At 39.0% G+C, this 72089-nt stretch overlaps 1 protein-coding gene across 2 annotated transcripts; it reads left to right on the forward strand.

Moving 5' to 3' along the window:
- Positions 1-21090: 21090 nt before the first annotated feature.
- On the forward strand, positions 21091-53145 carry oprd1a (opioid receptor, delta 1a). Of its 2 annotated transcripts, XM_053638480.1 has the most exons (4): positions 21091-21367; positions 47767-47774; positions 52070-52425; positions 52560-53145. In XM_053638480.1, the coding sequence occupies exons 1-4, from the start codon at positions 21131-21133 to the stop codon at positions 53087-53089; spliced, it is 1131 nt and encodes a 376-aa protein (XP_053494455.1). In that variant the 5' UTR covers positions 21091-21130; the 3' UTR covers positions 53090-53145. The 2 variants fall into 2 exon arrangements, with proteins under 2 accessions (XP_053494455.1, XP_053494454.1); XM_053638479.1 differs by lacking the exon at positions 47767-47774 and having other exon boundaries at positions 21091-21372.
- The last annotated feature ends 18944 nt before the right edge of the window (positions 53146-72089 follow it).

The following is a 72089-nucleotide window of genomic DNA, read 5'->3' on the forward strand; positions in this document are numbered from 1 at the left end:
TTGCACCATCACAAAGTGCATGCTCTGGCTCCCTTGCGACTCCAGAGCATCCTTGTACTAAACTACCTGGATGACTGTTAATTCTGGCGCGATCCAGGGAAGTGGTGATTCAACATCAAGATGTGGTTCTCACCCCATGAGGAGTTTGGGGCTCAGGTTGTACCCAAAGAAGAAGATATGCTTTCTATAGTGCAGAGGACAACTTTTCTAGGGGTTATATGGGATTCAACTACGATAAGGGTGTTTCAATCCCCAACATGCATAGGGTCAATCCTTTTCAATAACTTTTTGTCTTGTGGTGTGAGGAACGTCAGTTAGACCCAGTAAACTGAGCAATAGCTACAGTCCTGAAGTACTTACAGTGACATTTCTCAGCAGGGTTGGCTCCTTCTACAATCAGGGTCTACGTTTTGGCCAGCCATGCCGCTATTGATGGAGCCTCTGTGGGGCAACATCTTCTAACATCAAGGTTTGTGTGTGGTGTCAGGCAGCTGAGGCCCATCTGCAAACCACACATATCTTACTGGGACCTGTCTGCGGTCCTGGAAGGTCTGTCAGGCACCCTATTTGAGGCCTTTGAGTTAACCTCAGAGAAGCTTCTGACTCTAAAGGAAGCTATTCTTCTGGCCCTGACATCTCTCAAGCGAGTAGAACATCTACAAGCGCTCTCTGTTGCCCCTTCCTGCCTTGACTTTGCCCTTGGATTAGCCAAGGCCTTCCTATATCCTAGGCCAGATCATATTCCTAAATTGCCTATGCCTGCTGCCCAGCTGGTAGTGTTGGAGGCTTTCTGCCCTCCTCCATTCCTTAAACCAGAATAATAGAAATTGCACCTACTGTGTCCACTAAGATGGCATAAGTCGCATATGCCACCAATGGCATAAGTCGGTGCAGTTGTTTTTCTGCTTTGGCGTCGACAGTAAAGGTGATGCTGTGTTGAAGCAGCGCATCTCTAATTGGATAGTGGAAGCAATCTCTTTTGCTTATGAGGTGCGCATATGCGTCTGGACATAATGGCTCATTTCCTCTAGGGGGGGCCGCCTCCTCGAAGGCTTTATCTAAAGGGGTAGCCTTACAGGATGCGTGTACCATGGCGGGGTGGTCTACGCTGCACACATTCATTCGATGTAACAGTTTGGACATTCATTGCACCCCAGGTTCAAGTGTCTTGCAGTGACCCTCTAGCTCAGATCTTTTTTGAACAGGCCATACCCTCAGTATGACGGAGTAGATATTCTTGTTCCCATAGCGTGAAGCTCACACACTGTTGAGTTCCCTTTGGAAGGGAGAAGGGAAACAAGACGTTGTGTGGATTTGTCATACTGGGGCAAGCCTGTGAATTTTGTCTTCACTTCAGATAATAGAGGCTGACAACATGGTTCACATGTGCCATTTTATAGTCATTTTTATAGCCATTTTATAGTCACATGATGCGTGAAATTGCCATGTCACCTGGCAACGACAAGCCTACAAAGAGGCGTGATTTCATACAGACTTCAGGTACTGGTCACGCGCGAGGGTGCTTCCCATAGTGTTAAGCTCATGCAATGTCTCGTTCCCTTCTCAGGAAACAGGGCTACATGTGTAACCCAGATGGTTTCTTGGCAGCCTCCCTGATAAGATTTCCTCTTGTCCTTTCTGTCAATTTTGGAGGGACATCTTGTTCTTGTTAACGTCACTGTGCTGCCGCATTTTCTCTACTTGTAGATGATGGCCATCATGATGTTCCATGGTACAGCTAATGTTTTGGAAATTCTTTTGCACACCTCTCCTGATTGATACCTTTCCACAATGAGATCTTGCTTATGCTTTGTAAGCTTTTTGTGGCCCATGGCTACTGCTATCTGATGAAACAAAGAAGATATGAATAAATAAATAAAAATCTTACAGAAACAGCTAATTTTTATTTGGAGTTAATCAGAATCACTTAATTGCTGACAAGTGTAGGATAATTACTTTTAAACGCGAGTTTGAATTTGATTGGTTAATTCTGAGCACAGTCACATGCTTCATTATAAAAAGGTGTGCAAGTTTTTGTACTTTTTTCTCGTCAAAATATTTCAGTTTGTTTTTTACTTGAATTTTATTGGTTTCTATGTCACATTCAGGGTGAAAAAAAATCTGAACAATTTGTCTGGGTGTCATTGTTTACATCACATAAATATATACTATATATGTAATTATTTTGTCAAGGCTAAATACTCTGAACAGCTGTGAATCATCTTGGAAGGCCTATAATATTAATTCACTAATATTAAAGCTGTAACTTTGGATTTGGTGGGAGTTTTTCCATCATATGTCAGCTCACGTAAATTGTAAATAATCACACTCGAACATAAAGAAATCCAGAAATCCATTAGAGAAAATATAGCCCATAAATCAGTTTGGATGACACAAATAAGATTTTATTCTTATAAGAGCGGTCTTCCCAGGGGCCAGTTTTTGGTTTACTTTGGTTCCTATAGTAACAACTTGTTCACAGGGACTTGGTGTCTGCCACACATGCCACACAATCTAAGGCTAATAATAAGTTCACCAAAAAAAAACTTGTTATTTAAGACATACAGTTGATGTCAGATGTTTACATACGCCTTGCAGAATCTGCAAAATGTTAATAATTTTTAGAAAAAAATTAAAAAATAGATATCACAAAAAATTGCATACTGAATTTACACAAATGAACCAGTTCAAAAGTTTACATATGCTTGATTCTTAATAGTGTGTTTTGTTACATAGATGATCAACAACTTTTTTTGTGTTTTGTGATAGTTGTTCATGAGTCCCTTGTTTGTCCTGAGCAGTTAAACTGCCCACTGTTCTTCAGAAAAATCCTCCAGGTCCTGCACATTCTTTGGTTTTCCAGCATCTTCTGCATATTTGACATCTTTCCAACAGTGACTATATGATGTTGATATCCATCTTTTCACACTTAGGACAATAGAAGGACTCATACACAACTCAAGTAGACAACTAGAGTAGTTGTGGACTTGTACACAAAAGGTGCAAACATTCATTGATGCTCAAGAAGGCAACATGATACATTAAGAGCCGGGGGGGTGTAAACATTTTATGATCGGTTATGATCGGATGAACGGTATACATTGTTATCGGTATAAATTGTATAATTGTTGATATGGTGAAGCTTTTTATTTATTTAACATTTAACATGTTCCACAAAATGAAATGTAACTATAAACAGTTAGAGGTATGGTGTGTTGCTTTTTAATACAAATAAAAATTGTAATCATTGGTAAATTTCTGTATGAGGGGAATAAAACATGCTGTTACCAGGATTTAATCAACTTCAGGATGGTAACAGCCCTCTGCATGATACAATTCTGTCACTGATTATTTTCCTATAACAGCATGCCACATTGAGTTTTATTCCTTACATATTATAGGGGATTATAGATTATATTATTATATGATTGTACATTATAGTGATTATAAAAAGTCTACACCCCCTCTTAAAATTGCAGGTTTTTGTGATGTAAAAATATGAAAACAAGATAAATCATGTCAGAACCTTTTCAACATTTATTGTAAAATTTAACCTATTAATTAAAATGAAAAACAATAAGAATCATTTTGGGGGGGGTACAATAACCTGATTGCATAAGTGTATACACCCCTAATGCTTAGTTTAATACCTTTACTAATACCTTTATATTTTATCACAGCATGCAATCGTTTTCGGTAAGAGTCAATCTGTTTGGCACAACTTAACTTAGCAATATTTTGCCATTCTTTCTTGCAAAAGCATTCTAATTCTGTCAAATTGGCTGACCATCTCCTGTGCACAGCCCTCTTCAGGTCGCCCCACAGATTTTTGATTGGATTTAGGTCTGACTCTGGCTGGGCCATTCCAAAACCTTGATCTTGTTTTGGTGAAGTCATTCCTTTGTTGATCTGAAAGTTTGCTTTGGGTGGTTGTCATGCTGAAAGGTGAAATTCCTCTTCATCTTAAATCTTTTAGCAGAAGCCTTAAGGTTTTCTGCCAAAATTGACTGGAATTTGGAGCTATTCATTATTCCCTCCACCCTGATTAAAGCCCCAGTTCCAGCTGAAGAAAAACAGCCCCATAGCATGATGCTGCCACCACCATTCTTCCCCATCGGGATGGTATTCTTTTGGTGATCTGTGTTTTTTGTACTAACAGAGGGCGCCTGCCACAAAAGGATGAAAACTGTCAGGATGACCCCATGTGCTGCTTTTAACTGCAAAACAATGTGTATAAAAGATGTAGCAGAAATGCTCACAGGTTGTAATTTATACAGACCATGTACCTATTAAGCACAAATGCATCATTATCCCCATGCAGAGTGGGGATAACGATCACAATCTTTAAGAATCAACTGTACAAATACAACATCAAAGTGTATAAAACACCCCCTTTTTAAAGCAAAAAGTGCCCAATAATGTTTTTATAGAGATTGCACTCCACATTGTTAAAATATCAGCTTTGTGGTCAAAAGGTAATAACAGAGAGCTTAGCAACAACCGGCAGCTAAACACTAAACACTAATACTTAAACACTTAAGCACTAAAACACTCACACTTAAACACCAACACTTCAACACTACTGTAATCTACTGAGGGAAAAGATACAGCAAATAATGTATAAAAAGTGTGCAATATAACTAAAATAAAAACACGTGTAAGAATGTCCTGGTATATATTAGCTGTGTGTGTGTGTGTGTGTGTGTGTGTGTGTGTGTGTGTGTGTGTGTGTGTGTGTGAGTGAGAGCAACAGAGAGAGAGAAAAGAATTAACCGGTCCTGGAAGACACATCATCCTCTTTGTGAATTAGTTTATATTTATGCAGTAGTGTTGAGTGGTTTGTGACTTTTTTTTGGGCTGCTTTTGCTCTGAGGATCTGAACAAACCCTGTTAGCTGCTAATTGTTGCTAAGCTCTCTGCTCTTACCTTTTGACCAGAAAGCTGATATTTTAACGGTGCGGAGTGAAATCTCTATAAGAACACCAAAATGAAACACTCATGATCCCCGTTGCGAAAGAGTTATAGTTATAGAGAGACATTATTCTACATAGTTTTGGGAGATTGGGTGTATTTTCTATTACTTATCATTTATAATTTTATTACTCAAATGACTATTAATTTTTATTTTTTGGTAAAAAAAAAAAAGGCTTCTGTCTTGCCAATCTACTCCATAGCCCCGAGATATAAAGAATTCAGGAGGCTGTTGTCATATGTAGGGAACAACCAGTACTTATTAGAAATTGCTGCAATTCTTTTAATGTTGCTGTAGGCCCTGGCCAGTGTTCTCTTGATCTTCTCATCAAGTTTAGAGGAATGTCCTGTTCTTAGTATTGCCACTGTCATGCCAAATGTTCTTCACTTGTTGATTGTTGTATTCACAGTGTTCCATGGTATCTCCAGTGCCTTGGAAATTGTTTTGTAACCCTCTTCTGTTGATATTTTTCAACAATGAGATCCCGTACCTGCTTTGTTAGCTCTTTGTAGCCTATGGTTTTCCAGTTGGATGTTACCAAGAAGATGTCAGGAAAACCTATAGGAACAGCTGTACTTTATTTGGGGGTAATCAGTCACTTTGATGGCAGGTGTATACTAATTAGAATTTAATTAATAAGTTAAAATATTACAATAAAGGTAGAAAAGGCTCTGACATCATTTATCTTGGTTTCAATTTTTCACATCACAAAAACCTGCCATTTTTACAGGTGTGTGTAGACTTTTTAGATCCATGGAATATATTATGATTATAGACAAGCTCAGGTTCTCTGATTAACAGACCCTGCTGATTTCTTCTTCACAACATTAAAAGATCCTGACCTTTCCTGACTATAGAGTCTGCTCCAATCCTTATACAACCTGTGGTCATTCCCAGACTGGACTAATTTATATTAGCTGGTCATACTTCATATGCTATTTCTGCCCTACAAAGCATTAGGAACACTGCTTGCTTGGTTCATAACCTCCATAAGCCATCTCATGTGTCTCTACTGAAATGATTCTACAGGCTTTCTGAAGCAGCACTCTTATTCTCATATTCCAGAAGTCTTATTCATATTCTGCAACAAATTATTTATGTACTTTCTTTCATGACAACTCAAGTCTTTAACTTCATCTTGCAAGGAGTGTCTTCTCAAAAGCATCTATGTACAGGAAGATCTCGTTGCTTCTTTGTCCTGATTCCTTAGTAATGAAATAATGAGCTCTTCCTGACAGTCTGAAAGACCAAATCGTTCCATTCTTTCAGCGAAGGAATAAAGACCTATGTCTTCAGACAATAAATAGGATGACAGTTCCTTATATTTTTTCTGAGATTAACTCTTGTATTCATTCAACTTCTTTGTATTTATTATTTATGCACTTAATGTTCTCAACAGCTTTGACATTGTTTTTTTTTTTTTTTGTAGCACTTTAATATTCCAGGTAATAAATCCTTACAGATTCTCCAAGCAATTTGTTTTGATGTGTCTTGAACTGTTTTCACACAACTGACTAAAACCAAATGTCAATATAAATGTAACAAAGCCAAAAAAAAAAAGAAAGAAAGAAAACTAAGCATTATTGTAGAAAAAAAGGCTGTGAAAAAAAAAGTTTTCTTCATTAGCTTGATCTTTTCTTGGGCATATTTTTAATAGTGTAAGAAACTCACATAAAACAGACGTTTCACAGTTATTTGTACCCTTAATTAACACAATTTTAGGCAGATCAGTGTACATGATCAACCTGGACAGAGCACCCCAGGCTCAGAACCCAGACCCAATATTGCCTTGAGTGTATAGTACCTCTAGACCATAATCTTTCCATACCATCATAATTGGCACTTTTCTCTTGGGTAGCATGATGAGAGGAGGAGGTGAGATGCTTTAGCACCCTGCAGAGGGTGAGGGGCTTGAAGAGAGAGAAGGAAAAAACAGAAGTGAGAAGAAAAGTAATAAAGCTAAAAACCCATGGTGTGTCTTGCATCTCTGGATTCCCTTCTACTGGTGAACATAAATTGAATCCCAGACATCTTCCTGGCAACAGACCAATTTTCTTTTCCTAAACTTTTTGCTGGTATCCATGGAAACCAGTGGAGGCTGATAGGATACACCGAAATGGTATAATTTCTGGTAAACATGGGCTGAGAACAATTAGTTAAAGGGCCCCATTAACCATTAAAACCACACTATTATGAGAATGCCTTATCCCTATAACTAATATCTGTCAGTCCAGTCACGTATCACATTGAAGGGGTTGAGAAAATTGGTTTGTCGTAATTTCTTTAGGAGTGGATGCAATGGTTCCCTGCAAATCTGTCTGTCTTTTCTCACCCTGGGGGTTTTACTGGCCAGTTGTTATCATGACATTCAAAGAATTCTACAGTTCTATGCTCCAGTTTGTTAATAATATTAATAACATAATCCTTCAAATAGATCATCACAGTTTGAAGAGTCTTACTCTGACTTTCTTGTCTTCTGAGAAATACGAATTCATTCATTCATTCATTCATTCATTCATTCATTCAGCATCAGTAACTGCTTTATTCTGGTCAGGCTCAGGGTGGATCCAGAGCCTGTCGCAGGAACACACCTTGGAATTGGGACTCGAGGCCATTGCAGGGCACTATGAACACCTATGGGCAATTTAGCATAGCCAATCCACCTACTTACATGGTCTCAGACAGTGAAAACCAAAACTTGGAGAAAACCTATGCAAAAACTGGAAGAACATGCAAAATTCCACAGAGACAGTAACCCGGGCTGAGGATTGTCTCAGGAACCTTTGAGCTGTGAGGCAATGCTACCTACTGCCACCTCAAATAGGACTATAGGACTATGAGTATATTGAGTAATTACCAACTCACTGTTTCTATATAAAATAAGTGCATATATATATATATATATATATATATATATATATATATATATATATATATATATATATATATATATATATACAGTATCTCACAAAAGTGAGTACACCCCTCACATTTTTGTAAATATTTGATTATATCTTTTCATGTGACAACACTGAAGAAATGACACTTTGCTACAATGTAAAGTAGTGAGTGTACAGCTTATATAACAGTGTAAATTTGCTGTCCCCTCAAAATAACTCAACACACAGCCATTAATGTCTAAACCGCTGGCAACAAAAGTGAGTACACCCCTAAGTGAAAATGTCCAAATTGGGCCCAAAGTGTCAATATTTTGTGTGGCCATCATTATTTTCCAGCACTGCCTTAACCCTCTTGGGCATGGAGTTCACCAGAGCTTCACAGGTTGCCACTGGAGTCCTCTTCCACTCCTCCATGACGACATCACGGAGCTGGTGGATGTTAGAGACCTTGTGCTCCTCCACCTTCCATTTGAGGATGCCCCACAGATGCTCAATAGGGTTTAGGTCTTGAGACATGCTTGGCCAGTCCATCACCTTCACCCTCAGCTTCTTTAGCAAGACAGTGGTCGTCTTGGAGGTGTGTTTTGGGTCGTTATCATGCTGGAATACTGCCCTGCAGCCCAGTCTCCGAAAGCATTCCAAAGTACATGTTGGCATTCATGGTTTTCTCAATGAACTGTAGCTCCCCAATGCTGGCAGCACTCATGCAGCCCCAGACCATGACACTTCCACCACCATGCTTGACTGTAGGCAAGATACACTTGTCTTTGTACTCCTCACCTGGTTGCCGCCACACATGCTTGACACCATCTGAACCAAATAAGTTTATCTTGGTCTCATCAGACCACAGGACATGGTTCCAGTAATCCATGTCCTCAGTCTGCTTGTCTTCAGCAAACTGTTTGTGGGCTTTCTTGTGCATCATCTTTAGAAGAGGCTTCCTTCTGGGACGACAGCCATGCAGACCAATTTGATGCAGTGTGCGGCGTATGGTCTGAGCACTGACAGGCTGACCCCCCACCCCTTCAACCTCTGCAGCAATGCTGGCAGCACTCATACGTCTGTTTCCCAAAGACAGCCTCTGGATATGGTGCTGAGCACGTGCACTCAACATCTTTGGTCGACCATGGCGAGGCCTGTTCTGAGTGGAACCTGTCCTGTTAAACCGCTGTATGGTCTTGGCCACCGTGCTGCAGCTCAGTGTCAGGGTCTTGGCAATCTTCTTATAGCCTAGGCCATCTTTATGTAGAGCAACAATTCTTTTTTTCAGGTCCTCAGAGAGTTCTTTGCCATGAGGTGCCATGTTGAACTTCCAGTGACCAGTATGAGGGAGTGTGAGAGCGATAACACCAAATTTAACACACCTGCTCCCCATTCACACCTGAGACCTTGTAACACTAACAAGTCACATGACACCGGGGAGAGAAAATGGCTAATTGGGTCCAATATGGACATTTTAACTTAAGGGTGTACTCACTTTTGTTACCAGCGGTTTAGACATTAATGGCTGTGTGTTGAGTTATTTTGAGGGGCCAGCAAATTTACACTGTTACACAAGCTGTACACTCACTACTTTACATTGTAGCAAAGTGTCATTTCTTCAGTGTTGTCACATGAAAAGTTATAATCAAATATTTACAAAAATGTGAGGGGTGTACTCACTTTTGTGAGATACTGTGTATATATATATATATATATATCAAATTAAAGGTGATTAATATAATGTGAGCAACATACTGTATAAATACTCAGATTTGTTACAAAGGTTTTGGTAGTATATATCAATACCAGCCTTAAACATAAATCATAGCAGCCTGGATTTAATAGGACTTAAGTGATTTACAAAGTTTGCTTTAGAAATGAGATTAACGGTTCGAATTCGGAGTTCGATGGAGTAAGACGCAAAGTTGGAGGCTCCTGCTGATTTCGATTAAAATTGTAATTAATTATTGCTTTTTGGTCATATAATATATTTTGACTTATTCTGCTTCTTTTCCTTGTTTGCACTTTTAACTGTGTGGCTCGTTAAAATGTCTGGAAAGAACACGAAAACCCGTGGTAGCATTCAGACACAACTGAGTCGTAGGGTGCGTGCCGCGAGCGAGCCCCCTTCTCCCCCTGAATCCGCATCCGCTTTGCCGAGCGGTGACCCTGACTTCGCCGCACTCAAGCTTGAGTTGCTGGCTTCACTGAGGAAGGACATTGCCGATATTTTTAAAAAGGAGTTCCAGGAGATTCTCAGGGATGCACTGTCTACTATCCAGCTTGACCTGCAGGCCGTGAAAACACAGCAGGCTAGTGATAAAGTTGCTACAGAGGCTACCATATCAACACTGAAAGGTACTGTTGGGGAAATGCAGCACGCTCTCTCCGGTTGCACCGATGACATAGTTCATATGAAGACTACTAAATGTGAGGATTTGGAGTCGAGGTCACGGCGCAATAACGTTAGGATAGTGTCAGTTCCACAGGGCGCTGACACCTGTACAACTGCTGCTGTAGCGGCCTTGTTAAAAGAAGCATTTGGTCTGGAGAAGGAGCCGGTTTTGGACCGGTCCCACCAGACCCTTCAGCCAGAGCCCAAGCCTGGTGAACGACCACGAGCTATTGTGTGCAGATTCCACTATGACAGTGACTGGCCATGCGAGAGAGATCCAGCGGAGTAAAGTGAGGGATTTGACCATCTCCGTTTTCCCTGACTACACAGCCAAGACCTCCCGGGCCCGAGCTGTATTTAACGAGGTTCGGCGTCAACTTCGTGGTATTGAGGGCGCTCGCTATGGAATACTTCACCCAGCTCGGCTTCGCATACTCTTGATATTGGGGTGAACTGCATCACCTGCACCGCGGAGTCTTTTTCGCTCTTCTTTTATTTTTATTTTTTGCACTCGGCCTTCCAGCTCTACAGAATTCGGATTTTTATTGAAGATATTGTCGTTGCATTACTTCCCCTAGATTTTGTGGACTCACTCCTCTTAAAAATTACTTCTGTATTAATGTGCTTCTCTGTTTTGAGGCTCTGACCAGGTTAGAGTTTCTGTTTATTTAATTTTATTAGTGTTATCTCCTCGGCTTTACGTGCTACAGTTATATTATTTGTTACAAGTCTTTAAAAGGTAAGGACATTATGTTTATTATTGTGTGCAGACTGTTTATCAGACTTGGTAATTTTGTTGGTTAGTCCAGCTTACTCTCCGAGTTGTTTTCACATTGTGGACAACGTTCGGTTTTTGTAGGATACACTGCTGTCTCATTTGTTTATGGAGACTTTGGGTGTGGGAGTTTGGAGGATTGTGAGAGTAAGCGAACATGCCAATGCTTTGAAGGATGTAATGTTATTTAATTGCGAATCTGTTTTTAGAGGATTTAAACCTAACATGGTGAACAAATTATATTATAGAATTCAGGCAATTTTACTGGGGTTATCTCATACAGTGTAGCAAGTAATAATCTGGAAAGACCTTTGTAATATCACAGTCTAAAACTAGATTTAAAGAGAAGCAAATTAGTAAATGAATCACATGTAAATGAATCATATGAAAATGAATCACATGAAAATGTATCACTTGAATATGAATCACTTGAATATGAATCGCTTGAATATGAATCACATGAAAATGAATCTCATGAAAATGAATCATACGTAAATGAATCACATGAAAATGTATCACTTGAATATGAATCTCATGAATATGAATCACATGTAAATGAATCACATGTAAATGAATCGTACGTAAATGAATTACATGTAAATGAATCACATGTAAATGAACCATATGAAAATGAATAAATAAATTAAAGACAGAAATGAGACGTTTTGGATCATATATAGGTTACTGGGTTTAAATTTGCAGTTCAGCTGGCATTTACTATATGCCTAGGTCATAAGTGCTCATTCAGTGTTGTTTCAGGTGTCTCTCGTAGAGTTTTGTTTGTATGAAAACAGATTAAAGCTGAACTTATTGCGTACCAGGGTGAGAATGATGGCTGGTAAGGCATGAGATCAATGCCACTGTATCTACACTCACCATCCACTTTAATAGGAATATCTGTACATTCATGCCCTTATCTAATCAGCCAATCATGTGGCAGCAGTGCAAGGCAAAAGAAATCATGCAGATACAGGTCAAGAGCTTCAGTTAATGTTCACATTAAACATCAGAATGGGGAAAAAGTGTGATCTCTGTGACTTTGATCATGGCATGGGTGTTGGTACCAGATGGCCTGCTTTGAGTATTTCAGAAACTGCTGATTTCCTGGGATTTTCACACACACACCAGTCTCTAGAGTTTATACAGAATGGTGCAAAAAACTAAAAATATTGAGTGAGCGACAGTTCTGTTGGTGTAAACATCTTCTTTATAAGAGAGGTCGGAGGAAAATGGTCAGATTAGTTCAAGCTGCCAGGAAGGACATAATAACTCAAATAATCACTCTTTACAACCCTGGTGAGCAGAAAGCATCTCAACATGCACCACACATCAAACCTTAAGGTGGATGAGCTACAACAGCAGAAGGCCACATTAGATTCCATACCTGTCAGCCAAGAACAGGTATCTGAGGCTATTATGGGCACAGACTCACCCTAACTGGACAGTTGAAGAATAGAACATCACCTGGTCTTTTACTAGTCTTCAACTGTCCAGTTTGGGTGAGTTGTAAAGAGTGATTTTTTGAGTTACCGTCATTCTCCCCTGATTTCTCTCATCAACAAGATGTATCAGTCTGCAGAAACAACTCACAGCATGTTTTTTTGTTTTTCGCACTATTCTGTGTAAACTCTAGAGACTATTGCTTCAGCAGTTTCTGAAATACTCAAACCAGCCCATCTGGCACCAACTGATGTTCCCATTCTGATGTTTGATGTGAACATTAACTGAAGCTTTTGACCTGTATCTGCATGATTGTATGCATTGTGTTGCTGCCACATGATTGGCTGATTGAATAACTGCATAAATGAGCAAGGGTACCAGGTGTTACCTGTTAAACTGACTGTATATTAGTGAGACTGTTGACTGGACAAGTGGTAATTCCTCTATTTTTCAACAATGTTTCAGCATTTAAAGGCAGCATAAAGAAATACGCTTTATAAATACACTTTGAACACAAGCGACATTTTTATCAATTATCAACAGAGCGAGCAAAAAGTATTTGTATAGTTCATTTTATGAGCACAAAACACTAACTGATAATAATGCTTTTTTCACATTGTAACTTGAGATTCACATCTTTGTCTCTCTCACACACAAATATATTCTTGGCTACATATCATAAGAATTTCGAATTTGGGTATGCTACAAATTTGCATTTCTTGTTTTGCACACTTTAAGGTCTCATCTAAAAACAAATGGCATTCTGTGCCATCAGTCATACTTTCATTCTTTCTTTCACACACCTTTTATTTCAACATTGCTCGTGTACATATAAGGCTCTGCTCTTGTGATCTTCTGCATGAAATCCGCTTGAACCCAGGTAAAACTGGCAGTTTATCAGTTAATCTGTTCTTGCTTCACAAAATAACTAGTTGAACAGAACAGAAATGTCATCATGCTTTCATATATTTCAGGAACCATTAAGGATGCAATCCGTTCGTCTATGCCAGTAAACACACACAGATACATACACACACACAGATACATACACACACACAGACCAACTAGCATTTGCACTGGCCAATCTTTTAATCCTAGTATCAGCAGCAGACTTTGTAATCTGAATCTCTGGGGGTTTCCATGGGTTACAGGGCTACACTATAATGCATGATGGGTAATAAAGTAGTTAAAGTAAGTGTGATTTTTTTTTTTCTCTCTGAGTATGATGGTTACAAATGAAGACATTCATGTCCATGCCACATTTGACATGTTATATTTATAAGCAATAGCTTATTTATGAGCCAAAAAACCCCCCACCATACAGTTATAGGTAAAAGAGCACAGCTAGGAATACAGAAGAAACCAAAATCTAATTCAACCACATTCATTTTAAAGGAAAATTATATTTCAACCTTGATCGCAAACATGATACAATATAGCGTTTCAGAAATGACTTACGGCAGGGTCACTCAGGGCTCTTTTCAAGTTGATAGAGCTGAGTTTAAAGGAAGCACTTGAATGCAACAGTCCAATCCAACAATATAAATAATCATGTTCTAGCTCCTTATCCACATGGCCTCTACCACAGATGCACGGACATTGTAATTCTATAGATGCTTACATAAAATTATGAATACCAGCATGTCCTGTCTGTCTGAAATGCATATATATGCAGACTTAAACTGTGATTCATGATTTTTCCTTTCTTTCCTTTTCTTCATGCAGTGGTGCATTCTGCACACCTGTCATGTCTCTGACATACATCCATCCAGCTCCCCTTTTTTCCCTCATTCATCTACAATCTGTCTTAAGCAAAATTTCAGAAGACTAGCTCTGAATGTTATAGAGACCCTTAGCAACAGTTTTCACATTATAATATGGCAGGAAGTGCCTGAAGTCTTGTCTGATATCTCATAACGATACAGTGAGGGAAAGAAGTATTTGATCCCCTGCTGATTTTGTACGTTTGCCCACTGACAAAGAAATGATCAGTCTATAATTTTAATGGTAGGTTTATTTGAACAGTGAGAGACAGAATAACAACAAGAAAATCCAGAAAAACGCATGTCAAAAATGTTATAAATTGATTTGCATTTTAATGAGGGAAATAAGTATTTGACCCCCTCTCAATCAGAAAGATTTCTGGCTCCCAGGTGTCTTTTATACAGGTAACGAGCTGAGATTAGGAGCACACTCTTAAAGGGAGTGCTCCTAATCTCAGCTTGTTACCTGTATAAAAGACACCTGTCCACAGAAGCAATCAATCAATCAGATTCCAAACTCTCCACCATGGCCAAGACCAAAGAGCTCTCCAAGGATGTCAGGGACAAGATTGTAGACCTACACAAGTCTGGAATGGGCTACAAGACCATTGCCAAGCAGCTTGGTGAGAAGGTGACAACAGTTGGTGCGATTATTCACAAATGGAAGAAACACAAAAGAACTGTCAATCTCCCTCGGCCTGGGGCACCATGCAAGATCTCACCTCGTGGAGTTGCAATGATCATGACAACAGTGAGGAATCAGCCCAGAACTACACGGGAGGATCTTGTCAATGATCTCAAGGCAGCTGGGACCATAGTCACCAAGAAAACAATTGGTAACACACTACGCCGTGAAGGACTGAAATCCTGCAGCGCCCGCAAGGTCCCCCTGCTCAAGAAAGCACATATACATGCCCGTCTGAAGTTTGCCAATGAACATCTGAATGATTCAGAGGACAACTGGGTGAAAGTGTTGTGGTCAGATGAGACCAAAATGGAGCTCTTTGGCATCAACTCAACTCGCCGTGTTTGGAGGAGGAGGAATGCCGCCTATGACCCCAAGAACACCATCCCCACCGTCAAACATGGAGGTGGAAACATTATGCTTTGGGGGTGTTTTTCTGCTAAGGGGACAGGACAAATTCACCGCATCAAAGGGACGATGGACGGGGCCATGTACCGTCAAATCTTGGGAACCTCCTTCCCTCAGTCAGGGCATTGAAAATGGGTCGTGGATGGGTATTCCAGCATGACAATGACCCAAAACACACGGCCAAGGCAACAAAGGAGTGGCTCAAGCAGAAGCACATTAAGGTCCTGGAGTGGCCTAGCCAGTCTCCAGACCTTAATCCCATAGGAAATCTGTGGAGGGAGCTGAAGGTTCGAGTTGCCAAACGTCAGCCTCAAAACCTTAATGACTTGGAGAAGATCTGCAAAGAGGAGTGGGACAAAATCCCTCCTGAGATGTGTGCAAACCTGGTGGCCAACTACAAGAAACGTCTGACCTCTGTGATTGCCAACAAGGGTTTTGCCACCAAGTACTAAGTCATGTTTTGCAGAGGGGTCAAATACATATTTCCCTCATTAAAATGCTAATCAATTTATAACATTTTTGACATGCGTTTTTCTGGATTTTTTTGTTGTTATTCTGTCTCTCACTGTTCAAATAAATCTACCATTAAAATTATAGACTGATTATTTCTTTGTCACTGGGCAAACGTACAAATTCAGCAGGGGATCAAATACTTTTTTCCCTCACTGTAAGTGGAGACCTTTTTTTGTTCTTTCCTCTCTCTATTTCCCACTTCTCTCACTCTCATGTCACTCTATATTTCCCTGTGTTTCGCACAATTACTCTCTCTCTCTCTCTCTATATATATATATATATATTTTTTGCTCTCTCCAATCTAGTGAGTTTCTTAAAAGATTTTTTTTTTTTTTTTTTTTAACATAGCCTGGCAATGGAGACTGTCAGGGGTGAGCTTAGTCATCAGGAGAAGTGTCTATTACCACAAGAAAAAGTAAGAGGTGTTATGACTTAACGATCTATCAGTTCTACTTCAGTACAAAATAGAAAAAAAAGATGATGTTAAAATGATGCAGAAAGATGTGAGATTCCTGGAACAAGATTTCAAGGAAGTTAATGTACAATGAGGTCCAAAAGTCTGAGATGACTAATGAAAATGCTTCTACTATTACATTCTTCTCTAATTTAATACAAAATGTTTCAGTACAAATGATATTATCAGCAATAACTTGAGTGAAATGTGGATTCATAGAAATGAAAAATCATGCTTATGCTTTAATGACAGTTTTCACTCAAGCTGGCATGGAGTCCATGGGTTTGTATAAAACCTGACGATCCATGTTAAATCAAATCCACTGTAATGTTAACTGGACATGTGCTTCGAGGAAATTTTACCTTTTGTACAACATGGTCAGTATCCCAAATTTGCTTAAATTTAAATGACTCAGTGCCCAGTTTTAAATTTCAATGTGGTCTGAGACTTTTGGACCCCTGTAATGGATTGTAATTTTCCAACAGTGAGCCCATATACAAACTTCTACATGCAGAGCCCGTTTTCTTTGTAGAGGAATAGAATGGCTCACTTTCTTCATGGGAGGTCTGCATTGTTGCTTAGCAAAAATCTGCCTTCTCACTTCACCTAGAGTTTAGGACACTGCACAACATTAGTTGAAGTTTTATTGCACATTTAGATCTGGTCTACCAGCTTCTGGCTATAGTTATATAACTAGCATTATTGCGGAAGCAAGTGGCTTAAGGTGTTTTTGTTCAGTAAGAATCAGACATGCATGCACACACACACACACACACACACACACACACACACACACACACACACACACACAGACACACACACACACACACACACACACACACACACACACACACACACACACACACACAGACACACACACACACACACACACACACAGACACAGGAATCAGTGTTCCTTTTCCCACAGGGTGGAGCATATCCAACCAGCAAAGGTTTTCCAGCACATTTTACTTTCCGGTACAGTGACCACAACATAACAGTTTTGTTTTTTGATAGAGGTCTTACTTGCTAAAAAAACAACAAGAACAACAGCAAAAAAAATGCTCTGGGCATTACACAATCAAACATTATCATAGCCCAGATTCTTTGCTAATGCCTGGTATACTTACATACTTTTACAATAAATATCATTCGCTTCCACTAATGATTGCAAGCATTTCCATTGAGTATGCACACTTTCACATCTAATATACCTATAGTTCATTTCAGTTCAGCTGCAGAAACACTGAAATATGAGGTTTACTAGGCTCAAACACACTGATTGTCAAAATTATTAGTGCATAAAGGCTCCCTTAGCTTGCCTTCTGTCCCAGCTAACAGTCATGCATGTCATTCAATTTTTAATTAAAGCTGAACATAATCACTGCTTGGTCACTAGAGTCATTGTGGTTCTCTTTGGTAAAAACAAAAGCATGAACTGGCACTTGCTAATTGAAAATTGAAGTGTGATCACCATGCTAAATGATAACCCACTCTCTGTTGCCATATCTACAAGCAAAAAAAGGGGAAAAAATCTCACTCATATTTTGTCTCCATTGCACATACTGTATTTACCTTTAAATCGGCTTTACTTGTTTTTTCAGCCCACCTGATGGGTTTAGGCCATTGGGATGAAAATGTCATTGCAAAAGCTTGGACATCAATTTATTATGGATTGTGAAAAAGTTATCAACCTTTGATAATCCAGTTTTACATTCTTGGTAGAGGCCATCAAAGTTTACTGTAAAATGTCAACACAAACTACATTAAAATGGTAAATGGCACACTTACATAGCACTTTTATCCAAAGCACTTTACACTGTCTCATTCACATACACAGTCAAACACCATGCAAGGTGCTAACTTGCCATCAGGAGCAACTTGGGATTCAGTGTCTTGCCCAAGGACACTTTGGTATGTGGAGTCACATGGGGTGGGAATTGAACCACCAACCCTACAATTAGGGGACAACCCACTCTACCGCCTGCGCCACAACCACCACAACATTACACTTGGGAGTAGGCTCCTCCATGTCCATCTGTATTTGTACACCAAACCCATTTATGGTTTACACCTAGGTATGGTGTTCTTTTGTTTATGTGCTTTTTGGTGCCAAAAAATACCTTTTGGAATTATGGAAATAGTAAACCTTTTGGAATCAGTGTCATCATACCATAAAAGATTTTACCACATGGTTTGGGGTGATTTAGTTGAGCTTTGATTCATTTTATAAGAAAAGGCTTCTGTCTATCCACCCTTCCCCATAGCCCAGTCATGTGAAGAATATGAGATATTGTTGTCACATGCAGAATCATGCAGTAATCAGTACTTGTCAGATATTCCTGGAGCTCCTTTAATGTTGCCGGTGGTCTCTTGGCAGCCTCCCTTGTATGTTTTTGTCTTGTCCTTTTGTAAATTTTGGACATCCTGTTCTTGGTAATGTCGCTGTGGTACTCAATTTTCTCCACTTGTTCAACATCTGTCTACAAGTGAGATATTGTACAAGCTTTGTAAGCTCTTTGCAGACCATGGCGTCAGCATTCAGATGAAACCAAGAAGATGTGAAGAAAAATCCAAGAGAAGCAGCTGGTCTTTATTTGGTGTTAATCAGAATAATTTCATTGATGACAGCTGTATGATAATTAGTTTTGCACATGAGATTGAATATGATTGGTTCATTCTGAACACAGCCACACCCCTAATTATAAAAGGGTGTACACACTTTTGCAACCAGGTTACTGAAACTTTTACATTTTTCCTTTTTCCCCCCTAAAATGTTTATGATTGTTTTTCACTTAATTTTTATATGTTGTAATTTCACATTAATCGTAGAAAAAGTTCTGACACGATTTATCTTTGTTTCATTTTTTCATCACAAAAGCCTACCTTTTTTAACAGGGTATACTTTTTATATCCACTGCATACCCTTTATAATGTTATCACTTACTGTCAACATTTTTATTTTCTTTATAGTAGAAATGTTAGAGGGAATGAAAACAAAAAAACTAAAAGTAACAAACTTTTTCATTTAACGTGAACAAAATGACTCTAAGCTGAAAATACAGCCTAAACCGAAACATTTCTATGAATAAAACACATCTGAAAAACAGCAGCGGTCACAGAGTGAGCCTCTGTGGGAAAAGTGCACAATCCAGGTCATCCAAAACATAAAAATGTTTTATATTAAGCGCTTCAAACAAACTGGTAAGTGTATTAACATGGCTGTCATCTCAGATGTTGCAACAGATGTGTGTGCTGTTTAATGTATTCCAGACATGTTATCTTCAGTGTAGAAATGACATTTTTACATTTATATCCTTATCTGTAAATGTTAGAAATTATACCAGTATTTCCATTTTACATAAAGACTCGTCCTGACAACAGGTGAGTCTCCATTAAATTTCACTGAATGCGAACTGTAAAGGGGTTATAACATGTCATTGTATATAAATGTAAGAAGTGTCATACATTTACAGAATAAAGTAACATATTACTGTGTTCAGATGAGTGAATGTGTGTGTTACTGCAGAATATTCAACCTCTTACCAGTTAACACTTATTTTGTGCTTTTTTAACATTATTAATATAGAGATTTAACTTCTGCTTTAAAGCTTGTGAACAATCAATTGTTGATTTTTTGTTTGTTTTCAAAATATAATGTTAATATTTTTTTAATGTATGCGCTATGTAAAGCATTTAACTTTTTCATAGCCTTCAATTTGCACAATGTTTGAATTACAACATCGGGCAGAATGTGAAATAACGTTTTATTTTTTAAGAAAAAATACAGAAAAAATTTGGCTTTTTAATCACACTAATTGATTAATCGAATAAATAATCAACAATAATCAATGCATTTGCTCATGATGTTACTTTAGAGATAGACATGTTGTTAGATGATTTAGACTAATTTACTAGGTGGATCACTCCCAAAATTCTTAATGTCCAAAGTCCATAGTAGGGACCAAGTAACAAAGTAAATAAGTGGATGCTGTATGTGTGTTTTTATGGAGCTTGTAAGCTTACAAAAGCATTTGAATATGAATTTGAATTTGAATTATATATGCCTAGGCTACTGTACATGTCACATTAAATTATTTAATACATAATACATAATCGTGAAACTGCTAGGGGTAACATTTCATATTTCAATGATTGGGGGGGGGGGGGGGGGGAATTAGATGCCTTCAAAACCCAGCATTTAACCAATCACAGTTTCATGTCACTCTGAAAGTCATTGCTTTTCCCTGGGATACCAGGATGTCTCACCTTTGACCAAATTTTATGTCATAATATTATTAATAAAATATTATTAAGAACGTAAAACTTGTATTTATGAGATTTGGATTTTTCGGGTTTGTATTAGGGGTCTGAATGATTAAAATTTGAAAATTTACCCCTAGCAATTTCAACACAAAGGAAAAAACATCACAGTTAAAAAAAAAAAAAAAAAAAAAAAATGTATTTTATGATATATGTACAGTAAGTAGGTTAATTCAGATATACGAAACTTATATTTAAATACTTTTGTCATCTTCTCCATACGTTTTCTGCTTTACGTCTCTCTCTCTCTCTCTCTCTCTCTCTCTCTCTCTCTCTCTCTCGTATAAGACTCTGCAATAGGAGGTGTATGAACAAACCTGCTCGCGGTGTTAGAAGAGCAAGTCTCGCTCAGAAGCCCGTTTCCTCTCTCTCTCTCTCTCTCTCTCTCTCGCTGTTGAGTTTTGTTTGGTTTTGTCGCTATTCAGATTCGTATGAAAAGCTAGAAGTTTGAAGCTCTGACTGAGCGTGGTACTCGTCTCACACACTTGGGGCGATTAGACAGAGACCCAGAGACATCATCATGGAGCTGTCCACTGCTGCTGAAGCTGAATTCCCAGACCTTTACTCAGTCATTCCCTTCAATGTCACGTTCCCGGATGATGTGACTGGCTTTGTCCCGGATGGGCAAAACAACACTGATCAACAAAATCCCTCGAAAGGAACAGCGGGGATCGTAATAGCCGTTTCCATTACGGCTCTCTACTCCATTATCTGCGTCGTGGGACTTCTCGGGAACATCCTTGTGATGTATGGGGTGGTCAGGTAAGAGCTCCAAGCAGTTAGAGCAATGAGATTCCCATTCACGATCACTGTGCTTGGTTCAAATTTGATTTAGACTCTGTTTACTATTCCAAAAGCACAGAGTAGATTAGAGCAGTCATTTAAAGATTGTAGCACATTAACTTTTAGACTGTTACAGACACATCAGTTCATGTTGAAGTGATGTTAGTGTCGAAGAGATGTTTGGTTTAAAATGTTCTGGTATGATGACCTGTATTTACAAAATACACAACCTAGTGGTAAAAATGTAAGATTTAATATATATATATATATATATATATATATATATATATATATATATATATATATATATATATATATATATATGACCAATAATATATATTATTTAAGTGTCTACATACATACATACATACATACATACACACATGCATAGCCTACATACATACACTCATTCCTAGGTAAAAAATAAATAAATAAATAAATAAAACATTGGGGGGCCAAGACCAAAATGGCAAAATATTACAATTTGAGTGGTCTTAACAACAAATCATTGGACAGGAAATTACCAAGAATTAAACAAACAGATAGAGTAACTTAGTATGGGATTTTTGTAGGCTACACTCAGACATGTTAGTTTGAATTTTACATCAAACATTTTAATCACTATCATGGTTTTACCTTTGTGTACAAGAAGATTATATAAGTGAATTTCCCTGTTTCTAGCCTTTTTCCCCAAACCAAAGATTCGTTGTTAAAAACATTAAAAGCTTAATATTTTGTCCTTTTGTCTTGGGACATTTTTTTGTACAGGTGTGTGTGTGTGTGTGTGTGTGTGTGTGTGTGTGTGTGTGTGTGTGTATAAACAAACAAACAAACAAAAAAATCAACAACTGAGACATAAATTGAACAGGTTCCAAAGATATTTGACAAACAGAAATGGAATAATGAGTCCCTGAACAAAGCGGGAGTCAATATTTAAAGTAACAGTCAGTATCTGGTGGCCACCAGCTGCTTTAAGTACTACAGTGCATCTCATCCTCATGGACTGCATCAGATTAGTCAGTTCTTGCTGTGAGATGTCACTCCACTCTTCCACCAATGTATTTGCAAGTTCTCGATCACGTCTGGGGGACATGGTTACGTGTAATTTTCCACTGTAAGGACGATCAGCTGTCCTTCCTGTCTCCCTGTAGCACTGTCTTAGGCGTCTTACATTACCAATATTGCATTAATTATTGCACAGATAAACATTTGCCTTAATTGCCTACTGCCTATAAATTGTTAGTGTCTTAAGGACTGTTCCACAGGTGCATGTGCAATAATTGTTTATGGTTCATTGAACAAGCAAAGATATGTAAAGCTTATTTGGATTTTTAAAAATTATCTTTAAAATACGGTCTCCTGAAAAGTGGACTTGTCTTTTTTTGCTGAGTATATAATATAAATCATGACAATAATAATAATAACAATAACAATAATAATAATAAACAACAATAATGATAATAATAATAATAATAATAATAATAATGTCATTATAAGCTGAAAGACAGACTGGCTGTGAGGAAAAGCAAAAGAAAGAAAAATACAAAGTCTAAGTAGCATGACAGTGTGCAGGGCTGTGTAGCCAAATTATCTAGAATAGAATAAAATAGAATTGAACTGCAGAGAAGAGAATAGGTGTTTTATTTATTTAGGTTTAGCAAAACTATATAAAAAATTAAAATTGTGAACATGCTCAGGGGCAGAAATGTAACGTTTACAACAGTAGTGGATTACATAGCATGTCAGTGCACTCAACATCCTCTGTGTGGAGAAAAAGGGGTGAAAATGCGACACAAAAGGGATGAAAGTAAGGAACGTGATCAGATTTAAAAAAAAAAAAAAAAAAAGACTAGACAGTAAATGGGAATGCATTTCAATCATTATTTTGAGAAAGTCAACCATGAAGTAACTGTCTGATTATACACCAGGACTAACCACACCATAACAACCCTTAATTGAACAGATCTACTACTTGGGAATATTTTGTTATTGGTTTTGCTGTTTTGATGTCTAATATTAGTCATTTCTAATAGATACATTATATTAAATATTGTTTCTGTATTACACACATTCAAAATGATTTATATAAGGATCATTAATTAATAATTAATTTACAACTTACCTCTATTTATATTACACTCAGAAATCAGAAGTGATTGCATTCTCCTTGTACAAGTCCATCTGTGTGTTAAGTGGACTTCCAAAGTTTTAGAGTTGACCAGCAGCTGGGTTCAGTGCCCTTGAGTGAGCACCAGTTTGAGTTAGGAGATCCCCAGTGAGCAAGAAATGGAGAGACATACTGTATAGAGCTGGTGGAACTGAAGGACCTCCTAGGTGAAAGATCCTGCTGGGCTTGAGCTTGTTATTCTTATTTTTGGTTTTTGGATTACAGGATAAAGTGGCATTCAGTACTGACAGTGCACAAGCAACAATATCATATCATCATTAATTTAATAAAAGAGATATGAGCAAAATAATACATAAGCAAGTAAGTAAGTAAGTAAGTAATTTTTTATTCATAAAGCACATTTACAACAACAATCAGTCCGTACAGGATTTCGCGAGTTTTATTTATTTATTTATTTATATTTGATCGTTGCGGCCAAAAATGCTTGATTTTGCTGCGGCTTTTTAAAAAAATTTCAAATTTAAACTGCCCTAATGATCACTTCAATCAGCTCTTTATATGCTGCTCTCCATTTTTGGCGCAATGCTATCCCCTTCTGGCTCCTCGGAGTCAGAGAGGGTGTTTTGGCTTTCCGTAACGGAAGGAGGAATCACAATGCGAGCTCCAAAATCCGTCAGAGAGCTGGACCTGGAAGACAGAGCAAGAGATCGGGCAGCGCTCCGCGAGGCTCTGAAACCCAACTCCCTTTGGCCAAGAAGAGAGCGAGCCATGAGTAGAGCGGCCTGATTGTAAGGCGTTCACAATGCGCACAGTCAGACCTCTCGAGGACTGCCCTGGCGTGCTCCACCCCTAGCATTTCACACAGAAATTGTGTATGGTTAATGGCTCATATAAAGTAGAGACTCAGGGATTTAAGAATTTGTAGTGTTTCAAAAGTACTTATTTATTTTTTTTACCTAGCCTACTAGGTTTAAATATTGTAAATTTATTGTGCCATATTGTAGTATACAGTGTGTTCCTATATAAAAACCTTTAGCTGTGTTGTCTGTTTTATTATATTTGGTACCAGTATTGTGGAGAGGTGTGAATTGTTTGCCCAGCAGGGGGAATCACAAACCTACCCTTTCCCATTGCTCTGCTCACCAGCAGCTATATACAGAGTCATACTCTACACACAAAAACCAACAGTGTCTTGACCAATCTTATAATAGACTTGTGGTGATAAAATAATAAATTTGTTTATACTGAAAATGTCAGATAAGTTGATTTCCATGGAACACCAGTGTACTACAAGAAAGGGTGAAATAATTATTGTAGTAACTTAAATTGTGGGCAGCATAGCTTTGCCGCCTCACGGCTCTAGGGTCCTGGATTACTGCGTGGAGTTTTGCATGTCCTCCCCATGTTTGCATGGGTTTCCTTTTGAGTTCTATGGTTTCCTTCCCCAAAATGTGCTGTTATTTGGACAGACTGTGCTAAATTTCCTCTAGGTGTGAATAAGTGTCTGAATGTCTGTGTGCTTGGTGGCCTGCGATGGATTGTGTGCATTGTTCTAATCCAGTCTTGCACCCAGTGTTCTTTGGATAGGATAAATGACCAGATAGGCTTAAGCAGTTCATGAAGACGAATGAATTAATTAAATTACATGATGGGATGCATGGCTGTGCTTGGGTATAGACATTCATTTGTATTCTTATGACATTAGCTCATACTGACTGCCTTCTCATTATCATCAGAATAATACTGAACACCAATCATGTTCTAGCATTCTGTCCTATATGTCTAATGGAGGAGAGTCTCTTTTAAGGGGCATCATAATTAAACAGGAGGAGAATATATGTATACTGTACATATTTTAAAAATAAACAAACAGTTATCACCATTCTATGCTCTGCAACATGAGACCATTTGGCCTCCACAATGGTCCTGAACTGTGGTATTGAAAAAAAAAGGGGAAAAAAAGCCAAAGCTGGGTCTAGTTTAAGAATTACAATTACATTATGAGTTTACAGTATGCTGTATGTACAGGGAAGGCTCAGTAGTTAATGCTGTGGGCTACTGACCAGAAGTACAAATCCCATACCAGCAAGCTTATACTGTTGGCACCTTAAACCAGGCCTATAACATTTAACTACTGAGTTCAGCTGTAAGTTGATTTGGATCAGCACATCTGCCAATTAAATCAGTGTTAATGAAGTTTGTATCATTGCACTCCATTCCAGTTGGCCAGAATGTGCTGAATCATTTTTATAACAGCATGGCACTGAATGTCGTGTTGGCTGTGATTCAAATGTGCTTGTTCTAATACGTTGTCATTTCTATAATAACAGCTAATTCATATGACTTATACTGCAGATTCGATTCAATTCAGTTTTATTTGTATAGCGCTTTTAACAATGGACATTGTCCCAAATCAGCTTTACAGAAATATATAAATTCAAGATATAGATTTTAAATGTGTGAATTTATCCCTAATGAGCAAATCGGAGGCAACAGTGGCAAGGAAAAACTCCTTGAGACGATATGAAGAAAAAACCTTGAGAGGAACCAGACTCAAAAGGGAACCCATCCTCATCTGGGTAACAACGGATAGTGCGATTATAAATATGTAAATCCTTTCTATAAATGTGCTAATACTACATGGTCAAATAGTACAATTGTGTAACCAAGAAAATTCATTACTGTTTTTACAAGAAATCTGTTTTGTTGAACTTATCCACTGTGCAAAACTGTTTGTGGCAATTGCAGTCCTAAAGCTATAGCAGCAATTGTAGTCCTAGCCATAATAGCATAACTGTTCATATGAACTGGAGTCCAAAGCCATCTTATGGTTTTTCAGTGGTACCATCCTCAGCAATCTCACAGCAATCTCAGCTCACAAGCTGTATCATGTGGGGCCATCCTTAGCAGCAGCATGTAACTTCCAATTAATGAGAACTCCAAACAGAAGTAGGGCATCAGGATGGAGTAGGCATGTCTGGAGAGCAGAAGGTGTCAGGTTCACTGATATTTCAGGAATAAGGAAGTTAGCACTCTCGTTTAGCTGAGTTTAGCTTTCTGATAATACTGCAGTTAAAAAAGATAAATTGGCCTTGTGTGTTGGAGTAAACATATGTTAATCAACACCCTTCCCTATTGGTAGCTGTTATGCAATTGGGGAGGATCAGCTAGTTGGTGGGAAAAGCATACAATATAATCCTAGCCTGAAGAAAAAGATTTGGGAAAATTTGGCAAAAAATTGTAAGCAGGTTTGTGCTACAGGCTTCAGTAGTGCACTTTTACGTAGTGTGTATAACAAAGTAAAATACACTATGAGGGAAAGTAACTATTACAGTCAATGCTGCAGCTTGGATTTAAAAGCTAAAAATAAGGGTTACAGCCCAATAAACTGACAGTACCTCAGGACAGAGGTTGTGTACCACCTCAGTGTCATTTCTTAATGGGAAACTCAGCTATTTTGGTGACACTTCCCTGAAAAGAATTAGTGGTTTGCACGTTTGCCTCACACCACCAGGGTTGGGGGTTCGATTCCTGCCTCCACCCCCTGTGCATGGAGTCTGCTTGTTCTCCCCGTGATTCAGGGGTTTCCACCAGGTACTCCTGTTTCCTCCCCCAGTCCAAAAACATGCATTGTAGGCTGACTGGCAAATCTCGGAATTGTCCATAGTGTGTGAATGGGAGTGTGTGTGCAATTGTGCCCTGCAATGGGTTGGTACCCTATCCAGGATGTCCCCCACCTTGTGTCCGAGTCCCCTGGGATAGGTTCCAGGCTCCCTGCGACCCTGTGTTCGACAAGCGGTACAGAAAGTGGATGGATTTGCCATCTTATACGCTCTCTCATACTTGAGTTACTAATAATGCATTTTTATCACAAAGGGTTTCTACATGTGTTTGGTTAGGAGTAGTTGTGCATGTATACATATTGTCAGGCACAAGAACAACTGATCAGTCATGTTCTATGCATGGAAATGTGTTCAGTTTGTGCACTTGATAATTCTTTCTTGGGCAAACAAGAGTCTACAGAGACTTTCCTTAATGGAAGCCAAAATGACATTTACTCAACTAATTGACTTGGCTTAGTGGTCCATTTAATTTGGTTGCATATTATAGAAAATAAAACCATGTCATCAGATGCGTGTCTGCTATAGAAGTGTACAGTTTTATAATGAAGTCGCTGAAACTCATTGGCTTTTACAACTTCCATATAATCCAAAGCTGTTGCGATTCAAATTCATTGGAGATGACAGTTAGCGTGGGGGTGGTGGGGTGGGTGTAGGATGGTCTTTTGTGTATTATTTTATCTGCAGACTTGGACAAAAGTGTTCAAACTTATAGTTATTAACTGAATAAGGTATAATGTGATAGAGACAGTGCATACAAAAGCCACATATTAAATTTTATCCGTTCTCTGGTTTCAGAAATGGATAGCCAGCTAAGCAAATACAAGAATGATTGAAATACTTTTGAAGCAGTGGCGTAGCCAGGAATTAATTTAATTGGGGGATAAGAAAATGTGCTGGATAAATAAAAAAATTTCAAGTGTGATGCTCTCTTGCATTTTGGATTGAGTACTGAGCACAGTAGTAGGTGTGGTCATTTAATTACTTAAAGCCTGATCTATTCTCAATCAGTGCCGCTATTTTAATAACTTTAGTAAGCATAGGAAATAAAATACTGTTATGACAGTTTCATTGAAAATGATTAAAATATAATACAAGTAATCACGGGAAATTAACATCTTCCTTTTAAAAAAAACATATCTACCCTTCTTCTTTCTCCTCCTGCAGTAGACCTCCAGTATTTTCATTGGCTGTCACTGTGATATCCCTATGCCAGTATACCTATCTGGAGAAATGCATGATTGGTTAATCCTGTTTCTGACATGAGCAGTGATGACTGTGATTAAAAAAAAAACTGCAGGATGCATCTTTTTGACATCTGGGACAGTTAAGAAGTTAAGAAGTACACCAGAAAACTTGTCTGGGACAGTTAAATATAAAAGAAGTACACCAGAAAACTTGTTATAAACATCATGATAGTGTAATTACTGTGCAAAACAAAAAATTTGAGAGGTATATATTCATCTGCGCTGTATGTGTGGTAACACTTTCGAATACGGATCTGTTTCTTAGTAGTTCTCTGGGAGGCATGAAAGAAATAGTTATTGATTAGCTAATAGTGAACTACCACATTCATCTGTGTGCTATTACTTACTAATTTGATAATCAGAGTTTCTAGTTAGTTAATAGTAGTTACTAGAAACTTAATATTGCATTATTCAGTTCTTCCTGTGTATTTAATCATTAATGACGGATCCGTATTCTAAAGTGTTACCATATGTGTATTATATTGACCACCCAAAAAATATGCATTTGCAACTGTCTATATGTTGCGATTTTTAAGTCAATAACTGTATGTAAGGGTGGACATTGTAACAGGGATTCAAAACTGAAGCCAAAATGTCTCTGAGGCCCTCTAGTTGTAGTGCCTTTTTTTAACCCCGCCCAGTCCCATGTTATTGAATGTGAACGAACCCAAACTTATGTGTGTCAGAGTTAGATGAAAATCATGGAGAGCAGCGATTTTGTCCTCAAAATACAAGTTATATTGTGTGTAAAAAAAGCTGTCGTTTACCAGTATATTTTCAGTTGGTAAATGACATTAGCTACTTATACTTACTTTGATTAAAATGATGAATAATGTCAGCTAGCTAGCAAATGGTAGCGCAGTCAATCATGACACAAAGATCTAAAATCATTTTCTGACTGGTAAAATCAGTATACTTGTGAAAATTATGTCACTACAATTTAGCATTTTTTCATATTAATTAATGAGGCTGTACTTACCACTTCGAGTTAGCTTATGTACCATCTTAAGTTGTACTTCTGTTACGAGACGGCGAAATTGGCGCGGCAGCTCACAAAGTGTAGTGCCGCCCAGGGACGTGGCGGAGCAGGACTACACTTCCCAGTCATACCCGCGCTGGAGTTCGCCGGAGTTCTAATTACGAACACCTGTACACACCTAAGGTTATATAAGGGCCTCCCTAGCATGAGCTGCTTGCGAAGTAACCGCTCAGCAGCCTCATCTCTGTTTGATTACCAAGCTGGTTTCATTATAAGTGTTTTCCCTGGTGCTCGACTTCACGCTCGTCCCTCACTACGCTTTTGCCTACGTCCCTGATATACAGCTTACCTGCTCTGTCCCGAGTCGATTCTCGTCCTGTGTTCAGTCACACGCCATCTCTCCGCTCGCCCGCGCTTGTCTCCGTCAGCGCTTCGTAACAGATTACTTTGCCGTACTATGGAGGCAGCAGGCGCCTCGGATTGGGAACGTCTCGTTCTGGAACAAAACCGCGCGCTAGCGGTGTACCGGGATGAGATATCCGCGTTGCGTGCCGAAGTCTCGCGACTGAGCGTTTCCGCATCCACCAACGCCACGCCCCCGGCCCTCGCGTCACCACCGCCGACCGCCCCAGCGCATGTTCAGCCGACACCAGCTGTGCACATTCCAGCGCTGGCTGTTCACACTCCTGCCCCGGCTGTTCATTCTCCTGCGCCGCCGGCGCACAACCCGCCTCTGCCCACACCAGAGAGTTACGCTGGGGAGCCGGAGCGATGCAAGGGCTTCATGTTACAATGTGCGCTGTTCTTCGAGAGTCACCCAGAGATGCCTGAGGTCCGTAAGTTGACCCATTTTATGGAATTACTCTCCATGGCTGAGTGGGAGCGAGGAGGGGGTGTCAGACCCTCGTTAGATGACTTCCTTGCCCGGTTCCAGCACACCTTTGATCATTCTCCTGATGGCTGGGAGACTGGTGATGAGCTCATGCAACTCAAACAGGGCTCTCGTACTGCAAGAGAGTATGCGCTAGAGTTTCGCACTATCGCTGCCTGAAGTGGCTGGAACGAACCAGCCCTTACACCGCGTTCCGCCGTGGCCTCGATCTGGAGTTACTGCATGAGTTGGCCTGTCAGGGTGAACAGCTAACTTTTGATGACCTCGTGGATCTGACCATAAGGCTGGACCGTCTGCGCCATACCAACCGTTCCATATCACACGGTTTACTGCCAGCTGAGCCGGGCACAGCAGGCGAACCCATGCAGCTCGGAAGGGCACGGTCCCACGAGGAGGAGAGGGAGAGAAGACGCAATGAGTTCCGGTGCTTCTACTGCGGTGAGGACACCCACGCCGTCCGCCAATGCCCGCACAGGAGGCGCCAAGGGAACGGGGGGTGCACTGACAACCCAGCTTGTCATGCCCGGGTGAGTCCTAACCAGTCTTGTAGGTCTCACGTATTTTCTGTACCTGTCGTGATAGAACATTCAGGCCGTTCTTTTGTTCTTTCAGCACTCATCGACTCCGGAGCAGCGGAGAACTTCATAGATGAGAAGACGGTGCAGGAGCTCGGCCTTCCCATACGTCCCCTCCTCCGTCCTCGTGAGCTCCAGTCCACTGATGGGTCGCCTATAGGGGGAGGCGTAATATCTCACAGCACACACCCTGTCTGCCTTCAAGTTAGCGCCCTTCACCACGAAACTCTGGTCCTTTACCTCTCCACCAGACACCCTGTTATACTCGGACTCCCCTGGCTGGAACTGCACAACCCCCAAATCTCCTGGACTGACAAGCAACTCACCCAATGGTCCCCATATTGCTTGCAGAATTGTTTGAGGGGCCCCACGGTCCCTTTGGCCACCACGACTGTGGAGAGTCCCCTGTCGCCTGCCTCAGTTAAAATTCCCCCCGAGTACCACGACCTCCTTGAGGTGTTCAGCAAGGAGAGGGCCAGTTGTCTCCCACCTCACAGGCCCTACAACTGTGCCATTGACCTCCTCCCCGGGGCCAGCCTACCTCGGGGCCGTGTTTACCCGCTCTCCCAAGCGGAGCAATTGGCCATGGAGGAGTACATTCAGGAGGCTCTCCGGCAGGGGTACATCCGACCGTCCACATCCCCTGCGTCTGCCGGGTTCTTCTTTGTGGAGAAGAAAGGAGGGGGCCTCCAACCATGCATTGATTATCGGGCCCTCAACCAAGTGACCGTTAAGTACCGATATCCGCTGCCTCTCGTCCCCTCAGCCTTGGAACAGTTACGGTCCGCCACCCTCTTCACTAAGCTGGACCTCCGCAGCGCTTATAACTTAATTCGTATTATGGAGGGGGACGAGTGGAAAACGGCCTTCAGCACCACGTCTGGACATTATGAGTACCTGGTCATGCCGTATGGGCTCGCTAACGCCCCCTCCGTGTTCCAGAACTTGATCAATGACGCTCTGAGGGACATGCTAGGAAAGTACGTCATCGCCTATATTGACGACATCCTGATTTACTCGACCTCCCTGGAGGAACATGTCCAGCATGTCCGGCACGTACTGCAACACCTCCTGCAGTACCAGCTGTACGTAAAGGCCGAGAAGTGCGAATTCCACCAGCACACAATCTCTTTCCTGGGGTATATCATTAGCCCAAGGGGAGTTGCCATGGACCAGCATAAGATTCGGGCGGTCGTGGAGTGGCCCACTCCGCAAACCGTCAGGGAGTTGCAGCGTTTCCTTGGCTTTGCAAATTTTTACCAAAGATTCATTAGAGACTTCAGTAAAGTAGCGCAACCCCTGACGTCACTCCTGAGAGGTAAGCCCAGGCAACTGCTGTGGACCCCAGTTGCCCAGGAGGCCCTGGAGAGACTTAAGCGGGCCTTCACCACAGCTTCCATTCTCAGACACCCGGATCCCTCCAGGCCGTTTGTTGTGGAGGTCGACGCGTCGGAGGTGGGAGTGGGAGCAATTCTATCGCAAAGGTTTGGCGAGAGTCCCGAGTTACACCCCGTGGCCTTTTTTTCCCGGAAGTTGTCGCCAGCAGAGCGCAACTATGATGTGGGGAACCGTGAACTTCTGGCCATCAAGCTGGCCCTAGAAGAGTGGAGACACTGGTTGGAGGGGGCAGTACACCCATTTGTTATCTTCACGGACCATAAGAATTTGGAATATCTACGAACCGCCAAACGGCTCACTCCTCGCCAAGCCCGCTGGTCCTTATTCTTCTCCAGGTTCCAGTTCACCCTGTCTTACCGACCTGGTTCAAAGAATACAAAGGCCGATGCCCTGTCTCGCATTTATGCCCCAGAGCGGCCGACGGAGCAAGAGAGTTACATTATGCCTCCCTCCTGCATAGTGGGCACCTTGGAGTGGCCCCTAGCACAGAACTTAGCCCGTATTCCCAGCGCAAGAATCCCAGCAGCCTGTCCTCCTGACAAGCAGTTCGTGCCCAAGCGGTACCGTCTTGAACTCATCACCTGGGCCCACACGACTTTGGCCACGGGCCACCCGGGGGCCCGCCGCACTGCTGGCCAAGAAGTACTGGTGGCCCAACATGCCCAGAGAGGTTCAGCGCATCGTATCCTCGTGTTCCTCTTGCGCTCAGTCCAAAGGCCCACGTGCGCTCCCGGCTGGGAAGTTGGTGCCCTTACCCATACCTGAACGTCCGTGGTCCCATCTGGCCCTCGATTTCATAACCGACCTGCCAAAGTCGCAGGGGAACTCCGCGATACTGGTGGTCTCGAAGTCGCTGCGCTTAATTCCATTACCAGCCATCCCATCTGCCTTCACCACAGCGGAACTCCTGTTTCAACACGTCTTTCGCTACTTTGGCATCCCCGAGGAGATTGTGACTGATAGGGGGCCACAGTTCACATTGCGGGTTTGGGCCAGCTTTATGAGGAAGATGGGGGTCGCCATTAATCTCACGTCCGGTTACCACCCCCAGGCCAACGGACAGGCAGAATGGGCCAACCAGGAAGTCATACGGTTCCTTCGGACTTACTGCTCTGCCAACCCAGGGGACTGGAGTCAGTACCTTCCATGGGCGGAATACGCCCAGAACTCGCTACGGCATTCCGCCACCCAGCTCACCCCGTTCCAGTGTGTCTTGGGTTACCAACCGCCATTATTCCCCTGGAACGCGTCCCACATGGACTCGCCAGCAGTGGATGAGTGGTTCCGCCGAAGTGAACAGGTCTGGGAACGTGCCCATCAACAGCTGGTGCAGGCATCCCACATTGCTAAACGAAAAGCCGACCGGCGCCGGAGGGCTCACCCTAATTATCGACCCGGGGACCGGGTGTGGCTCTCCACAAGAGATCTAGGACCCCTCACGGGCACAAAACTTCAACCGAAGTATATCGGGCCCTTCCGAATACTGAGGCAAATTAATGAAGTCACGTATCGTCTGGACCTTCCGAGACACAGTCGCATCGCCCCGTCTTTCCACGTCTCACTTCTCAAACCGGTGATCTCAGGCCCCTTGGCCACAGCGGTGCCGGAGGATTCCCCACCGGAACCGTTGGAGATAGAAGGCCGCCCAGCCTACCGCGTCCGCGACATTCTAGAATCCAGACGGAGGAGAGGGGGACTTCAGTATCTGGTAGACTGGGAGGGGTATGGACCAGAGGAACAGTGCTGGGTTCCAGCCCGAGACATTCTAGACGCAGGCCTGCGTAAGGACTTCCACGCGGCTCATCCCGACAAACCGGCCCCCCGGAGGGGGGGGAGGCCTCGGAGAACTTCGGCTCCCGGAGTGAGCCCTTTGGCGGGGGGCTCTGTTACGAGGAGGACTACACTTCCCAGTCATACCCGCACTCGAGTTCGCCGGAGTTCTAATTACGAACACCTGTACACACCTTAGGTTATATAAGGGCCTCCCTAGCACGAGCCGCTTGCGAAGTAACCGCTCAGCAGCCTCATCTCTGTTTGATTACCAAGCTGGTTTCATTATAAGTGTTTTCCCTGGTGCTCGACTTCACGCTCGTCCCTCACTACGCTTTTGCCTACGTCCCTGATATACAGCTTACCTGCTCTGTCCCGAGTCGATTCTCGTCCTGTGTTCAGTCACACGCCATCTCTCCGCTCGCCCGCGCTTGTCTCCGTCAGCGCTTCGTAACAACTTCAGGTATCTCACAGCATGTGTGCTCCTGACATGAGCAAGTAGAGTCTCCATCACCAATATGGGCAAGCGAGAGGTGGACCCACTGTCTGACCCGCTGTACCTACTGCACATGCTCTAGCGCCAATTTTCACAAGATGACGGCATCCATTTTGACCAAAAAAGGCTTCTAAAGTGCACAGTAGAATAAATGGTCCCATGTTGTCCATTCTTCTATACATTCATCGGTTCAAATGTAATATACATTTTTCTAAATGCTTGTGTAATGCTGTGTTCAATATGCAATTACGTCCTGCAGATGCGACTGTACATTATAATCTGTATAATTGTTCTTCATTATGACAGCTGGGTGCAAGAATGTACTTATTTAACAGTAGTCCCTCTGCAACCTCAAGCTAATGGGATCTACTTCTGTATGTACATGCATCAGAAGTGCCAAAATGTTAGCATACAGAAAGAGAGAGAAAAAATTATTTTACCACAAAAACCTTAATATATGTACTATAAAAATACATTGCACCTTTTAGCAACAGTTAACAATTTCTTACACTCAGATCCAGCCAGACTGTTTGGTAGACAAATTGATCACCTGATTCCATCGAGTTGCACAAATCAACACTATGTTGGTTCTGATGAATGTTAAACCAGTGCCACTCCAGATTTATGCCATGCTATTAGCACCTGATAGTATTTTCGTAAGAATATAGGGGTAACATCATCTAGCTAGCAAATTTGCTTGTATTTTTCAGATGTGCGACGAACAACAGAAAGAAACAAATAAGGCAAAACAAGAACGAAGCTCATGAACTGACAGGTCAAAATTCTCTGAATAGATTTATAGTGAGAGCCATGTTGTTATAAAATTTGACATTAAGTAAACATCTAACATCTACCAGAAGCAAATGTACGCCTTTCACGTCCTATGTCCTTTCCCCATCAATGAATAGGCTTCTCCTATATAAAATACCATTAACTATAAAATAAATGGACTAATGATAAAATCTAATCTTTACAGTACAAGTAGAATAGTCTTGTTGAATTAGGTTAGCTCTTTAATAATTTCTGTCAGATTTCATACCCAATTAGATGTCATTTTCTGTTCCTCATTCTCTTTATCAGATAAGATGTATAACAAGAAGCTTTCAAGGGGTCAAAAATCATAAATGTTATGGTTAAACCATAAATGTTGTCAGCTCTGGTGGATTTACATAGGATAACACCTGGATAACATAAAATGATGAAGCAATAAAAGTGTGTATTTATTTGCTGGGAGCAGCAAGGGGAACAACGTTATTATTCTCTGATTCACAGTCATACAGTTATACTGAATATCTGCACAGCTGTCATTAGCTATGGCTGAATCACATCTATGCCAATATTCAGTATAACTGAACTCTAGCTTATGCGATGTTGCTTAAATGTTTTTTTGTGTACTTTTCCATGAAAAAACACAAGTTTACAAAACTCTTAAACTGACCGCAACATTCTGTTTCAGAAAAAAACATTGAAAACTTATATTCCATGACACAAGGCTTCTCTTACAGACTTCACACCCTTCAGCTGACTAAATAAAACCTGTTTGAGGTCTGTCAGAAGAGGAGCTTTTCTATGACCCTGCAGTTTTTGAAAATGAAGAGCCCTCAGTCTGATTACTGAGCTGAATCTGAGCCTGTTCCTCACCAATTGTTCTATCGATCCATCATTTTATGTTTGACAAAAAAAAAAAAAAACCTATTTCTTTGTGAAGACAAAATGTGTCAGAGTGAACTGAATGTATATGTGTTCCAACTCGCTCAGTTGAGATAATGAAAAAAAAAAAGGAAAGGATAAGGATATATATATAGTCAGCTACTAAATTTTTGGTTCCCTTGATAAAGAAATTTACAGAAGTTTAAAGGGAAAATGTCTGTGGGTAATCTCATTTTGAAATATGAGAGAAATCTAAATAAGAAAACATTCCCCATATCATTACACCAGCCTGGACTGTTGACACAAGGCAGGTTGGGTCCATGGATTCATGCTCTTGGAGCCAAATTCCGATCCTACTATCTGTGTACCATCTCTGACCCTACCATCTTTTGTAGCCCATCTGCCTCAAGGTTTGACATTCTGAGATGCTTTTCTGCTCACCACAAATGTACAGAATGGTAATCTGAGTTACTGTAGCCTTTCTGTCAGCTCGAACCCATCTGGCCATTCTCTGTTCACCTCTATCATCAACAAGGTGTTTATGTCAGCTGAACTGATGCTCATTGGAGGTTTTTTCTTTATTCTGAATAAAATCTGGAGATTGTTGTGTGTGAAAATCCCAGGAGATCAGCAGTTATAGAAATACTCAACCCAGCCCATCTGGCACCAACAATCATGTCACGGTCAAAGTCACTGAGATCACATTTTTTCCTCATTCTGATGTTTGATGTGAACTTTACCTGAAGCTGCTGGCCAGTATCTGCATGATTTTATGCATCACATTGCTGCCACAGGATTTGCTGATTAGATAAGTGCATGAATGAGGACAGTAGGTGTGCAGGTGTGTCCTACATATTGGCACCCCTAAAAGTTCTTATGAACAAAATGTAATATTTAAAAATATAACTACATGCCTGAAAATGCACATATCCTCTTTTAGGGCAATAATTAAGATGATTAAAACAACTAGAGCTCTAATGAATCTGTCGGGAAGAAGATGCCAATGTATGATTCCCCCACACTACATAGATGTAACTGAAAATAGAACTGCATATTGAAAATAGGTTAAGGATCTGAAATGATGTGGGGCTGTTTTTATTCCAAAGCATGTTTTAGGATCAGTGATGATGTGGAGCCTTTTTTTCCTCCAAAGACTTTGTGAGCCTTATTGGGATTCATGGCCACAGTTGTTTTGACATAGCCATCCCAGTTGCATAACATAAATCGGATCGAAAACCTGTGGGCTGAAGGAGAGAGTCAACAATAGGCTGAGCTCCAGGCTCTGGGGAGATTCTTTATTGACAAGTGATCTCAGATTCCTTGCTCTGTTTCCCTCTGAAGCATTATAGTATCTCATTAAGCATTACAGTAGAAGACTCAGTGCTGTTATGTTGAGAAATGTAGGTTGCACAAAAAAACAAAATGCTGACACACAAATTTGACACATATGGTTTGTTAAAAATATTTTTTGATATGGGTTTTTATTTCTTTACAGTAAATTTACTTCAATGAATGATTACATTTTTATCTTATAGTATTCCCTGTGAGATTAAGGTAATTAATGACATACATTTTTTAAATAACCTAAGCTTTACCAAGAGTGCCAATAATTCTTGAGCTGACTATAATTGTTCCTAAGTGAACTAAACATGGTTCATTTTAAGTATCCATACAACATAGTGTTTTCAGTTAATATGCATGTTCTGTCCCCTAAGAGAAATGGGGATTGTGCTGTTGAATAACTTAAAGGAAATTAGAAAATAAAATGGCATATTGACTGTAGCACCGAAGTGGGGGTTGTTATAGGAGGACGATTTGTTGTGTTACAAATTAGTTTGCTGGGCATTTCTCAATACTTTCTTTTAAAAGAAAATGAATCACAATGAAAATAACATAATAGATTATACAGCTATGGACAGGTTACAAATTAAAGGGAAACTGGCATGGTTTAGATCCACTACTCCCCTTAGGAAAGGGTCACTAAAAATCAGCAGTCACTGCAAATCAGTCAAGTTATTCTGAAAGATCTGTTTCCTATGATTGACCATTTCTATCCTGATTGGATGACCCTGCCCCCATTCACAGGGCATTAGAGCCCACTTAATGGTTTAATGAGTATCTCCATGCATCCAACCATTTTTTATACCGCATATCCTACACAGGGTCCTGTGGGAGCATGCAGCCTATCCCAGGGGACTTGGGTCACAAAGCGGGGTCACCCTGGACGGGTTGCCAACCCGTCACACACACACACTCACACACCCATTCATACACTACGGACAATTTAGAGATGCCAATGAGCCTACAATGCATGTCTTTGGACTGGGGAGAGGAAACCGGAGTACTTGGAGGAAATCCCTGAAGCACGGGGAATATAAACAAACTCTGCACACACAGGGTGGAGGTGGGAATTGAACTTAATGATTATGTAAATAATGGAAATCACATTCATCAGATCTCAGCCCATTTGAAAACCTGTAGGAGATTTTGGATGGACACATTAGGTAGTGCAAACACCAATGGATCGAATGTTCTTAGGAAGAACAGTGTTCATTCCTTGAGTACAGTTCAAGAGACGTATAATCTGGGCCAAGACATACCGAAGCTGTTCTGGCAGCTCATGAAAGCCCAAGACCTTCATCTTGGCTTTTAATTTGTCAGCCTCTGTATATGATGTATTTTTCATTGCATGCAGCAAGTGAATAATATGACTAATAATATTTGCAGTACAAAAAGAATAGTCGTGTTGGATTAACTTTTTGTCAGATATATGATGTTTTATTTGTATTCCCACTAGATGTAATTCTATGAACCATATTTATTTTTTTAAAAACCCAGTCAGCTCACATTAGGAATAGTAAAACTTAACTTCAAATACATTTACCAGCCACTTTGATAGTGTCAAGTCAACACCAGATTGCATTTACGGCATTTGGCAGACACCCTTATCCAGAGCAATGTATTTTTATTTAATTTATACATCTGAGCAGTTGAGGGTTAAGGGCCTTGTTCAAGGGCACAACAGTGGCAGCTTGGAACTCATGACCATCTGAGCAGTAGCCCAATGTCTTAACCACTGAGCTACCACTGCCCACAACTGAGTGTTAAACTTCACTCCTCAGAACACCACGTGGCCTACAAATATGGCCACCAAGGACTACAACACCCAACCACCACAGAGACTATCAGGTTCATGTTCATCGTCTTACTCATCACAAACCTGTGTACAATTACTGTCGTACTATTTAAGGATTCAACATGCACGCACACACTCTCTATTTGTGAACGCACACTCTGTGTCCTAGCTACTAGTCTATACAAAGACTTTTATTCTATTAAATTGTTACCTGGTTTTGTTCATGTTCAACTTTATCTAGTTCATGTTGTTTGTTGATTACCTGACCATTGCCATTGCCTCTTGATTTGGATCTGAGTTCAACTTTATCAATAATGCTTCCTTACCTTGCACTTGCAACCGTTCCTACCACCTGACAAATATGAGCATCCGTACCCCTGCAATTATATTTATATTACATTAATATTTATGGCATTTGGCAGATGCCCTGATCCAGATCGTGTTACATTCATCACATTTATACATGTGAGCAGTTGAGGGTTAAGGGCCTTGCTCAAGGGCTCAGCAGTGGCAGCTTAGAGGTGCTGGGATTTTAACTCACGACCTTCCAGTCAGAAGTCCAATGTGCACTGAGCCACCACTGGACTAATTATCCTATTTTCCATTCTTCAACAGTCCAGTTTCTCTGAGCTTGTGTCCACTGCATCATCAGATTCCTGTTCGTGGCTGACATTTTTTAGTTACAGTTACATATACACACACACACACACACACACACACACACACACACACATATATATATATATATATATGTATATATATATATATATATATATATATAACTTTTTTAGACACTCAAAGCGCTTCACATGGAATGGGTTGAGAGGGGGTCTCCTCAACCACCACTAGTGTGTAGCATTCACCTGGATGATGCAACAGCAGCCATAGTGCGCCAGAACGCCCACCACACAACAGCTGTTGGTGGAGAGGAGAGAGTAATGTTGCCAATTCAGAGATGGGGATTATTATCAGGAGTAGAACCTGACAGGAGTAGAACCCATCTGCCTCAAGACCCTTTTCTGCTCACCATGGTTGTAATGAGTGGTTATTTGGGTTACCATAGCCTTCTTGTTAGCTCAAACCAGTATGGTTGTCCTCCTCTGACCTCTCTCATGAAAAAGCCATTTCCACCTGCAGACATGCCTCTTACTAGATTTTTTTTTCAATACCAATACTGTAGAGCTTGAAAATACGGTCAAAGTCACTGAAATCACATTTTCCCCCATTCTGATGATTGATGCGAACATTAACTGAAGGTCTCGACCTGTATCTGCATGATTTTATGCATTGTGTTAGTGTCATAATTGCATGAATGAGCAATTTCATATAAAATGTAAAAAATTTTATTGTTATTCAGTTGTCTAAGCAAACTCATTCTGCTTCAATTTAGTAAGAGACTAATTCAAGAGTTTGTACAGATACAGCTGTGGCAGGTAGAACAGCATGTCAAGTAATATGAAAGCAGAAATTATGGCATGATATCATGAACAGACCAGCTTCTGTCTAACACAGATTTCACTATGCTATACCAATTCTTCCAGATAATGCCCAAATTTTTATTTTACTGATAAGCTACACTAACTCTAACCTCATGGGCATACTGTGTACAGAACAGCAAAGGAAAACTGATTTGGCAAGCGCACCACCATACATAAGTCATCATGGACCATGAACCATATTCTTTTGATTCTGTAATTCCGTGGCCAACAGTACTGCCAAACAGAGGCTGAATTAACCACAGCGGATGATTTATTTGAAGCTACCTGAACTTTGTGCAGATCAGAGCTGAGTTCAGTCAGTTGGAGTTTTATGATTTGCATCGATCAGTGCTGGCAAGCTAGTGTAATTGAATCGAGTTTACATTAATCTAGAACTGGACTGATTAGAAGAAGGGCAGAATTGGCAGAAATAGTGTAATTGGCAATGGACTGTGTGCTTCACACCACAAATCTACACTTGATTCATTTGGTGTCAAGTGTGCAGCCTATTTGTGTTCCATCTGAACTACCCCAGCTTTCAAGTAGAATAATACTGACAAGCATTGGACTGACTCCAGTGCTAGCAAAAGTGGAGAGTTTAAAGCACAGGTTTATTCCCATCCTATGTTCATCCCCTCCCTTCAATATCATTCTCTCCAAACTTCTCTCCAATGTATATCCTTCTGAAGACGATGCGCAGCAACAGCACTATTCTTCCATGCAGTCAGGTATACACCTGGTTGTAGATCAAGAAACTTGCAATATGAATTGTGTGCACAACTGTTTGGTTGATCTGCATTCCATCGAGACAAAAGGACTAACTGAACTCCATGGGCATGTCAGTCACTTGAATGAAAAATTCATTGAGCGATTCTAGATATAGAAAAGCAATCACACTGGTCAAAGAGTGTGAAATGCAGTACACAACCAGCATTTATTTTCAGAAATGACATACAGAAATCATTACATACTGAAAAGCAAAACCTTCATTCCATTGCTCTAATGTAGAATTTAGTAAATGCGGACTCAGAAGTGAATGTAATTTCACTTTCATCAGTGCAGTGCAGTAGTGCTACATTGTAATGCAACCACTGTCCTATCACAGGCTTAATCCAATTTTGGGGTCGTTGTTGCAAATCATTTTTCAGGCTCTGCCATCAATTATAAAGGAACACCCCCCTTCCTCTCTCTCTCTCTCTCTCCAGGCATGATGACATAAGGTGTATTTGTTTTGATTGCCTACTATTACAGGATTGTCAAGGTGACTCACATCAGTTCAGGGACACTGTTTGCAATCTCTGCCCTGACTCAGTAATGCTGAGTTGTTTGCTTATTTGCTTTCCTTTTAATCTTGTAAGCAATAAGTTAAATTCTTCACTATAACATTAGTTTCAAAATTATTGGAACCACATTATTTGATGTAGATGGATCTTGTCAGCAAGATCTAGCATAGTCAGCATAGTTTTTGAGAGGGAGGAGGAAAGCAGAGAACATGCAAAACCTAGCACAGATGGTAACCAAAGCTCAGAGGTGAACCCTGGATCCTGCAGCTATGAGGCACCAGCACTTCCTGCTGCACAGTACTTCCACAGAGGTTCTCAGGATTGACAAAGAGACAATGCAATTGCAAACACACTGCTCTGCAATCATTGCTGTGTTGACATGTGCAAATTATGTTTGAACAATGTTGCATGCAGCTTGTTTGCTAATTAGGAAGATGTTGGCATAACGCCTTTGTTTTTTTTTGTTTTTTAATTGTGTGCTCTTTTCAGCCATCAGTGAGTACAATGTGTGAGTTATTGTTTAACTGGGTAACACACAGCTGACTGGAGTCAGTACTGGAATATTAAGAAAATGCATGAACAGTAACGAAAAACAACCTTGTGCTGATGTCTTTCCCAATTAGCCAATGAATCACAGATGACACAGTTGAGTTGCAATTTGTGCATGCAGTGTCACTGCTGGCATGATGTTTACATGCTATTAGAGTAGTCTATGATTTTGAAATTCACCAGCCACAAAAAGTACAATCTTTTTTTTTTTGTTTTGGTTTTTTTGTCCTTTGTCACCCTTTTCCTCACTGTGTGGTTTGGCAGTGTGTTCATGCATCCTATTCATGGCAACTTTTATATACAGTGGGGTCCAAAAGTCTGAGACCACTTTGAAAATCTATGCTTTTATTTATTTATTTTATTGGAAATAATTGGAAAGCTTGAGAATTTTAAACATTTTAAAAGAAAACAAAAGGAAATGTGCAGAAACATTTTCACTAGTGGTGTTAGATTTTTGGATCCCACTGTACACCACCCAAGTATATTGTTTTTAAGCCATTATGGCACAAAGGCAGTGTAAACTGTGCCATAATGTTGGGAAAATAAAATAAAATAATATTTTTTAAACTAATTGGTATTATTAATAAATGGACTAAACAAAATAAAAGAAAATAATTGATTATGTTTACATATTACCTCATTAAAGACATTGTAAGAACTATCATGATGAGATATTTTACACCACGGTGACAATAAAATGTGCTTGGCATACTCTAATGTAATTTTCTTTGTGTTCCACTGAGGGTATTAGTTGATGAGTGAAGGGCCGTAGAGCCAGGACCATGAGATGCTTTGCGATAAAAACAAATGTCACAAATATGTAGTTCTTCAGGGCAGACTATCCCCTCAGTAGTTGGCAAATGATTGTGAGGCACATTTAGCCTGAAGAGTAAGAGTACAGATGAGCTCTCTTCTTTGCATTCTCCAAGAGTAACTGGAAGAATAATAGCTGCTCTACATGTTTTGACAGAAGGCAACCCTGAGATTATATGTTGCTATTTCCTTGAACTACACGTTCAGTGTCTCCATGATCGAATATTAGAGTCGGTTAGCACCAGGCTGATTGATGAGTTTGAACTGTAGGTCTGGAGAGAAGTTTGTCAATATGACAATCTGTAACTCAGAAGAGTAATGAATAATTGTGGACAGTGTAGTGATCACGCTGAGCTTCTTGCTGTGCACTTAAAACAGATGTAAAAAGGAAAATTGCTACACAGTGTAACAACTGGATTGTGATTGTGGAGCAAATAATAATAATTTGAGGTCATTCAAGCTAGTATTTGTAAAAAACGAGAAAAAAAAAAGAACAGCACACCAAAAATTCTTGTGAGATAAATGAGACATTCACAAACAAGTGTGGCTAGATGGAGAAAATACAGAATGCATAGTACTAGAATAGGTTTATTTGTTAAGGATAAATATTTAATATATTTATGACTACGGATCAGCTTATGTGTACCTAAAATGTCAGATTTGTAGATGTACATCTTGTTCTATTTTCTTATCATGATGCTACAAGGGGATTTGAGGGAGGGAAGGAGAGGCCAACAGGGAGTGCTCACCCTGTGGTCTGTGTGGGTCCTAATGTGCCAGTATAGTGACCGTCTTTTGGATGAGACATTAAAGCACTGTCTTTTGGATGAGACATTAAACTGAGGTCCTGACTCTCTGTGGTCATTAAAAATTCCAGCATACTTCTCTTAAAAGTTTTTAAGCGTTTTTAAAAGATTAAAAGAGGTGCCCTGGCAAAATTCCCCCATGGGCCCTTATCTATCATGGCCCCCTAATAATCTCCATTCCGGAACTGGCTACATCACTCTCCTCTCCTCTCCACCAATAGCTGGTGTGTGGTGGGTGGTCTGGTGCACTATAGCTGCCATCACATTTTCCAGGTGGATGCTACACACTGGTGATAGTTGAGGAGATCCCCCCCCATACAATGTAAAGTGCTTTGAGTGCTTAGAAAAGCACTATATAAATCTAAGAAATTAAAGTTGAGGGTCATCCCTATAGCAGTGGTATTAGAATCCATGTGAGGATATGACCTCACCAAGAGATCGAGCATAGAGGGAGAACAGAAGAGGACCAAGTACTGAGCCTTGTGGGACACCAGTGGAGAGTCTGCAGGGAGCAGATGTGGTCACCTACACGTCACCTGGTAAGAGCAACCTTCAGGCGCAGACTGGCCATTGGGAAGTTCAGGAATTGGACTGCTTGACAGCAAATTCCCGTGCTGCTTTTTGTTGCCAGGTCACCCCTGGTGACCTTCCGGGTAGGAAAAAAAACCACTGCCATGCTGCACCATGAATTCCGAGCCTCATGAGGGTGGTCAAGAAAGTCTTGTGGTTGAATGTTTCAAATGCTGCTGAAAGAAATTACATTTGAACATGAGTCTTAATGTGACTGGTTAATTCTGAGCACAGTCACATGCCCCATTATAAAAGAATATGCACACTTGAGCAACCAGGTGATTGTTATACATTTACAGAGTTTTGCAGACGCCATTATCCAGAGTGACTTACATTAATCTTATTTATACAACTGAGCAGTTGAGGGTTAAGGGCCTTGCTGAAGGGCACAGCAGTGGCAGCTTGGCAGTGTGTCACAATTGGAGAGGCAGAGACGGATACAAGTACAGATAGCTTTAATACAAACACAACCAAACACAAAACAGGAACAGAACTAGTGGCAAAAACACTAAGGCTAGGAATTAACATAAAACAAAGACCATAAACACAGGAGCAGAGACAATGGTAAAGAAAGACAAGGAGAGCAGCACAAACTGTTGCTAATATACACACATAAGTGCTTGTTAACATGTACATAATTCAGGTGTTCATATGACCATGATGTGCAGTGGCTGCTGGTAATTGTAGTCCAGAGCTCCTTCTCTGATATTGCATGACACAATGCTGGGATTTGAACTCACAATCTTTCAATTAGCAGTCCAACTGCTTAAGCACTGAACTACTACAGTTTTGTTGGCTAAGATTTTTCTTTTTCCTTTTTTCCCCAATACATTTCTATTTGTTTTCATTAGAATTTTGTTGCTAAATTACATAAAAGGTGGGGGAAGATCTGGCACGATTTATCTTAGTTAAAAAAAAATTCATCACAAAAACCTCCAGTTTTAAAAGGGGTGTGTAGACTTTTAATATCCACATACATATCAAGCAGTCTGTACAGGTGATTTTTGCGATTGTTGCAGCCAAAAATGCTTGCTTTTGCTGTGGCTTTATTTATTTATTTATTTATTTATTTATTCAAAATTTGCGATGCAGTTTGCTAAATTTTTTGTGCTTTTTTGTGGAACGCTACTTGAATTGGTTAACTGAAGTAAAGTTGCAATTTTTAATTGCATAAAATTGTTTTACACAGTCTTTCACAGTGACCTTTGTTGGTAAATGAGACCTTTTAGCTGTACTTTAGCTGTTTGACACATCTGAATCAAAGAGGGATTTGGCTGTATGTTTGTTGTGATGATGTCACATGATGCGTCTTGGCCCAAATCTGCAGAAAATCTGTGGTAATTTTGGCTGTCCATGTGGGGCCATCCTCAACAGTAGTGCTGATTTCTAATTAATTAACTCCAACCAGAAGTAGGGCATTAGAATGATCAGGCTGGTCCGGAGAGCAGAAGGGGTCAGGTTGACTGGTATATCAATCAACAGTGTATTATGAGCCAATAGAAGTGCACAAGAAGTAGGCAAAACATAATCATACTTGTGTTGAGGTCTAGCTTATGTTTATGAAATACTACTACTTCTACTACATCTACTACTACTACTACTACTATTAATAATAATAATAATAATAATAATAATAATAATAACAACTAGAAGAAGAAAAAGTAGTCATGTTTTTCTAAGGCGAATATTATGATGAAATCCCAAAAAAAAGGTAATAATCCATGTTTAATGTCACTTCTATCCGTTTCAGCTACTTCATAATTACTAAGGGATTTGTACAGGATTTATCCTGTTTAAGTTGTGACATTTAAGTATTCTCTGTCCAAACAGAAGCCTCACTGTACCCAAAGGCACTGTACAGCCCTTATATCTGTGCTGGTGGAAAAAAGAAAGTACAGCATAAAGAGCAGATCTGGTTTCAACCAGACATATTAACCAGACGTCAGGATAAAAACATGGATCTCCAGAAAATGGTAGCAGTGATTAATGTAAATCCAAATTTTGTCACAGAAAAATACTCAAGATCAAGTGAGGTGACTAGAGAACCACATGCAGTGTGTGCAGTAATTGATTTGTTTGCGATGCATTGAATAAAATCTGTGAATTAATATAAAATTAAATTAAATTAAATTAAAATTTTAAAAACAATCATGTGATTGATCCAATGCACATGTTTTGATTCTTACTGCAGTTCATATTTCCGAGCATAAAGGATCCTAGGTTTTCTCTTTCAGAGCCACATTTCACTACTAGTAATAGTTTGAGCTGCCTCTGAAGTGCTCCTAAATGCTCTCGACTTTCCTGTGAAAAGTGATTTAGACAAAATTGATGATGTATGATGGTGACAGAAAAAAAAGCCCCACAGAAAAATTGCTCAATTATACACCAATTTGCACTGAATGCATTGCAGAAACATTTTCACTCATCTGTACTGAGCAGCATTAAGAGGTAAATGTACTGAAGTACTTCCATTTAAGTATTGCTTAAATCCACAGATCCTACAATCATGGAATGATGGATAGCTTCGGAAAGGCATTTAAAATTTAGTTGCTCTGATTCACATCGCCTTCACTGTGTCTTTCCTGGGAACAGAAAGAAAAGTGTGCGATTCTGCAGGATGATTAAATAGCCAGTATAGTGACAGCTGGTGTAAAGCCCTGCACTTTATATTTGCGTATGCCATAACATCATGATTGTAGTTTTGTGTAAATAAATCCATGAAGCGCCCACGAGTGTCTCAGTAGAAAAGCGTTTGCCCTAGAACACTTAGAGGAGACATTTTATTCCAGACACCACTGTAATTAACTAACAGCATAAAACCATTACAGACTACGGTTTCAAAAATTGATTGGGTGATACAGCTGTGATCTTATCATAGCATTTCCAGGTACATAACTAGACACACCTTATCTCACCTCATCTCAACCATTCATCATTTGCTTGAAGGCAGGATGATGTAGGATTTTGATGTACTGCACATTAGACTAGTCAGTGCACCTCTTTATGCCATGAGATGTGGGCACTTCCTTACCTTTTGCTCACCAGTTATTCAAAATCAAACTGGTGTCAGGCCCATAATGCTCAATTAGAAGGATGGGGACTAAATGGTGTTGAATAACATGTGTAAATAGCATAAAGTTCCTGGAAATTAGATTTATTGGCAGTCTTCAAGATAATGGGAAATATGATTCTATAAAATGCACATTACACATAATTCATATTTTACCGTCCAACAGTTGGAAAGACCATTTAGGTATCTCCTACAGGGTATAATAAAGGTACATCTTATCAAAGAAAAATCATCCAAGGAAGATTTTTTGTTTAAATAATTAAATAAAATATTTTAAATAAAATATATATATTTTACAACACACATGTGAACCTTACACAACAGTTAGCTAATTAATTTGATCCACTAATTTGATTGGTCATGCAGTCTTCCAAGAACATTATATTCTATATTTCCTACAACCACACTGGGACATTTCACTGTGTGTATCACTCTACTCAACTTCCTACTTCAAACCACTTAGTACAGTACAGTTAGTGACACCATCAGTGGACATGGCAAAGAATACATTTCAAGATTATAATTTTTGACTTAAAATATGAAAACTTGTCAGATAAAGATGAAAAGGAAGACAGGAAACCAATTTTACTGGAAGCACCTTTAACAGGAATGTACAAATCAACGTGAGCTAGCTAGCTAACCAGCCAATATGGTATAAAGTGAGTGTGGCTTCTTCTGGATCTATTTTTGTTTGCGGAGCAAAACTAAACATTGAACATTTGGCCATATTGTGTCTGAAATGTCACTTACGCTATATCAATTTCTTGTTTATAGAATGTGTTTTGTTGCAAGAGTGTGGTTATACTTTATCAGCACAGCTGATGACCTTGAAATGTTTTACATGATTAAATTCCTTTACAATGTTCACCACTGTTGTTAGATATAACAAGAAGAGAGGCTCAATGCTGTTATTTTATCAGGGAAGGCTTCACCAAATATGTTTAATCTCTTGCTGCATGCCTAATTTTTTTTTCTATGATTTATTAAGGGTGGCAATAATTTTGAGTCAGCTTTCTTCATTATAATTATTTGCTTCTATGTTTAATGCTTTGCTTGCAGCCTAGTTATGCCATATCTGCATTGTTGTTTTACTGGTGAATCCATTACAAAAATGAATGAACGAATCTAAGCCACTGAATTATTGACAGCTACGTTTAAAAACATACTGTCTGGAAGAAATGTGTGGTGGAATGAACGTAAAGTGAGGCAACAGCTCATGCCAGTGGGAACCTTCAAGACAGAACAAAAGTCAGCACATTGAGTTATCTGCAAACAGTAAACCTAATAACACAGAATACAAGAAAAGGCAAATAAAAAATAGTGGTGACAAATTGTCACATTGTCTTTCCATAATAAATGGCTTGATTGAAATGCCAGAAGAAGAAAAAAGATTTCTTTTCCCTGAAACCAGAAGAGTACATTTAAAACATGTCACATCAATTATACGACTAGCTGCATGTTTCTTTGCTCTTTTTTCTTTTTTGATATAAATAATGCAAGAGATAATAAATCCTTTACACATTCACCAATTTTCAAGTTCATCCTAGTACTGTGAAATGTACACAAAATGATAAAAATACTTAATTATTTAAGCTTTTTTTTTTATCTGCACTGTCATATTTTTATACTGTCATAATAACAAGTGATACAATACTGTAAAAATAATGGTACGTGTATTTTGATTTGAACTCAAAGTGGGTGTGGCCTAAACTGAGCGTTGACTCTGACAGTTCCTCAGCTACATCACTTAACTAGAGATGTGTGGCACTGTTTTTTAATCACACATTATTTATAGGGGTCCAAGCATGCTGTGCTGGAACATTATTGTTTTACTAAGATTTTTCTTATTACAAACCCAATTCCAAAAAAGTTGGGACAGTATGGAAAATGGTAATAAAAACAAAGAGGAATGATTTGAAAATGTACTTTGACTTGTATTTAAAATAAAAAATGTATAAAGACAAGGTATTTGATGTTTTACCTAATCAACTGCATAGTTTTTTGAAGATAAATGTTTATTTTGAAATTGATGTATGTAACATGTTCCAAAATAGTTGGGACAGTGGCAATTTAGGACTAATAGCTGTGACGATACGAAGTTGGATACGGATGCAAGTAGGGATTTTTAAACATTTAATAACAAACAAACAAAATACAAAAGACTCTACAACTAGGATACAAAACACTGCGGCAAAGACTAAACACGGCAGCAGAGACAGAAGCATAGTAAGACAACGTGAGACAAGAAAGCAGTGCAAACAGTGGCTATATATAAGAGTGGAAGAGAATTCAGGTGCAGGTTGTCATGTGACTGATGAGTATGGTGCAGTGGCTGCTGGGAACTGAAGTCCAGAGTTCCCTTCCCTGATACATGACAATAGCGAAGTGACAAGTTGAAATAAGAAGGTGATGTGAAACAGGTGAGGCAATCATCTAATCATGGTATATAAGGAACCTCCAAAAAAGGCCTAGTCCTTCAAGAGCAAGGATGGGTCGAGGCTCAGCAATCTGGCAACAGCTGCATTAGCGAATAAGCCAACACTTTGAGAACAACATTCCCCAAAGACAAATTGGCCAGTTTTGGGGCATTTCACCTTCTACAGTGCAGAACATTATTAAAAGATTCAAGGAATCCAATGCAAATCTGTGGTGCATTATAAAGCACAAAATAAGGCAATGAAGGCCCCGCACAGTTGTGCAGCTGAAGAAATGCATAATGGGGGAAAGTTCTGCTTGCTAACCTTAACCAACTGGTGTCTTCAGTGCCCAACTGCTTAATACGTGTTATTAAAAGAAAATGTGATGTTACACAGTGGTAAACAGTCTACTTTTTTCTGATTTGAAATGGGTGTATATTTTCATAATAAAATTAAATTTACGAAGTAAAACATCAAATAATGTGTTAATAATGTGTTTTCAATATAATCCAGGGTGAATTGAATTTTCAAGTGACTCTTTTTGTTTGTTTGTTTTTTGCATTTTCTGTACTGTCCCAACTTTTTCGGAAATGGGATCGTATTATTATGATTATCTGCTGAAAAGAAATTATACAGACCAAATCGTTCTAAGAGAGCATGTAGCTTTGTAAATAAAGTGTACACTGATTATTTTTAGCTTGATTCTTTTACTTAAACCATGCAAAATTACCATTTAGAGCATTTAACTTGCAGCGCCAGTTGATTCTCAGCAGGCAGAGCTGGTTTACTCAGATAGCTCAGACTGGTCATATGGATTTGAACCAAACTTGAAAGACTTCTGAAGGTTCTGAGGACAGCTGCAAAGGTTAGGATGTGGTCATTGATAAGGGGTGGAGTTAAGGTCATTGATAAGGGCTGAAGACAAATATCTGTTTCTCAGAAACCAATTCAGATTAAATTTGGTACACTGCATCATTCTGCTAATCTATAACTGGATTTTTTATGTTTTTGTTTTCTTAAAAACATGGCCACCTTCATTCAATTAGTTTTCAGACAACTAGCATTAAGCTATCATCACAAAATGGGATGTATGTTTATCTATGGTCTCTTTATTGTTCAATGTAACTTGGCAATAACTGGCCACTGAGGGTGCTGTTTGCAAAGAGTGCTTGGACCCAGTGGATTGCTGCTTGTGGCTATTTTTTATTTATTTATTGCTTGAATCTGTCTGTAATATTTTCTGATGAATTAAGTTGGTTCTAGTTTCCAAAACATAAACAAACTAGTAGCTTAATTTAGACCCTGACCAAGCAGTTACTACAGTCTTTCTTTGTACAGCATATTTCATATCTGACTGCTCATTCATGCCTGCATGAAAATAAAAACCTCCACTACTTGCAAAAGTTTTTAGTCCCAATGCGCATGTTTAGTCCACCAGATGCCCTGTGAAAACTTTCCAGCAAACCTCCTATTCATATCTGCAATTGTATCCTTTTAGAACACATTATTTGTTCAATCCAAATAATGTATTCATATTTGGTTACATCCCTAGTACTGTTATAGCCTTCAGTTTAGATTAAATCCAATGAAAATGTACATAAATCCTTCTTTATAATTCACTGTTATCACAGTACACCCATTACACCAACCCAGATACATGGTGGGCATGTTATTTTCTGATTGCTACTGCATGATAGCTACTGAATTACAGTATTGTAAAGCCATATATACAGTAAATATTAACAATATACTTTGTTGTATTGTTGTTGTAATATATTCTGTGTATTTGTTTTGTCCAGATATACCAAGATGAAAACTGCCACAAATATCTACATTTTCAATCTGGCTTTGGCTGATGCCTTGGCCACCAGCACACTTCCCTTCCAGAGTGCTAAATACCTAATGAACACCTGGCCTTTTGGCGAGCCCCTGTGCAAGCTTGTCATAGCCATTGACTACTACAACATGTTCACTAGCATCTTCACCCTGACCATGATGAGCGTTGATCGTTACATCGCTGTGTGCCACCCAGTCAGGGCACTCGAGTTCCGGACTCCCGTCAAGGCTAAGTTAATCAACGTGTGCATTTGGATTCTCTCATCTGCCATTGGAGTGCCCATAATGGTCATGGCAGTTACCAAGGTGACAGACCAAGGTGAATGACAATGTGTTCCTTCAAATAAATTACATGTAACAAATTGTTATGTAAATTATGTATAGTGTACCAAACCCAGCAAAAGCATTGATGTTGTTCTAACACAGCTGAATTTTAAAAATATTTCCTAACAGGAAAAACGGTCTGTACTCTGAAGTTTCCTGATCCTGATTGGTACTGGGACACAGTCACAAAAATCTGTGTCTTCATCTTCGCTTTTGTAGTGCCAGTCCTCGTCATCACAATCTGCTACGGGTTGATGATCCTTCGCCTGCGCAGTGTTCGGCTTCTTTCTGGTTCCAAGGAGAAGGACAGGAATATGCGTCGCATCACTCGCATGGTGCTAGTGGTGGTGGCGGCATTTATCATCTGCTGGACACCGATTCACATCTTCATTATTATCAAAACTCTGGTGGAGATTGATCAGAGGAATCCCTTTGTCATCGCCAGCTGGCACCTGTGCATTGCCCTTGGTTACACCAACAGCAGTCTCAACCCAATTCTTTATGCCTTCCTAGATGAGAATTTCAAGAGGTGCTTCAGGGAGTTCTGCCTACCATTCCGTACCAGAATGGAACAGAACACCCTTTCCAGAGGCAGGAATACCAACCGGGAACCAATATCAGTTTGTACGCCATCCCAGACAGGAAGGACTCCACTATGACTAGGCCTGGAACGGATCCCACCAGGATCCCGCTCACGATTCCAACAAGACCTGCAATCTGAGGTCACCCAGATTTCCACCACTGAATTCTAGAATTGAACATTTTTCAAAGGAGGAATGCCAATTAATTAGTATAACAGAGTGAAACCAATCTCTAAATAAATATTTATGAACATTATTGCAATAGTCATGAATTAAAAGACTGTATCTTCTCACTGTATCCTCATAGGCAGCGAATGCATGTCAGAAGATATGAGGTAAATGACTTCGATCAGTTATAGACAAGTCAAATCAGTGGGTTGCCTATGCCATAAAACACAGATCAATTGATTTTTTTTTTTTCTCGGTCAGGAATGGACTTCTTCCTGAGGCCAACACAAAAATCAACATCTTGCTATATGATGGATTTTGCACCACTGACTGAAAAGTGATTGAATGAGATAAAGAATTTTATTTTCAAACAAAAACCATCACACGCCACATTTGAATAAGGTTGCCTCATTAGGAAAATTGCTTTTTTTTGTACTTTTTGATACATGGCTACAGATTCCAACATTTATGAGAACTAAAAAGAACTTTGAATTTATTTCAGACTCTAAAACAAACCCTGGAGATGTTTATGCTCAAGAAACAATGTCTCTGTTTCCTTGGAGCCCAAAGGAATAGTCTGTGATATGAACAGAGACAGTATAATGTACTGTGACAAGAGCTTCAGACCAACAAATTCACAATGTGTCATCAGATAATTTTTGTGATGACAACAAATCAATGTCCTGCATTACCAGTCACTAAGACTTAGGAAAACCTGAAGATATCACAACCTTATTGTGACTTTTCATTGTTTTTCATTCTTTAGAACCATCGCCTGGAACATGTACAGCTGTACAGACTTGGTTACTATACTAACTCAGACTGAATCAGTATAATATCATGAATATTTCCATTCAGAAGGTAAAAATAATCAAATAAGGTAATAAAATGGAATATAGTCACATGGTTGCATGTAGATCATTAGTATTATCCACTAAGGGCTGGTGTGGCTGCAGAGTTTTTTGTTTCAACCAAACAAGCCAAACCAATCCTGATTCTACCCTTTTAATCAGTTGATCTTGGTCTTTAATCAGCTGTCATGTGGCTCTTACTTGGTTGAAATGAAAACCTACAGCCCTTTGCAGATAAAATTGGATTCACCTAATCAGTTCAAGTAACTACAAGCTCAGAGGAGAGCATATAGCAGTAAATTTGTTTTGTTTATGTCATGAGATACATATATGAAGACCAAACAAGGCTGAACTGGAATTTTAAAGAAATATTAATTATGTCCATGAAGTATTTCATTTAGAAAATCTTGAAAAAATTCATCCATTTACAACATGGACTGTATTATAGATGGAGCTGGAGATTGAAATGAATATTCAAAAAAAGACATCGGCTTAATCTTTTTTAAGAATTCGTATCAGATTGCTAGGAATGCCTTATATTGGTTTGAACAAATTGCATTAAGTAAAACAGAACCTCCATGGGCGTGTATAAAGTAACATTTATTTCAGTAGTGTATTTAAGTAGTGCAGTGTGCTTACATAGAAATAAAGGAACTTCCATATATTGCATATTGTATATTACATTTATGAAATGCTTTAAGGGTAACAATCAAATAGTTGCTAAGTTGCTTTAGTATTATACTCAGAGCAGTAGATACCAGTCTTGCTGTGCTTCTACAGAAATGTATATAAAGTGCCTAAAAATCCATAGTGCAAAATATCGCTTTTTTAGATGGATGTTGACAATGTTAAAACTGTGCTTCTGTTACTGTTTATTTTGAATTGTCATTATTCATGAAATAACAAGTTTTGATATCACATGGCTTAAAGGTTCATTGGGTGAATTACAAAAGTTTCACAATTATTTGTTTACTTCTTGACCCCACCTTTCATCTATGTCTATATACATAATGCCTTGTCTGCCAGAATCTATGGTGAGCAGCAGAGGTCATCCATGTTAGGTTGCTAACTTTCCATTATGTCATTCTATTTATCCAAGATGGCTATAAACATGCAAAGTAAACACACACAGCATGATGATTTGTTATAATTAATTGATATTAACATGCATAGAATAGCCTCTAAACATGTGGTCGTGGCCAGAGGACAAAACCTGTTTTTTCGACCAATATATTTTGATCAGAAATTTGGATTGTACATCATTGTATCCTCTGGGCCCCCTTCCAGCTTGAGTCCAAGAATGCTTTAGCAGGGCTCAAGCTCCATCATTAGCCAGTCTAGCTAACTAGTTTATAAGCACTGTTTGTCTCATTCTACTTGTCCAGTTATGACAAGGTTAGATAGGGTTAGAGTTAGCATTAAATTCCAATATGTTTGTGTTTGTGTGAGTGAAGGCTCTTTGAGGGTCTGCCTATAACAAGACTGAAAGGAGGGCTGCAAATACAAACAAGGAATTAGCAGAAATAATATAAGAGAAATCCTGACAATATGCCTCTTTTCTTTCCTTCTTTGGCACTTGTATAAATACTTACTTTTTCTGTCATAAATGTTAGAGCTGTGTAAATCCAGTTTCTGCAAAAGGGTTACTGTTTTTCTCTAGGTCCATTCTTTGTTCCATGCTCCTATTTGCATTTGCTTCTTTTTTACTACTGCAAAATAGTTTTACTAAAAAATTGTGGAACTTATATTTGTGCCGCCTGAACATGAGTTATATCGTCAATATTTTGCCAAATTTGCTGTTGCTGGTTTCCTTCCATTTATATAACAAGTCTGTGTGCAACAAACTGGGGACATTGTTTTTTTGTTTGTTGGTTTGTTTGTTTGTTTTTTCACTTTTTTTCCCAAAACCGGCAGACATTGTGACCCTTACAGTATAGTTGAGTGTTTTCACATTCTGTTAGCTAACTCCACATAATTAATCATAATAATTCATGGATAAATCATAACCAGGTGGTCTGTGATTACTTAATTGTATTGGAAATCACAAACCAGCATTATTAAATTATTATATTTATAACTGATCTCCAAATTTTAATGTAAAAACATAAAATGTAATTGTAAATCATCATAGAGATTTATTCCCAGGCTTTTTTTTTTTTTTTACATTATTATTTCTGTCATATTATTCTCAATCATGTACAGAATATGCTCATCAAAAAACTGAGCATTCAAATTAAACCCATCCATTGATAGGGGACCACTGTTACTATAGCAACTAGCAACACAACTCAGCAAAATACTCAGCATTAGCTTAAGTGTCTTTAATAAACTAGAAATACTCATGAATACTGAAACTAATTGAAACTTGGTATCTTAGAGGACTGCATCTTGTATAATCATCTATAATTTACAATGTGTGCTGGGGTGTGTAAATATATTTATAAATATTAATGAGGTTTTTGGGTTTTTTTTACAGAACCCAGCGTCAGCGCCAGGACATTCGGAACAAGGGGGCCCCGATGTGTTACTGGGGGGGTTAATAAAGTACCATATATTTTCCTTATAATTGTGGATGCAGTATGTTTGATCAGACGCCCTGGGTAATTAAAGGTGGTGGCAGCTGGATAATTTTGGGTTGTAGTAGTGTAAAGAGAAGCTCACATTTCATAAAAACCTATAAAAACCATCATGCCATCATCCAACGATGCTAAAGAGCAAGGCTACACATAAAGCACGCATGTGAAATAATAATGACCAACACTGTTCACATAACCACATACAAGTGACAAAGACAAAAAAAGCAAAAAGACATCTTATCTTTAGAAAAGCCGCAGGCGATGAATAGAAGAATTAAACCTTCTCAGAATGTGGTCTTTCCATTCATTGTGAAATTTCCATTATTGTTGAATTATCAAGCTACACGTTAAATGTTTTAGACAAAGTTAGCTTTGCAAAGTTTGCTCTCACGAGGACGCTCAACCATTATTTACGTCACTGTCGTTATAGCAGCATGCATGTGTATGTAATTTTGCTGATTGTGACTGTAGGTCATGATGTTAGGTATTTTTTAGTCAACTTACTCTTCATTCATAATCAGTATTCATGGTAAAACTAAATTCATTTACAAAATTGTTTAAAAAATATTTAGTTATTTATGCTGGGTGCTGAGTCCCAGTAGCTGAAATCACGTTCGGTGGTGGGGAGGGGTGTTTACCAGAGATGAGGGGGGGCACAGTGACCTTGGTGCCTGAGCCGGGCCTCCTGGGGCCCCCTTGTGGCGCCGATGCTGACAGAGCCTATTGTAAACGAGTTACATCAAAATAAAAAAGAACAAACTGTTTACCTTCAAAGAGCATTAGAAAGAGTCTTTCTACAATTCTTTTAAGCTAAACTCATTGTACTACATATTACTTTGTGAGTGCAGACCACACACTCAACTAAATGACATGAAGAGAGATTGCAGAACTATGGAGAACTTTGTGGTAGCTAGCCAGGCCCCCAAAAGACAGTTAAAGTGATGCGTACTGTAGCTAGTGAGTCCTTACTGAGGCTCTATTTCTTGATCTGGATACAGCTGTAGTATGTCTAAGAGATGAGGTCAAACTAAAGATCTTCTTAAAGTTAATCACAGGCAGATGGATGTCTAGAGTGTGAGGATGGCTCCCATGGCATGAAGGGTTGTTTGACTCAAGTGGATGATGTCTGCAGGTCTGAAAGGGAGACAACCCAAATTTGGCAAGAGATGACATCGTCTGGATAGCAAAAGATGCTGATGAAGTTGTGTGGACATGACCACTGATGGAAGAATTACTTTATAGAGCGTCTGTAACTGAATTGTCCCAGAGAAGCACTTGAGGTGACAGTGCCTTAATGCCCAATGAGCAAGCTTAAAGCAACAGAGGTAAGGAAAATCTTGCTCTGCAACTAGGAGGAAGAAACATTGGGTGTAAACAAAGTTTGGCAGGGGAAGCGCACTCTACTCTGTCTGGCACTATCTTGGCAATTATATGTAAGGGGCTAGCAAGGATAAAATTGTAGTTATGGCTGGAATCAGTATAGATTTAACTGCCTGCATGATTACTTCTTTGATTTTTTGTAAAGAAGAAGGTTGGTCATGCTGGGTGGTCAATAGATAAAGATGAATCAGGAGCTTGATACTCTGGTGCGGTTGTTAATGGGGTTTCCTGTAGCAGGAGCAGAGTGTACATTTTGCAGCGCTTGACTTCTTCCTATTGTGGAACTTGTAGGAGCATTATTGCAGTATCTCATAGGGCAGAGGCAACAGAGCTGTTGGAGCAGCCAGTTATGAGAGATTAAACTGAATGAGGGATGGGGTTAGGATAAGTGAAGTAGCATGGCATATGCGAGAGATTTGAAGTGTTGCCAACTTAGCGACTTTTCAGACCCCTTTAGTGACTTTTTTTTTGCAAAAAAAAAGAAAAACGCCTAATGACAAATCTAGCGACTTTTTGGACAAACCTTAGCAACTTTCCAAATATTGCCAGTACTGTCCTGCAAGTATGAGGTATTGCTTTCCTGCTGCACTCACACCTCTCTCTGTATCTGCTCTATTCAGTGAGTGGCTGAGAACTGGAGATTTAACAATGTCATGGATAACGAGACGCGCCCTTCGTCGCAATTTACATAATTCTTATGCGAATGTTTTTAGAATGCAAGATGAATGGAATGCAACATGTTTTACATGTAAAATAGTCCATGTTATTACAGCCTAGTTCTCTTCTTCAAAGTAGTTATAGTGTTCAGAAACATTTTTGATAATTCCTGTTATTTTAACAAATCATAGTCGTTATTTTTTAAAAAATCATAAAAGTTATGAAAAGTAATTAAAAAAGTACAAAAACACAAAAGCAAAAAAAAATCTATCAATCTATCTATCAAAAAGAGATTATAGTTTAGGTTTTATATATATATATATATATATATATATATATATATATATATATATATCTCCAATATATTGGCATGCCACCTGAAAGGTGAGGGGCTAGGGGGGGCTTTAGTTACAAAAGGTTGAGAACCTCTTCATTAGTGAGAGAGAAAGATAGGAAGAAAGCGTGTGTGCTTCAGAGAGAGGAACTGGAAGCATTGAGAGACAGAAGGGCTGTGATCTTTGACAGAAAAAAATGGCTGTGAACTTTGAAAGACAGAAGGGCAGTAAGTTCCTCTTTGTCTCTCAGTGCTGGACTTGCTGTGCTCTTCTGCCAGCAAAATATTTCACACTTTACTTAAGCTAGACAGGCCTCACTTGCCAGTAGACAGTACGTGGCCATTTTCATGAGCAAACATGGGATATCTGAGAGTGTTGTTGGGTTTGTTGATACCCAGTTTCTTCCAAAGCCTTTCACGTTAATGTGTTTACATGAAGTGCTTCAGTACTTTGAAACAAGGATTATGTGCCACATGAGGTAACCTTGGTAAACAGACCAAGCTCAATAGATCAGGTTAGAATTGCAGATCCATTTTTAACATGCCACCCTTTAATGCCATTAATTTCCTTTGGCTCTCACAGCAGAGGCAATGTTGCAACATGCTGCATGTTGTATTGTTTCAATTCAGGGGTATATTCATGGTCCCTGAAAACATTAAAAATGGCCAATAGAAACAAACTGTCAATTATTATCAGTGAAAAGCACAGTCCATGCAGGTACTAATTAAAATTCTTTACTTCTACTAAAAAAGCTTCTCTCAGACCCTGTATGCATCCAATTTGATAACACTGCAGCAATGCCATATGGTAAAGAATCACAAGCTATGTGCCGGGGTAGGTTGTATTGTGTGAGCACATTTTCTGAGGTAATCAGCACTTTTGCTTTTCTGAATGCCCATTCACATGCCAAAGCCCATTTCCATGAATTGCCTTGTGGCAACAGACGATTCCATGGATAAATAGCTGAAGAGTAGGTTCGGTAACAATTTGAAGTAATAGTCCTTTTTTGAAAACGACATAGAAAACAATACAAGTGGCTCAAATTACCGGTCTCTATGCTGTGATGACTATGTCAGGTTTCTCATGGAATATGTAAAGTAGCTTCTTATCCATTATACTGTATTTCTAAGGTCAGGATCATTAAATGATGGCCTGCAGGACAGAGCCAACCCAGGAACACATTTGCTCTGGCCTACAACACTTTTTTCCCCCAGCTTCATTAAAATTATTTAGAATCTGTTAAAAATATATATATAATTTATTGAATACTGTCCTACCATCAAGACCTAGTGCAATGTATGGTCTAGTTCATAAGTATTTGGACAGTGACACAAATTTCAGAATTTTGCCTCTGTACACCACCACAGTGGATATGAAATGAAGCAATCCAGATTGAAGTGTAGACTTTCAGCTTTAATTCAAGGGGTTTAACAAAAATATTGCATTAACTGTTCATTTTCACAGGCTCAAATGTAATTGGACAATCGACTGATAAGCAGTTTCATGGCTATGTGTGGCCTGTTTCCTCATTATTTCATGAGAAATTAAGGAGAATAAAAGTCTGGAGTTGATTCCAAGTGTTGAATTTGCATTTGGTAGCTGTTCGTGGAAACTCTCAATATGCAGTCCAAACAGGTGATGATGCAAGTGAAGGAGGCCAGCATTAGGCTGAAAAAAAACAGATCTATCAGAGAGATAACAGAAACTTTTGGAGTGGCCAAAATCAACAATTTGGTACTTTCTTAAAAAGAAGTAATGCACTGGCGAGCCCAGCAACACCAGAAGGCCTGGAAGACCACGGAAGACAACTAAAGTGGATGATCGAGAATTCTTTCCTTGTTGAAAAAAAAAAAAACACTTCACAACGTCTAGCCAAGTCAAGAACACACTGAAGGAAGTAGGCGTTTCATTGTCAAGGTCTACAATCAAGAGACACCTTCATGAATGTAAACACAAACGATTTACCTCAAACCACTGGTAACACTCAAGAACAGAAAGATTAGATTTGCTAAAAAAAAAAAAAAAAGAAAAAAAAAACATCTATAAAAAGCCTGACCAGTTCTAGTGCAAGATTAACTCTGCACGTCTCGCCAACACTGTTTCAAGATTTGCCAGATTAGCTCATCATCACTGCTGCTACTGAATATATCTTCCAACTAACACTGTGTGCCAGGAACACCATGAAGTACTTGATTCATGGCACTGTCTACAGAAAGAAAAAAAAAAAAACCTAGTCTAGAGAAATTGGCTTTTAGTGAGATTCATGGTACAGTAAGATACCATTTGGTATCTTTTCCACAGGTGCTATTTTCTCAGGTTGGTTTAGAGGTTAAATTTCTCTTTGTAAGTTTTGTGTCAAATGATTGAACATAAAAAATAAACATTTAAATAAGATAACACCTACCAAAGTGCTATAATAACGGACCTGGTGAAGACACCACCACCACATGATGTGTTTTGCCTACACTTTTTTAGTCATTTGACAATGGTATCAATAAATGTTTGACTAAAATTATTGGTTTCATTTTGGATAATATCAAATTATATCAGTATTATACTGGATGACATTATTGGTTAGTGGAGGTCATTTTCATATTCTCTAATATTACGATTGGTACAGATTGGTGACAAAGTAAAAACTAGTGGTTCTGTTATGCTGGGGTGTATGTGGGGGGAAGGCATTAGTCAAGCATTAGTCAAGGTCCCAGGCCATAAGGTTGGCTATCTACTAAGGGTGAATCAGTGCTGCAAATAGGCAGCTAGCTATGTGACTCTTGCTGTCATGCCTTGATGTCCTGTATGACCAACTGCTCAAACATCTCATTTTGTCATCTGGGACAGTATAAGGTTCCAGTGTATAGACAATGGTTCACTCCCCAACACCAAGTTCAATTTAATCCACTTTATATCAGTTTTATTTGTATAGCACTTTCAATACTAGAAATTGCCACAAAGGAGCTCCAGATGGAGACCTAGATCCCTAATGAGCAAGAAAAACTCCCTGAGATAAAACAAGGAAGAAATCTTGAGATGAACCAGCCTCAAAACAGACCTCGTTCTCTTCGGAGTCACGCTGGATATTGTGCTTGTAAATTACTCTTCTACAATTGTATATTACTGTAAAAAGACAAACCATACTAAATGTGTTGAAGGATGTTTCTTGTGAGCATTACAGTCTTTGTTATTTTGAACAGCAAATGTTTTTAGGGCTACAGGCGAAATCATTTGCTGATGCAATGCGTAGTCTTGGATATACACTGGTTTTGGTGAGCGTAAACTTTTGCTTATCCACAGTAGCAGAGAGTGAGTCACGGGTCATCTTCCTTTTGCCATGCTTCTTAATTCAGAGAATGAATTGTTTTCAGCACAGTGATGCGTAAACACAGGCTCGCAGACACAGATCACTGGTTAAACCCCAGAGAGCATATTTATTAAAGGCTGCGTTGTCTACTATTGGAGTCATGATTTGACAAAGTGCAGTCATGAGTCGATAAAGCAAGACTAAAAAGGGACAAACCCTTCATTTTCTGATCAACACTGGAACATGGAACTGAAGTGAGCACAAAAGAGCAAAAATATTGAGTACAGGAGTACAACTGAGATTAAGAAAGAGAAAACATTAGAATGTGCATACTGTGGGGTGACAAATGAATGGTCCAGAAAGAGGTTCAAATTTCTTGCAGTACATGGCACTGAAGATAATCTGCAGCTAAATTTAAACTGTTACATAGCAGGAATTTAATAGGGAAGTGCTAATTGTTTATGCACCCTCCAGGCATCCACAGAAGGCTGAACTGCACACACAGCTGGCTCAAAGTGTCTGAATTGGTTGAGAGAATAAACATGACCAAAGCAGGATCATCTGCTCAGGAGGGAGGATCTCAGATAGTTGAAAACCATACACAGATAAGACTCAGGCACAGTAGGTTTAACAGCTTAACTTAAAACTGAGAGCCAGAAGGTAGAACAAGCATGATGGAACCTTGAGATATCAGTGCACGTTTGCTCTACTGTCAGCAGACTGAGTAATTACAACCGAGTTATTTCACTGTGCATGAACTCCACAAATTTTTTTTAACTCCCTATGAAAATTTTAAACAATTTCAGGTATTGATAATCTGTGATCAAGGTATTGTAATCAAATTAGGTGTGATAATAGATGTTCTCTGGGGCTAGACCATTGCGAGTTTTATTTGTGAGTAACAGTATTTTGTGAGGATAGTGATTTCTCAACTTAGAAATGTTTTGTGGTAGTCGGAGATCTGTCTTAGCAGTGGTACCTATACTTGCATAAAAGGACAAACTGGAATCAATGATAATGATTTCAAAGTTTTTCACTACTGCCCTTGGAGTAATTGAATAGTAATCTAGGTTTGACATAATCAGACAGTTGGTTTAGACTGAATTTAGGAAAAAGTTGCTCAATTTTCAAGCTTTCAATCTTTATTCAATCCACAATACAAGAAGATGGTGTATATTGGCGGGCTTGGCTTATACATCAGGATAGCAATGATTGTTAGCCATCTAATGCTATGTAGCAGAACTGTACACAATAGAAGCATTTATATAATGACAGTCGCAACAGTCCTAGAACAGAGCCTTGCAGGACACCATACTTTACTTATGCATAAACAGGAGTGGAGGAAATGGAGAAAATGGAAATGGAAATGGAGGGGGACATTTTTTTCAAGAAATGTGTGGAAAAAAAAGAAAGAGTGTTTCTATCTTTTATCCACTCAAAAGCCTACGAAAGCGAATTCTGCACATAAATCCAAATTCCACACATAAGCTTAGCAGGGATATTCTGCATGTGGTTACGCAATGTTGACTTTCGTGATTGGCCATAATACGTACAGGCTGTATCCAATGGGAACGCTACTCTATCAGTGTGCATGTTCATAGGACTGATCAGAGCACCTCAGGGAAGTTAAGGGAGTCTTTTCGAGCTGAACATCTTAACAGAAACAGTTACTTTAACTGATGCGATAGTAGAAACTTTGATATGATAAAACTGCATGAAATTACCTAGGTTTAATCTATTTTGGATACACTTATTCATCTTAATTTATTTTCACTATCATAGCTTGCTATTATATTCACAGTTATGTTTGCCTACATGTTTATTCCAAATAGAAACTTGGTCAGTAGTTAAGCAAAGAGATATGTAATGTTTGTAAAGTTTTTTTTAGCTGATATTTATGTAGATCCTCAAGCCACTTTGGGTTTTAACTGTACCATTTTAATTTTTTATTGCACTGACAAAGACTGTCACAGAGTTTGAAGGGGCCAGAGCCAGTCAATTGGGCTGGATGTAGAAAAAAAAACAAAACTACTAAATTTCTTTGAACCACCAGGTAAAAAGGCAGGAGTGAGAGAGCAGGGGGTCATAATATGGAATATAAGGATGAATGAGTGGTGTTTGTTTTGTGCCAGAGATAATTAATGAATGTTGTTCATTTAAATTTCATGTGCCTGTCTTGTTTGGAGGAGGCATTAAATAAATGTAATGTTATTCTTTATATGTTTATATTATATTTACATTCTGGTCATCTGAAAGTATCAAAAATAAAAAATAAAAACTCCCCAACTACAGTCTCCCCAATATATCTTGGCCATTTCCACCACTGTGTATAAAAATGTCTGTTTTTTAAAATGGAAAGGATTAGACCATTTATACAAACCTAACTAACAAAACACACAATATGCATGGTACAGACTGAACATGACAGAACCATTAATTAGGAGCCATGAGCTATATACAGGTGCAGCATAACTGAGCCTTTCAGTAGTAAAGTAAACACAGAGTCTGTGTATGATAGTGGTGCCTCCTTAAACTATCCCCATCTTATCGAACATGAAGATACACTCATCAATTATTGCACATATTTGTGTATTATTTAAATTGTAGCGTATTGCGTACAATACTCAGCGCATACAGTATACTGTATTTTACACTGCATTACAGAGCTTCTTTTCGGAAAAGATCACAAAGAGGATAAGGATGTATTTTTAATACAGCAAAAACATTTGGGTCACAGAGCTTATGGTTTGCTCTTTAGATAACAGTCAACTAATATAAACTTATGTAGACTTATTAATCTTTATGTAATCATAAATTCTGAATAATGTGAAGAGGTGGAATAGCTGCCTCAAATCTGTATAAAAGGAAAAATATTTCCACTGATACTTTGAAATAGAATATATTTAAAATATTACCCAATGTACGTACAAGAAGAGACTCTAGTTCATCACATAGGTAAGTTATGAGCAGAGGCATGTAGCCGTGTTTGGTGGATAACAATACATCAGTCACTATCAACAGTGCAGTTGTATGCCGAGGTCTTAATCCTGCCTAAAATAATTAACGTACATGAGTATTATGCAAAAAATTAACTTAAGCTAGTTTTCTCTGAATAATTCAATTCCCACATATCATGATTATGTGCCTTGATCAAAGGTTTAATAGCTTTTAATTTCCAGGTTTAGTATATAGCCATGGCTATAGAGAGAAACTTAGAGGCACTAATTTACGCGTTGAGACATTCTGGCACAGTAGAGGTGGCCGGCAGTCTATTTCTCACCCATCTTCAACTCTTAAGAATAAAAAAGTGTTGGAAAAAATCAGTCTGGAAAAATATTATTCTCTAGGACAGCAGCAAGTGCCCATCAATAAAACAGTGGCATAATGCAGGAGTGGTAGAGGGGGCTCTATGGGACAGGCAGACAGGGTGTGAGGGGAAGTTTCAGAGGCGAACCTAGGCACAGCAAATGAATTGAAATTCTAAGAAGCATGCCTGCAGGGAGCTGCATGATCACACGTGATGAATCGCATGAAACTGTGTGAAAAAACACGCATTCTTAAAGGCCACATCTGTATATAGCAAAAATGTCATTGAGGTGCATTGACTGAAATGCTAAACAAAACTTAAGAAGGAGACATTTCTACACTTATTTGATTTTAAGGTAGCCAGTAAACCTTTCTCACACTTCTATGTTTTAATGAGTTTTCTGGCTGGCTTTTCTGAGTGTATCAAAAGCAAAGACAATAGATGTTTGATTTGTCGATTCAAATCAAGAGGGTATAGCCCCATGTCACTTCTGTAAGTCACTCTGGATAAGGGAGTCTGTCAAATGCCATAAATGTAAATGTAAATGTAAATATATTAAAGCAATAAAGCATAGTCATATCATCGATATCCATGTTAGAGTTTGCTTGGGACTATCTCATTCAGATGGTCTAGGTGTTGCTGCAACCTGGAAAAAGCTTTAGCTCTGCAGAAATGTGATGTGGTTGTTAAAAAAAAAAAAAATAGCTTGATCCAATACACAACACATTTGAAAGTAGTTGTTTATACAATATTTGGCCAAAATTATGTGGACACCTGACTGTCTCACCCATATATGGTTCTTGTCCAAACTGTTGCCACAAAGTTGTAAGCACACAGTTGAATGGAATTTCTTTTGCTGTAGCATTAAGATTTGCCTTCACTGGAACTAAAGGGTGTCAGGCAGCAGAGACAGCTGCAGATGCAGGTTAAAATGTTTTATTTTAACTGGCAAACATGGTCAAGACACACGGCCAAAGGTCTAGCGATGAACAAACAGACTAGGTTAGACAAGAGCAAAATCATTAACCAGAAAAAAAATAGAATCAAGAACCAGATGTATATTCACAATAATAAGGCTTGGTACGTCAGGAGAATGCTCTATACTGGGCAATACTTCGTATTGTGTGCAGGTTTGAAATATGTACTGAGTGTTGAGTATTATAGTCCATGACAGCCATGTCTGTAAGCCATGAAACAGACTGGAAAGGATGGCTTGCTGTAGCCATGCTTGTAGACCGCGAGAGTTGTAGTGAGGCGCTGACGTGACAAAAGGCTCAAACCTGTTTCATCATGACCACACCCCTGTGCATGAAGTGAGGTCCATAAAGACATGGTTTGCCAGTGTTGGAATAGAAGAACTCAGGTCGACCGAACCCTGTCCTTGACCACACTAAATACCTTTAGGATGAACTGAAATATCGACTGCTCAAAAGGCCTTCTCCCCACAGCCACACTCCAAAATCTAATGGAAAGCCTTCCCAGAAGAGTGGTGATTATTATAACAGCAAAAGTGGGACTAAATCTATGTTAATGGTCATGATTTTTTAATGGGAACATCTGGGTGTGATGGTCAGGTGTCCACATACTTTTGACCATATCATGTATAATTGTCTAATAATATATTTAGCATTGGCTAAATAAATGGTGACCTTTTTCCATTATTGTTTTTATCCCCAATGAATGAAAGGGTAATAGTGCCCAAGTGATTATAGTACAGTCTGTACACTTTAAAGATTCATTCAAAAAGACTCTTTTGGCTTTTATTGTGAGCGAAGTGACTTTAAGTCATTATCTCCTCAAGACAACATGAAACAGAAACTACACCCCATTTTTCTTTCACATTATACTGTATTCCTGAGTAAAGCTGCATATTTGGGTGGAAATAATGTAAGCCAGAACTTTTTCAGGCAGGTTTTATCTATATGTATTTGATTTGCTTCTAAAAAATAAAACAGTGAGTCAGATTTAGACGCAACACTCCAGTTGTTGAGGACTGCTTGCTTCTGGCAACATGACCAGCTCCTACTTTACATGCAGCGAAGGCAATCCTGCTAGTGCTGGTGCTTGCTACTGTATCTGTGTGTGGAGAGAACCGAGGTTTTTGGTGTGAGGTAGGTACTGTGTAATTAAAGAACATCAGATTTTGTGTCTGTTAACCATATGGGCTGACAGAGACCTTGTTTGTAGCGAAGATGCTAAGGTCAGTGGGTGTTTCTAACCAATCTGTTTGTTGCTGCATCAGTGCACAGCAACAAAATTACAGTCTGAATGTCTAATCCATGGGTCCATTTAACACATCTACTGCAGATATGGGCCTATCTTGGAAGCTAAAAATATATATATATAGTCCAAAAGCCAAATTCTTTGCTTCTATTTTGCATTTTGTTCAATTTTAATAAAACAATTTTCATTACAAATGATATTACTGACAAAAACTTGAATGAAAAGTGAAAAGATCTTATTGAAGTATTTACATGAATTTCAGAGTTTCTTAGTATTTGGTACGTCCCCTTTTTAGTTTAATGACGTGCACTCGAGCTGGCCACAAGTTTGTGCAAATGCTTATGATCCATTTTAGATCAAATCCATCAGAATGTCATCTGAAAGTATGCATCAGTAGGAGAGATTAGACATGAGGAAAATCTGATCTTTTGTACAAAGCAGTTAACATGGTCAATATCATACATTTGCATACATTTAAATAGGGACATAGAAATAGTGCCAAATCTTGAATAAAAAATATTCAAGTTATTGAACATTTATTTCTTTGTTTTAAAGATTTCAAAATTCTAAAATCTTCTGTTTATTTCCAATTTTACAAAAAAAAAAAAAACCCAAAAAAACCCACAAAAAACAAACAAACAAACAAAAAAACAACAACAGATTTTCACTGTGGTCTCAAACTTTTGGATCCCACTGTATCTATTTGCTTCATAAAAAAAAAAAAAAAAAAAATTTAAAAAAAGCATTTTTTTATGTGTAGTACATGTAGTAATAGTGAGAGTTGTACAATTTTCACATTTAGAGGTTCAAGGGGGTGCAAGGAATGCTGATCCTATTCATCTTCTATGAAGAAGGACACATCCAGCCTATTCTAACAATCAATCAATATGTTCCCATTTGTGTCAGTTTTGCTCCTTCATCTTTCCATGTACTTGTTTGGGCTTGTTTGTTTGGCATTATCCATCGGGTTTTATGCAGCTAGCCATAGACTTTATAGACAATTGGCTGGTTCAAAGATTTCTACCTTAAAAGCCATCTTTCAAGGTGGCCGAATTAGCATCAGTAGGAGAGTGTCTGTAATTAGGCTGCGCTGCTCCTCCCCACATGCACACTTTTCAAAAGAGTACTTGTGTCCCTATACAGTCAGTGACATTTATCATCACACACACCAACACAAGATGCTCCTTTTACAGTTTTTTTTCACCATGAAATTGCCAAATGTGGCAAGAAGATAGTGAGAATAAATAAATGATAGCTTATATATAGTCTATATACTGTATAAATACATGAAACAGTGCAATATTACAGTAATAGCAAAAACTACAATAATAGCTACTGGTCTTCCTAAGGCATTTTCTTTCCTTAACACCTGATTAAACTTGCAAATTATGAAGACAGTGATGGGTGTAATTATGTGCAATACAAAAGAGAAAACACTGAATTGTGTAATGGTGAAGCCTCTCAAGATAGAGAATAAATTGCAGCTCAAGAAAACAGCAAGGTAAATATCAGGCATTAGATTAGAATAGACTTAGATTATAATGAGCAATTAAATTATTTTTAAGTATATCTATAATGGCAGTACTGTAATATTGTGTGCCACAAAGTTTCATTTAGTCAAAAATGCATACAAACATTTGTATTAGAAGTGGATGGAATATTAGCTGGATATCACTCTTAAGAATAAAGGTGCCAGAAAAGGTTCTTTACAGAGAAGAACACAGAATGTAAAATGTTCCCCACTGTAAAATTGATCATGTGATGGAAAATGATTATTCAGGCTATTGTCTCACCGTTAAAGAATCTGTACTGGTTCTTTAAGGAAATGGACTGGCTTTTAAGGGAACCAAAAGAACCTTTTTTTAGCACCTTTATTATTATCCACCATAGGGAGGGAAGTGGTTCAGAAAATTTGTGACATTAAGACAATAGCTTTTTTGCGAACGCGCATCAGCAGCAGATGGCATAACATATAACACACTGGAGGGGGCTGATTGATCCATCAGTGCTGTTGCTCAGCGTGAGATCAGACTCCTCTTTGAAACACATAGAAACACCAGACAGACTTTCTTAAATCTGTCATATATGTTAAAAATCACAAACCCATGGGGGCATACAGCCAGACAAACAGACAGACAAACACAGCGCCATAAGGGCTTTTGCTCACTGGAGTCTGTTTTACGCCATTACACTGATCTAACCCCAGACTCAATTTTGGTGGCTCTGTTCACTCCTGCTGCGGACTAGACAGCCAGACAGCAGACAGTCAATTCATTTATTCCTCTCAAATATGCACGGATGGACAGAATGAATGCCCTTTTTCTTGGGTGTCAGCATGGAGCTTTTGGAACCTGTAAAGGCCCAGCCTGTCTTACTCAATTCCAAATCTGGAGCTTGGTGTGATGGTGATTTTAGACATAAGACAAAAGACAATAAGTGCTACTGTGTATTGTTAATTACAAACATCCATTTCCTTTTCATGCAGATCTAATAGAGATTTTTTTTAAAGAGTACCTATATGTATTTTTGTCACTTGGCCATACAGACCCTTCTGATTCATCCAAACCTCCAAGTACAGTACGTTTTCACTGCCTGTGTAATCCACCCCAAATTTAGTTCTGTTTTCTGAATGATGGACCTGAATCCAGATCACACTTTCTCTTATACTGTTGTCATATGATCATAGTATAATTGTCACAGAATTGGAGAGGGGAAAAATCAATCGATCTATTTCTCTAGAGTGAATATAAAAAGTCTACACACCCCTGCTAAAATGGCAGCATTTGTGATTTAAAAAATTAAAACCATGATAAATCATGTCAGACCTTTTTCCACCTTTAATGTGATTTAGCAACAAAATCAAGTCAAGTGGCTTTTATTGTCATTTCAACCATGTACAGCTGGTACAGTATACAGGGAAATGAAACAACGTTCCTCCAGGACCATAGTGCTACATAAAACAACACACTAACCACATGAGACGATAAAGAACTAAATAAGACCTACACATTTTTACATAAATTGCACATGCAAAAAGTATCCACACCCTCTTATAATGGGGCATGTGACTGTGTTCAGAATTAACCAATCATATTCTAAAGTAATTATCATACACCAGTCATTAATGACCTGATTCGGATTAACCCCAAATAAAGATCAGCAGTTTCTGTAGGATTTTCTTGACATATTTTTATCTGACTGCTGTAGCCATGCTCAAAGAGATTAAAACATGTGTGGGATCTTATTGTTGAAAGGTACAGATCAGTAGAGGGGTATAAAAGAATTTCTAAAATATTAGATTAGTACCTTGGAGAACCATGAAGGACATCATCAACAAGTGGAGAAATGAGGCGCCACAGTGACATTACCAAGAACATGACATCCCTCCAAATTTGACTAAAGGACCTGGATGGCTGCCAAGAGACCTATGACAACATTAAAGGAGCTGCAGGAATATCTGGCAAGTACTGGTTACTCCCTGCAAGCTACAACAGTCTCTCATATTCTTCATGTCTGGGCTATGGGGTAAATTGGCTAGACAGTAGCCTTTCTAAGCCTGCCTAAATTGACCCCAAAGCCTGTGGCAAAATGTGTAATAATCTGATGAGACCAAGGAAGAACTTTTTGGGCATAATTGTAAAAGATACTATCAGGTCCATAAGTATTTGTACATTGACACTATTTTCAAAAGTTTGGCTCTGTACACCACCATAATGGATTTGAAATGAAGCAATCAATATGTGATTGAAGTGCAGACTTTCAGCTTTAATTCAAGGTGTTTAACAAAAGTATTGCATTAACCATTTAGGAATTGCAGTCATTTTATTCTTTTTACAGACTCCGGAGTCTATCGTAGGAACACTGGGCACGAGGCGCCCTACACAAACACACCGACATGCAATACATTTAATTATGGATGTAAAATGTAATCTATATCTATATATCTTATATATCTTTGAAAATACATTAAAATTCATTTTGAAATATATTGTTTACCCTCAAAATAAAAAGCAATGATTAAATAATAAAACGAAATAAAAAGATTAATCAGTAAGAAATCTCCCAATTATTATGAATTATTATTATTTTAATTTAATACATTCAAGTTATTCTTCCAAGTCAGAGAAAAGAAAGTTGCTTAATGGTATATAAAATGAAATATAAGGGGGCAAAAGAATGGCTCCTAATTTACATATACAATACTTTTGTCCACAGAAAACATGAAAGTTATGATAAGTGATCTTGGGTAAAACGTTACCTAATTAGGAATTTGGCTTCAC

Source organism: Ictalurus furcatus, chromosome 12 (genome assembly GCF_023375685.1).
Source record: "Ictalurus furcatus strain D&B chromosome 12, Billie_1.0, whole genome shotgun sequence".
Lineage (NCBI taxonomy): Eukaryota > Metazoa > Chordata > Actinopteri > Siluriformes > Ictaluridae > Ictalurus > Ictalurus furcatus.

What these genes read in the sequence shown, in the direction of transcription:
- oprd1a (XM_053638480.1), top strand. Translation starts at nt 21,131, where the DNA reads ATGGAGCTGTCCACTGCTGCTGAAGCTGAATTCCCAGACCTTTACTCA. An exon ending in TACCAAGGTGACAGACCAAG is followed by an intron (nt 52,426 to 52,559) that starts GTGAATGACAAT and finishes ATTTCCTAACAG; the next exon opens with GAAAAACGGTCTGTACTCTG.